The sequence below is a fragment of the Choloepus didactylus genome, assembly GCF_015220235.1.
Source record: "Choloepus didactylus isolate mChoDid1 chromosome 11 unlocalized genomic scaffold, mChoDid1.pri SUPER_11_unloc9, whole genome shotgun sequence".
Taxonomy (NCBI): domain Eukaryota; kingdom Metazoa; phylum Chordata; class Mammalia; order Pilosa; family Megalonychidae; genus Choloepus; species Choloepus didactylus.
In genome coordinates, this window is record NW_023637586.1 from 31,894 (window position 1) to 103,982 (window position 72,089).

Consider the following 72,089-nt stretch of genomic DNA (forward strand, 5'->3'; position numbering starts at 1 on the left):
AATGAATAATTGAGTTAACAAATAATCTGATATATATATATACACACATATATATGCATGTGTGTGTGTGTGTGTGTGTGTGTGTGTGTGTGTGTGTTGGTTCTGTTTCTCTGGAGAACCCTGACCAGTAGAGTATATAAAACTATTCCACCAAACTTTTGGGATGGAGAGGGTAGTTCCCTCATTCATGATTTCCTCAGATAAGTTTTAAAATATTGCAAATTCCTAGCTACCCAAATATTTTCATTTCTGCCTGAACTAGGTGTCACTTCTTGGGCACAATGAATTATTTGGCTTTAGTAACTGTTTTCTGCTTTAAGAACTTAGAATCTACTGGCATTGAGTGCCCTCAAATAGAAATAAACCTTGCAGGAACTGAAGTACAAAGACTAGGCACAGATACAGAAACTACTATTCTGGGATTAGAAAGATTTAACCAGATGGCATTTGATACTGATGACTACAGTTTTCCCCATCTTCAGTAGATGGTATATTGTGTCTGGCAGAGTAGCTAAATTTGCATTCTCTTGAGCAAGCCATGGATCATGTGATTGAAGAAGTATTTGTTAATTTGTTACTTGAATTAGTAATAAAGGCACAAGATGCTAAACAGAAGAGGACTGATTCTAGCCATTGCATATCTCAACCCATGATAATGAGGGAAAGTTCTTGTATACATTCCTTGCAGAGTTTGATATGAGAGTAAACAGTGGAATGAAATTCAGGTTCTGGTCTTTAATGACTGGAACACAGATGTTGCCGTTGACAGGAAGAGATATGTTGAGTGCTGTTTCTCCATTTGCTTAGCAAGCTTTGACATGTGGTAAGCCAGAATAGAAATCTGAGGAGTTGAGTCAAGATGTGTTGAGAGAACTTTGGGTGAAAGAAGTATCTCTGGATATACAACATTATGCTACAGATGGACACTTTTTTAAAAGCTTCCCAAGATTGCCTGTTTTGATAAGCTGATTGGTAAATTTAGCTGCACTTAAAAAAGGAGTTTTAAAAATAGAGGCTACACAGCCGGGATATTGTCACTCTAAATAAACAATGTCCATTGTCCATCTATTTGTGTCTGTTTACATAGTGATGAGTACTTACAGATGGTCTTAAGAGCTTGAAATGGGGGAAATAAAGTAGGGTGTTCATGGTGGGGTGCAGTTATGTACCAAGTTACAGATTGCCAGTCTTCCAGGTCTTCGTATTTCATAATCACTGTGGTTTCCAGTGCTGGCAAAGGCTAGAGAATTCACCACAGATTCATTAACAAGGAGGAGGATAAGATTCTATTAAAAGAGGTGACATTGATATTCATAGACCTATTTTTTTATTTAGAAAAATAACCATTCCTCCAAGTGCCTGCTGAGTAATCATACAGACATGGCAACATTCCATGCACTAGATCGTTGTCCTTAGTGTTGCCACATCTTAAGTGTGAGCCAGTTGGATATCCTTTTACTGCTCATAAGAGCCAGAATTTAATTTATTGCTGCAAGATCCTCTTTTCTTATCAACCATCCTTGCTAGTTCCTGTTGTTCTATTAATTATTTTTGAATTGCATAGCACTTCTTTCCCTCCCTTATGACCTTGTTCAATTGTTTTTTCTTCTAATATTAAAGTGAGGGCAGTGAATTGTTTTGGTCCTTAGGAAAAGGGTGTACTAGTTAAGATTTGTGGCCAGGATCAATCAACTCCCATTTAATGGGGTAAGCTAGGGTTGCATTTGGGCCAGTGCTTCCCAGAGCCAGTGCTTTGGACCTTGAGCCTGTCAAAGCCCATATCCCACATTTCCATATCCCATTTTCAAATTAGCCTGTTGGTTAGCATTTTGAAAAACCTCATAAAGTCACTTATACTAAGCTGTTAATGACTGATATTCATTAGCATTTGAATTCATTATATTCAAATATATTTTTTCTTTCAGTTATTAATTCCAGCATTATTTGAGACATTAGGAAAAATGGATTTTATCAGTCAGGGACCTGAAAGGAAAAAGATAGCCTACTCAAGTTGGGTGATATGAGAAGAGTTTGAAGCCAGTGCAAAGGTGTGAGCATGGTGGAGTTAAGTCATATGGAAGCAATAAGGGATAAAGCAATTTTCCATGGCTAACAACAGAAGTGTGTTAGGGGGTGGGGAATTCATTACCACCACTTAACAGGAAGGGGTGAAAGGAGAAAAACTGAGTCAGAGGGAGTGTGTGGAGAGGGCCAACTGACAGGAAGCTGTGACTTTTGCCTCTTTCTTTTGCCTGACTATTGCCAGGCCTGCTTTCAAGGCAAGTTGACCTTGTCTAGAAATAATCTAAGAAGAGAGTCTTGAATTTTTAAATGAGAATGTAAGGCTGGTCATGGGTTTAAAAATTTTCCAGGGGATTCCTGAGTATATTTTCCTCCCTAAATAATCTATTGCCTCATTCGGAGTAAGCTGGAAACAATTCATTCCCTTTGTGTACAATACCATTTTTATGGTTGAAATAGAGATATTGCTAGTTTTTTCAATATAAATAGAGACTTGAAGTCAGATGGTTTCATTTTAACTTTTTTCTGTAATAACTTTTTAAAGGGGAGCTTTGTAACTAAAAAAGAAAAAAAACTCAAGCAACAAAACCGTGATAGTAAGCACAAAGAAAAGTGTACAATGGCCTCCCAAATATTCTTGGATAAGAGCCAAACTCTCTCTTATTTGCTATTCCATCTTTAGCATTATTCCCTGAGAGCAACAAATGGTTGACTGACAATAATGAGATAAGTGGCTCAGAGATAAAGTAATCAGAGGGAAAGGAGCTGGCCTTTGACTAGCAAGCAAGAGAATCAAAGTATTTGAACTGAAAGTATCTGTTCAGATCAATCACCTTGTGCATGCATTTACTGATGTCTCACTTCAGAAGTTGCCTTATTTTCCATCAGCTACTCCTAATTCTGGTGGCTTTTTTAAAAATCAGTCAGACTTCTCTTAAGATCATACTCACTGACCCACTTCTTTAACTCCCCATAGCCCTTTGCCCATTACTTCTGATCCCCAACTCTTCTGAAAGAGTTCTGAAACTGTTGGCAAAAGTTGTCTTTGTTTATTTGACCTCTCAGCAGGATTCAGTGCTGTGGACCACTCCTTCCTGCCATTGGTTTCTATAGCATTACTTTCTTCTGGGTTACTTCCTATCTTTCTTATGATTCCTTCTACAGCAGTAGTATATCTGGAGGGTCATGTTGCTCAGTCTCTACTCAGAGACTTTTTTTTTTTAATTCAGTTTTATTGAGATATATTTACATACCATACAATCATCCATGGTGTACAATTGTTCCAGTTTGCTAATGCTGCCAGAATGCGAAACACCAGAAATGGATTGGCTTTTATAAAAGTAGGTTTATCTGGCTACACAGTTACAGTCTTAAGGCCATAAAGGGTCCAAGGTAACACATCAGCAATTGGGTACCTTCACTGGAGGATGGCCAATGGTGTCCAGAAAGCCTCTGTTAGCTGGGAAGGCCCATGGCTGGCGTCTGCTCCAAAGTCCTGGTTTCAAAATGGCTTTTTCTCAGGATGTGCCTCTCTAGGCTGCAGTTCCTCAAAAATGTCACTCTTAGTTGCACTTGGGATATTTGTCCTCTCTCAGCTTCTCCGGAGCAAGAGTCTGCTTCCAATGGCTGTTTTCAAACTGTCTCTCGTCTGCAGCTCCTGTGCTTTCTTCAAAGAGTCCCTCTTGGCTGTAGCTCCTCTTCAAAACATCTCACACAGCTGCACTGAGTTCCTTCTGTTATGTCAGCTCATTTTTATGGCTCCACTGATTAACTTAGACCCACCTCAAAGAGGTGGAGCAACACCTCCATGGAAATTATCCAATCAGAGTCATCACCCACAGCTGGGTGGGGCACATTCCAAAGAAACACTCAAAGAATTACAATCTAATCAATCCTGACAATGTCTGCCCATACAAGACTACATCAAAGATAATGGCGTTTGAGGGACACAATACATTCAAACCGGCACAACAATCAACCGCCCACAGCACCATCTTACAGTTGTGCATTCATCATCCCAGTCTATCCTTGAACATCTTCCCCACATCAGAAAGAATCAGAATCAGAATAAAAAATAAAAAACACCCCCCACAAAAAAAAGAACAAAAAAAAGAACACCCAAGTCACCCCCCTGCCCCTATCCCACCCTATTTTTCATTTAGGTTTTGTCCCCATTTGTCTACTATACACTAGACAAAGGGAGTGTGATGCACAGGGTCTTCACAATCACACCGTCACCCCCTGTAAGCTACACTGCCATACAATCGTCTTCAAGAGTCAAGGTTACTGGGTTGCAGTTTGGCAGTTTCAGGTATTTACTTCTAGCTATTCCAATACACTAAAACCTAAAAAGTGTTATCTATATAGTGTGTAAGAATGTCCACCAGAGTGACCTCTCAACTCCATTTGGAATCCCTCAGCCACTGAAGCTTTATTTCATTTCATTTCACATCCCCCTTTTGGTCAAGAAGATGTTCTCTATCCCACGATGCTGGGTTCAGATTCATCTCTGAGAGTTATATCCTGCATTGCCAGGGAGATTTACACCCCTGGGAGTCAGGTTCCATGTAGGGGGGAGGGCAGCGAGATCACCCGCCAAGGTGGCTTAGTTAGAGAGAGGGAGAGGGCCACATCTGTATACTCAGAGACTTTTTAAAAGATATCCAGCTCAACAACCAAAAACAATTCAGCCATATATCTCTCAAAGAATATTAGGGGGAATTAAACTCATCAATACTTATCGAACACTCCAACACCACACATGTATTTTCTTACATCACACAGCTGGTCTGGAGTCTATCTCAGGACACTCTTCAACATTTTCTCCCTAGCTCCAGATATGAGACTCTTTTCCTTCTTTTCTCTACTCCCTCCTTGTATCCATCCTTTATTATATAGATTTACTTACTCTTTCTGGCTGCAGTTTTCATTATTATTTTGGAAAGAGGAAGAAGCAACAAACTGAGGGGCCAAATACAGTTTCTTGTTAAAGGATGGGTGAGGAGTGGAGGAAAAGGGATATAGAAGGGTCATGATGCACTTGTAAATATTTTTGTTTCATTACATTCTTGTTCTCTTTAATTGGCCCTTCTCCCTCTGCCTTCCCCTGATATGTTGGCATCTCCCCAAAGTTCCATGATTTCCCAGGCCTTGCAGGATTTTCTCATCTACTCCTGTGGTTCTAATCCCCTCTCTGAATGAGAATATATATATATTTTTAAATTAACTTTTTATTTTAGAACAGTTTTAGATTCACAGAAAAATTGCGAAAGTAGTACAGAGGGTTCCCATATGCCCTATACCCAATTTCCCTATTAACATTTTAGATTACTATAGTACATTAATTATAATTAATAAACCAAGATTGATACATTATTTTAACTAGAGTCCATACTTTTTTCAAATTTCTGTAGTTTTTCCCTGATGTCCTTTTTCTATTCCAGGATCCCACACAGTAAACCACATTACATTTAGACATCAGAATGGGAATCTTGAACAATTTTTCTCTGGCCCAGCTGTCTCCCTGAGTCTCAGCTCTGTCATACACTAGACACCTTCACTAGGGCATTCCACAGATCCCTCCATGCTCAGTGTTCTCCCGGTGGTGCTCATCTCCCTCAGACACACTTTCCCTCCAATGTCCCCATCGCAATTGCTCCTGGTGCTCAGTCCAGGAAGCTGAGCCAACACCCTCTTGTTCCTCATCTCAAATCACTCCCAAGTTCTGTGTTTTTAAATCCCTAAAGTCTCTCAAATCCATTTCTCCTCCCCCATCCCTATACATTTGCTGTAATTCTTGCCTTTAGTTTGTTTTCCCTGAAGTCTTTTAACAGCACCTAAATGCTCCCCTCAAATCAAACTTCTTACCATTGACAGTGACCTATCTAAAAAATACAAATCTTACCTTGTTATTCCACACTCTGCTATTTAAAATTCATCAGTACCTCCCCGTCACCTACAGGATTCTGCCGGGTCCTTTTTATATTGCTGATAATTTTAATATGCAGCACACCTTATATTATTTTACAAGCCCATATCCTTTTTTTCAATGTTGTTTTATTAAGATATATTCACACACCATACAAACCATCTGAAGTATACAATCACTGGCTCACAGTATCATCATAGAGTTGTGCATACATCCCCATAATCAATTTTAGAACATTTTCATTTCTCCAGAAAAGAAATAAAAATTAAAAAGAAAACACCAATCCCCCCACCTTTATCCACCCCCTTATTATTGACCCAAAGTATTGGTATAGTACATTTCTTACTGTTGATGAAAGAGTATTAAAGAGTCTGTAGTTTGCAATAGGTATATTTTCCCCCATATATCCCTCTGTTATTAACTCCTTGTAAAAGTGTCATACATTTGTTCTAGCTCATGAAAGAACTTTTTAAATATTTGTACGTTAGTCACAGACATTGTCCACCACAAGATTCACTGTGTTATCCATTCCTATGTTTTAATCTCCAACTTTCCTTCTGGTGATATACATGACTCTAAACTTCCCCTTTCCATCACATTCATACACCATTCAGCACTGTTAATTATTCCCACAATAACATGCTATTGTTACCTCTGTCCATTTCCAAACATTGACGTTCAACCTGGTTAAACATTCTGCACATATTAAGCAACCACTCCCCATTCTTTAACCTCATTCTATATTCTGGTAACCTATATTCCATATTTTATGACTATGAGTTTACATATTATAATTAGTAATTAGTTCATATCAGTGAGATCATACAATATTTGTCCTTTTGTGTCTGACTTATTTCACTTAACATAATGTGCTCAAGTTTCATCCATGTTGTCATGTGCTTCAGGACTTCATTCCTTCTCACTGCTGTATATTATCCCATTGTATGTATGTACCACATTTTGTTTATCCATTCCTTTGTTGATGAACATTCGGATTGTTTCTATCTTTTGGCAATTGTGAATAATGCCACTATGAGCATCAATGTGCAAATGTCTCTTTGCATCCCTGTTTTCCATTCTTCTGGGTATATACCTAGCAGCAGGTTTGCCAGATCACATGGCAATTCTGTTCTTAGCTGCCTGAGGAACTGACAATCTGTATTCCACAGTGGCTGAACCATTTTACATTCCCACCATCAGGGAATAAGTGTTCCAGTTTCTCCACATTTTTTCCAACACTTGTAGTTTCCTGTTTGTTTAACAGTGGCCATTCTAAGTAGGTATGAGATGATGTCTTGCTGTGGTTTTGATGTGCATTTCCCTAATTGGCTGGGTCCTTTAAGAGCTGAGCTCTACCTTCCCCTGTCATTATGCTGCAGCTCTTCTGAAAGGTTTGCAGATCCCTCACAAACCATGCCATTCCAGCCTTTGTACCCTGGCTTATAATTTTCTCTCTTCCTGAACCACTCCATTGGTTAATGCTGATCTCCCACAGTCTTCAGCTCAAGTATCAACCCTTTAAAGAGTCTTCCCCTGTCTACTAGACTGAGTTCAGTGACGCTCTGTGATGGTTAGGTTCGTGTCAACTTGGCCAGGTGATAGTACCCAGCTGTCTTGTCAAGCAAGCACTGGCTTAACAATTGCTGTGAGGACATTTGTGGCCAGTTACTAAACCAACAGCCTGGTTTATTAAATCATCAGTCAATTGACGGCAGCTGTGACTGATGACTCACCAAAGGGCGTGTCTTCCACAATGAGAGAATGCAATTGGCTGGATTTAATCCAATTAATCAGTTGAAGACTTATAAGCAAGACAGATAGAGGACCTTCATGTCTTCTTCGGCTGCCCAGTGAAGCATTTCCTGAGGAGTTCGTCGAAGTTGCCAGTTCGTTTCCTGAGGAGTTCATTGGACATCTTCCTTGGAGTTGACAGTTTGCTGACTGCTCTACAGAATTTGGACTTGTGCATACCCACAGTTGCATGAGTCACTTTTATAAATTTTATAGTCATAGATATCTCTCATTGATTCTGTTTCCCTAGAGAACCCTAACTAATACAAGTTGGTACCGGGAGTGGTTCTTGAGACACAATCTTAAAACGGGCTTTTAAAATTTGTTTTCTACTCTGATTAGATTCAAATGTACTAATGATTCTATTTCCAGTAATCAAGAGGGCACTGACAGTCCATGGCATGAGTTGGCAAAGGAGATATGCAAAATAGCACCGTTTGATTCTCCTAATCATGCTCTAGTACAAAGCAAGACTCTGGATGATGGTGTTTTCGACACCTTCACAGAGTTTTGCAGAATTAAGAGGTATAATGATGTTGGCTGGCTGCTCTTAGATACTTTGGATAAAGTTGTAAGAGAAAGGGATGAGCTAAAGGCTTCAAATTCAAAACTTAAATGCCATATGACAGATGTAAAAGTTTCTATATGTGCCCTAAATGAAAATCTTATTTCCTGTGCTTGCAGACTTGAGGTTTCTGAAAACCAGACGCAGACTCTCATTGTGCGAGTAGCACATATACAATGTAAACTAAAATCCCAACCTCTCAGAGTGTCTGCTGTTAAAGTAAAGTTATTGATTAGAAAAGAATGGGATCCCGAAACTTGGGATGGGACATATGGATTGATAATAATGGCAGTGAGGAGCTGGAACCCTGGATTCTGCTGAGTCATTGTTAGATGTACCTGTAGAGGGCTGTCCTGGGGAAACAGCCCCCACCACCTCCAGTCTGCCCTAAGGAGCCTGCCATCCAACCCCCACCTAAAGAGATTAACCCTTCAGTGCCTGCTAATCCTGTAATCACCTCCCCTGATGAAGCAGCCCTAACTCCTCTGTCTGGAGAGACTAATCCTGTTTTAAGGGATGAAAATGCAACAGAATGTGCTGAGGTAAATGGCTTGAGGGATAATTCTAACTCTTTTCATGACCAACCCCCCTCCACCAGTCTTTGCTTCAAGACCTAGAACTAGACTAAAGTCCCAACAGGCCCCGAAGGGTGAGGTACAAAGTGTGACCCATGAAGAAGTATGCTATACTCCAAAAGAACTGTGTGAGTTTTCCAACTTACACAGACAGAGACCAGGGGAATATGTGTGGGAATGGATATTAAGGGTGTGGGATAATGGTGGAAGGAATATAAGTTTGGATCAGGCTGAATTTACTGATATGGGCCCACTAAGCAGAGATTCTGCATTCAATGTTGTAACTCGAGGGGTTAGAAAGAGTGTTAACAGTCTGTTTGCATGGTTGACTGAAACATGGATCAAAAGGTGGCCAGCATTATCAGAGGTTGAAATGCCAGAACTGCCCTGGTACAATGTGGAGGAGGGGATTCAAAGCCTTAGAGAGATTAGAATGTTAGAGTGGATTTATCATGAAAGACCTGCTCACACACCCCTGGAATGTCCAAAGAGCACACCTTTTACCAGGAGTGTGAGGAATAAATTTGTGAGACTAGCTCCATCATCCCTGAAGAGCTCTGTAGTTGCCCTTCTCTGTAGGTCAGATATTACTGTAGGAACTGCTGTCACTGAGCTGGAATCCTTAAACACAATGGGGATAATCAGGTCCCCAGTTGGCAGAAGTCAAGTGGCTGCAGTTAATCGCCACAGACAAGGTGAGCATGGCTACCATAATGGAAAACAGGCTCAAAGCAGCAATCAAAATAACATGACTCGCAGAGGCTTATGGTGTTGGCTAGTGGATCATGGAGTACCAAGTAGTAAAATAGATGGGCAATCGACTAAATTCTTGTTTGAACTCTATAGGCAGAAGAATTCTAGGTCACGTGTACAAAAGTCTCCCTTGAATTACAAAAACAGAGATTCACAGCCCGTTAATCAATTCCCAGACTTGAGACCGTTTACAGATCCAGAGCCCCTTGAATGAAGGGAAGGCCAGGTACCCTTGGGGAAGGATCCTGTTACACTGCTGAACATTTATACTGTTAGTCTTCCTCCCAGCCTTCCCCAGGGGGACATACAGCCTTTTACCAGGGTAACTGTGCATTGGGGAAAAGGAAATGATTGGATATTTCGTGGATTATTAGACACTGGTTCAGAAGTGACATCAATTTCCGGAGACCCAAAACGTCACTCTGGTCCACCAGTCAGAGTTGGGGCTTATGGAGGTCAGATGATCAATGGAGTTTTAGCTCAGGTCCATCTCACAGTGGGTCCAGTGGGTCCCCGGACCCATTCTGTGGTTATTCTCCCAGTGCTGAAATGCATAATTGGAATAGACATACTCAGCAACTGGCAGAATCCTCACATTGGTTCCCTGACTCATGAAGTGAGGGCTATTATGGTGGGAAAGGCCAAGTGGAAGCCACTAGAACTGCCCCTGCCTTGCAAAATAGTGAACCAGAAGCAATACTGGATTCCTGGAGGGATTGCAAAGATTAACGCCACTCTTAAGTATTTGAAGAATGCAGGGGTGGTGATTCCCACCACATCCTCATTCAATTATCCTATTTGACCTGTGCAGAAAACAGATGGGTCTTGGAGGATGACAGTGGATTATCGTAAGCTTAACCAGGTGGTGACTCCAATTGCCACTGCTGTTCCAGATGTGGTATCATTGCTTAAACAAATCAACACATCCCCTGGTACCTGGTATGCAGCTATTGATCTGGCAAATGCTCTTTTCTTAATTGCTGTCAGTAAGGACCACCAGAAACAGTTTGCATTCAGCTGGCAAGGCCAGCAGTTTACATTCACTGTGCTACCTCAGGGGTATATCAACTCTCCAGCCATATGTCATAATATTGTTCTTAGGGATCTTGATCATTTCTCCCTCCCACAAGACATCACACTGGTCTATTATATTAATGATATCATGTTGATTGGACCTAGAGAGCAAGAAGTAGCAACTACTCTAGATTTATTGGTCAGGTATTTGCATGGCAGAGGATGGGAGATAAATCCAACAAAAATACAGGGGCCTTCCACCTCAGTAAAATTTCTAGGTGTCCAGTGGTGTGGGGCCTGTCAAGATATTCCTTCTAAGGTGAAGGATAAGCTGTTGCATCTGGCCCCTCCTACGACCAAAAAAGAGGCACAACGCTTAGTTGGCCTCTTTGGATTTTGGAGACGACATATTCCTCATTTAGGTGTGCTACTCCGGCCCATTTACCGAGTGACTAGAAAAGCTTCTAGTTTTGAGTGGGGACCGGAACAAGATGAGGCTCTGCGACAGGTCCAGGCTGCTGTGCAAGCTGCTCTGCCACTTGGACCATATGATCCAGCTGACCCAATGGTGCTGGAAGTGTCAGTGGCAAATAGAGATGCTGTTTGCAGCCTTTGGCAGGCTCCTATAGGAGAATCACAATGCAGGCCCTTAGGATTTTGGAGTAAAGCTTTACCATCCTCTGCAGATAACTACTCTCCATTTGAGAAACAGCTGTTGGCCTGCTACTGGGCCTTTGTAGAGACAGAACGCTTAACCATGGGTCACCAAGTTACCATGAGACCTGAGTTAACTATCATGAGCTGGGTGTTGTCTGACCCACCAAGCCATAAAGTTGGGCATGCACAGCAGCACTCCATCATAAAATGGAAATGGTATATACGAGATAGAGCTCAAGCAGGTCCTGAAGGTACAAGTAAGTTACATGAGGAAGTGGTCCAAATGCCCATGGCCCCCACTCCTTCCACCTTACCTTCTCTTTCCCAGCCCACAGCTATGACTTGGGGAGTTCCTTACAATTAGTTGACTGAGGAAGAGAAAACTCGAGCCTGGTTTACAGATGGTTCTGCATGATATGCAGGCACCACCCGAAAGTGGACAGCTGCAACAACACAGCCCCTTTCTGGGATGTCCCTGAAGGACAGTGGTGAGGGGAAATCCTCCCAGTGGGCAGAGCTTTAAGCAGTGCACCTGGTTGTTCACTTTGCTTGGAAGGAGAACTGGCCAGAGGTGCATTTGTGTACTGATTCCTGGGCTGTTGCTAATGGTTTGGCTGGATGGTCAGGGACTTGGAAGGAACATGATTGGAAGATTGATGACAAAGAAGTCTGGGGAAGGTGTATGTGGATAGATCTTTCTGAGTGGGCAAAAAACATGAAGATATTTGTGTCCCATGAGAATGCTCACCAGAGGGTGACTTCAGCAGAAGAAGATTTTAATAACCAAGTGGATAAAATGACCCATTTGTTGGATACCAATCAGCCTCTTTCCCCAGCAACTCCTGCCATTGCCCAGTAGGCTCATGAACAAAGTGGTCATGGTAGGGATGGAGGTTATGCATGGGCTCAGCAACATGGACTTCTACTTACCAAGGCTGACCTGGCCACAGCCACTGCTGAGTGCCCAATCTGCCAGCAGCAGAGACCCACACTCAGTCCCCGATATGGCACCATTCCCCAAGGGGATCACCCTGCTACCTGGTGGCTGGTTGATTACATTGGACCATTTTCATCATGGAAAGGGCAGCAATTTGTTCTTACTGGAATAGACACATACTCCAGATATGGGTTTGCCTTCCCTGCACTACGTGGACTTACAGAATGCCTTATCCACCATCATGGTATTCCACACAGCATTGCTTTGGACCAAGGAACCCACTTCACAGCAAATGAAGTGAGGGGATGGGCACATGCTCATGGAATTCTGTGGTCTTACCATGTTCCCCATCATCCAGAGGCAGCTGGGTTGATAGGACGGTGGAATGGCCTATTGAAGACTCAGTTACAGCACCAACTAGGTGGCAATACCTTGCAGGGTTGGGGCAGTGTTCTCCAGGAGGCTGTGTATGCTCTGAATCGGTGTCCACTCTGGTGCTGTTCTCCCACAGCCAGGATTCATGGGTCCAGGAATCAAGGGGTGAAAACAGGAGTGGCACCACTTGCTATCACTCCTAGTGATCCACTAGGTAAATTTTTGCTTCCTGTCCCTGCAAGCTTTAGCTCTGCTGGTCTACAGGTCTTGGTTCCAAAAGGAGGAGTGCTTCCACCAGGAAACACAACAATAATCCCATTGAACTGGAAGTTAAGACTGCCACCTGGCCACTTTGGTCTTCTTATGTCTCTGAATCAACAGGCAAGGAAGGGGATTACTGTACTGGCTGGGGTGATTGATCCTGACTATCAAGGGGAAATAGCACTACAACTACACAATGGAAGCAAAGAGTTTTCCTGGAATACAGGAGATCCCCTAGGGCATCTCTTAGTACTACCATGCCGTGTGATTAACATCAATGGAAAACTGCAAAAACCCAATCCAGGCAGGACTACCAATGGCCAAGAAACTTCAGGAATGAAGGTTTGGGTCACCCCACCAGGAAAAGAACCACGGCCAGCTGAAGTGCTTGCTGAGGGTAAAGGGAACATGGAATGGATAGTGGAAGAAGGTAGTGATAAATATGAGCTATGGCCACGTGACCAGTTACAGAAACGAGGACTATGATGACATGAATATTTCCTGCTCATTTTGTTATGATTATGTTTTTATTTGTTGGTAAAGCAAATATCTTTGCTTTCTTCTCTTATTCCCTTATCATATGGCATAACCCATACTGTTCATTTTGCTGTATTTAAGCTAAAGGAAATCAATTTTAAGAGCTAATGTCACCCAAGGACTTGCACCCTATTCTGGAAAGATTTAGTGTGTTTCCAGTTGTATGCTGCACAGCGGAGTATTGTTAGGCAAAATATATGTCTGTTATTGTTATCTACTTAGAGATAAAGTATGGTTTTAGGTGATGTGTATAACTGCCAAGTTGACAAGGGGTGGACTGTGATGGTTAGCTTCATATGTCAGCTTGGCCAGGTGATAGTACCCAGCTGTCTGGTCAAGCAAACACTGGCCTAACAATTGCTGTGAAGATGTTTGTGACTGGTTAATAAACCAACAGGCTGGTTTATTAAATCATCAGTCAATTGACTGCAGCTGTGACTGATGACTCACCAAAGGGCATGTCTTCCACAATGAGAGAATGCAATTGGCTGGATTTAATCCAATCAATCAGTTGGAGACTTATAAGCGAGACAGATAGAGGACCTTCACTTCTTCTGCTGCCCAGCAAAGCGTTTCCTGAGGAGTTTGTCGAAGTTGCCAGTTCGTTTCCTGAGGAGATCGTCGGACGTCTTCCTTGGAGTTGACAGTTTGCTGACTGCTCTATCGAATTTGGACTCATGCATACCCACAGTTGAGTGAGTCACTTTTATAAATTTTATAGTCATAGATACCTCTCATTGATTGTTTCCCTAGAGAACCCTAACTAATATACCCTCCTTTGTATTCCTATTCTCATGGCATGGAAATTTTCACATAGTATTCGTACGTCTGTTTATTTTCTCTCTCCCTGAGGATGAATTACTCATAAGTGCTTTGAGGACTTTCAAAGCTGAAATCCAAGTGTAGAAAGGAGGGAAAATCACTGAACTGGAAATAATTAGAATTTGGGGACAGGTCTAGCTCAGCTATTAATGTGCTTTGAAATATTGGACACCTCACTCTCCTTCTCTGGTCCATTTTTTTTTATCTTCATTTTATTGAAATATATTCACATACCATGCAGTCATACAAAACAAATTGTACATTCGATTGTTCACAGTACCATTACATAGTTGTACATTCATCACCTAAATCAATCCCTGACACCTTCATTAGCACACACACAAAAATAACAAGAATAATAATTAAAGAGAAAAAGAGCAATTGAAGTAAAAAAGAACACTGGGTACCTTTGTCTGTTTGTTTCCTTCCCCTATTTTTCTACACATCCATCCATAAACTAGACAAAGTGGAGTGTGGTCCTTATGGCTTTCCCAATCCCACTGTCACCCCTCATAAGCTACATTTTTATACAACTGTCTTCGAGATTCATGGGTTCTGGGTTGTAGTTTGATAGTTTCAGGTATCCACCACCAGCTACCCCAATTCTTTAGAACCTAAAAAGGGTTGTCTAAAGTGTGCGTAAGAGTGCCCACCAGAGTGACGTCTCGGCTCCTTGTGGAATCTCTCTGCCACTGAAGCTTATTTCATTTCCTTTCACATCCCCCTTTTGGTCAAGAAGATGTTCTCCATCCCACGATGCCAAGTCTACATTCCTCCCCGGGAGTCATATTCCATGTTGCCAGGGAGATTCCCTCCCCTGGGTGTCTGATCCCATGTAGAGGGGAGGGCAGTGATTTCACCTTTCAAGTTGGCTTAGCTAGAGAGAGAGGGCCACATCTGAGCAACAAAGAGGCATTCGGGAGGAGGCTCTTAGGCAAAATTATAGGGAGGCCTAGCCTCTCCTTTGCAGCAACTGTCTTCCCAAGGGTAAAACCTATGGTAGAGGGCTCAACCCATCAAACCACCAGTCCCCTATGTCTGTGGTCATGTTAGCAACCATCAAGGTGGGGTAGGCGAATACCCCTGCATTCTCCACAGGCTCCTCAAGGGGGCACTACATATTTTTTTCCTTGTTTTTCTTTTTTTTTTTTAACTTTCCCTTCTTTTTTAAATCAACTGTATGAAAAAAAGTTAAAAAAAAACAAACAAACATACAATAAAAGAACATTTCAAAGAGACCATAACAAGGGAGTAAGAAAAAGACAACTAACCTAAGATAACTGCTTAAGTTCCAACCTGTTCCTACTTTACCCCAAGAAAGTTACCTAATACAGCAACATTTCTGTGAACTTGTTCCTACTATATCCATCAGAAATTAACAGACCATAGTCATTCCTGGGCATCCCCAGAACGTTAAATAGCTTATCTGTTCTTGGAATATTGTTCCCCCTTCCTTAATTGCTCTCTATTGCTAGTTCCCCTACATTCTACATTATAAACCATTTGTTTTACATTTTTCAAAGTTCACATTAGTGGTAGCATATAATATTTCTCTTTTTCTGCCTGGCTTATTTCGCTCAGCATTATGTCTTCAAGGTTCATCCATGTTGTCATATGTTTCATGAGATCGTTCCTTCTTACTGCCGTGTAGTATTCCATCGTGTGTATATACCACATTTTATTTATCCACTCATCTGTTGAAGGACATTTGGGTTGTTTCCATCTCTTGGCAATTGTGAATAATGCTGCTATGAACATTGGCGTGCAGATATCTGTTCATGTCACTGCTTTCCGATCTTCCGGGTATATACCGAGAAGTGCAATCGCTGGATCGAATGGTAACTCTATATCTAGTTTTCTAAGGAACTGCCAGACTGACTTCCAGAGTGGCTGAACCATTATACAGTCCCACCAACAATGAATAAGAGTTCCAATTTCTCCACATCCCCTCCAGCATTTGTAGTTTCCTGTTTGTTTAATGGCAGCCATTCTAACCAGTGTTAGATGGTATCTCATTGTGGTCTTAATTTGCATCTGTCTAATAGCTAGTGAAGCTGAACATTTTTTCATGTGTTTCTTGGCCATTTGTATTTCCTCTTCAGAGAACTGTCTTTTCATATCTTTTGCCTATTTTATAATTGGGCTGTCTGTACTATTGTCATTGAGTTGTAGGATTTCTTTGTATATGCAAGATATCAGTCTTTTGTCAGATACATGGTTTCCAAAAATTTTTTCCCATTGAGTTGGCTGCCTCTTTACCTTTTTGAGAAATTCCTTTGAGATGCAGAAACTTCTAAGCTTGAGGAGTTCCCATTTATCTATTTTTTCTTTTGTTGCTTGTGCTTTGGGTGTAAAGTCTAGGAAGTGGCCGCCTAATACAAGGTCTTGAAGATGTTTTCCTACATTATCTTCTAGGAGTTTTATGGTACTTTCTTTTATATTGAGATCTTTCATCCATTTTGAGTTAATTTTTGTGTAGGGGGTGAGGTCGGGGTCCTCTTTCATTCTTTTGGATATGGATATCCAACTCTCCCAACCCCATTTGTTGAAAACACCATTATGACTCAGTTCAGTGACTTTGGGGGCCTTATCAAAGATCAGTCAGCCATAGATCTGAGGGTCTATCTCTGAATTCTCAATTCTATTCCATTGATCTATATGTCTGTCTTTGTGCCAGTACCATGCTGTTTTGACAACTGTGGCTTTATAATAAGCTTCAAAGTCAGGGAGTGTAAGTCCTCCCACTTCGTTTTTCTTTTTTAGAGTGTCTTTAGCAATTCGAGGCATCTTCCCTTTCCAAATAAATTTGATAACTAGCTTTTCCAAGTCTGCAAAGTAGGTTGTTGGAATTTTGATTGGGATTGCATTGAATCTGTAGATGAGTTTGGGTAGAATTGACATCTTAATGACATTTAGCCTTCCTATCCATGAACATGGAATATTTTTCCATCTTTTAAGGTCCCCTTCTATTTCTTTTAGTAGAGTTATGTAGTTTTCTTTGTATAGGTCTTTTACATCTTTGGTTAAGTTTATTCCTAGGTACTTGATTTTTTTAGTTGCTATTGAAAACGGTATCTTTTTCTTGAGTGTCTCTTCAGTTTGTTCATTTCTAGCATATAGAAACATTACTGACTTATGTGCATTAATGTTGTATCCCGCTACTTTGCTAAATTTGTTTATTAGCTCTAGTAGCTGTATTGTCGACTTCTCAGGGTTTTCTAGATATAAGATCATATCATCCGCAAACAATGACAGTTTTACTGTTTCTTTCCAATTTGGATGCCTTTTATTTCTTTGTCTTGCTGGATTGCCCTGGCTAGCACTTCCAGCACAATGTTGAATAACAGTGGTGACAGCGGGCATCCTTGTCTTGTTCCTGATCTTAGAGGGAAGGCTTTCAGTCTCTCACCATTGAGTACTATGCTGGCTGTGGGTTTTTCATATATGCTCATTATCATATTGAGGAAGTTTCCTTCAATTCCTACCTTTTGAAGTGTTTTTATCAAAAAGGGATGTTGGATTTTGTCAAATGCTTTTTCAGCATCTATTGAGATGATCATTTGATTTTTCCCTTTCGAATTGTTAATGTGTTTTAATACATTAATTGATTTTCTTATGTTGAACCATCCTTGCATGCCTGGAATGAACCCCACTTGGTCATGGTGTATGATTTTTTTAATGTGTCTTTGGATTCGATTTGCGAGTATTTTGTTGAGGATTTTTGCATCTATATTCATTAGGGAGATTGGCCGGTAGTTTTCCTTTTTTGTAGCATCTTTGCCTGGTTTTGGTATTAGATTGATGTTAGCTTCATAAAATGAGTTAGGTAGTGTTCCATTTTCTTCAATGTTTTGAAAGAGTTTGAGTAAGATTGGTGTCAGTTCTTTCTGGAAAGTTTGGTAGAATTCCCCTGTGAAGCCATCTGGCCCTGGGCATTTATTTGTGGGAAGATTTTTGATGACTGATTGGATCTCTTTGCTTGTGATGGGTTGGTTGAGGTCTTCTATTTCTTCTCTGGTCAGTCTAGGTTGTTCATATGTTTCCAGGAAATTGTCCATTTCCTCTACATTATCCAGTTTGTTGCCATACAGTTGTTCATAGTAGCCTCTTATAATTTTTTTAATTTCTTCAGGATCTGCAGTTATGTCAACTTTTTCATTCATTATTTTGTTTATATGGGTCTTCTCTCTTTTTGATTTTGTCAGTCTAGCTAGGGGCTTGTCAATCTTGTTGATCTTCTCAAAGAACCAACTTTTGGTGATATTTGTCCTCTCTATGTCTCTATTGTTCTCTATGTCATTTATTTCTGCTTTAATCCTTGTTATTTCTTTTCTTCTACTTGGTTTAGAATTGGTTTGCTGTTCATTTTCTAGCTTCTTCAGTTGATCCATTAGTTCTTTGATTTTGGCTCATTCTTCCTTGTTAATATATGCATTTAGTGCTATAAATTTCCCCCTTAGCACTGCTTTTGCTGAATCCCATAGGTTTTGGTATGTTGTGTTCTCATTTTCGTTCGTCTCTATATATTTAGCAATTTCTCTTGCTATTTCTTCTTTAACCCACTGATTGTTTAGGAGTGTGTTGTTTAACCTCCAGGTATTTGTGAATTTTCTAAATCTCTGATGGTTATTGACTTCTAATTGTATTCCATTGTGGTCAGAGAATGTGCTTTGAATAATTTCAATCTTTTTAAATTTATTGAGGCTTGTTTTATGTCCCAGCATATGATCTATTCTGGAGAAAGTTCCGTGAGCACTAGAAAAGTATGTGTATCCTGGTGATTTGGGATGTAATGTCCTGTAGATGTCTGTTAAATCTAATTCATTTATCAGATTGTTTAGGTTTTCAATTTCCTTATTGGTCTTCTGTCTGGTTGATCTATCTATAGGAGAGAGTGATGTGTTGAACTCTCCCACAATTATTGTGGAAACATCAATTGCTTCCTTTAGTTTTGCCAGTGTTTCTCTCATGTATTTTGTGGCACCTTGATTGGGTGCATAGACATTTATGATTGTTATTTCTTCTTGTTGAATTGCCCCTTTTATTAGTATGTAATGGCCTTCTTTGTCTCTCAAAACATTCCTGCATTTAAAGTCTATTTTATCTGAAATTAATATTGCTACACCTGCTTTCTTTTGGCTGTAGCTTGCATGAAATATTTTTTTCCATCCTTTTTCTTTCAGTTTCTTTGTGTCCCTGTGTCTAAGATGAGTCTCTTGTATGCAACATATTGATGGTTCATTTTTTTTTGATCCATTCTGTGAATCTATATCATTTAATTGGGGAGTTTATTCCATTTACATTCAACGTTATAACCGTGAAGGCATTTCTTGAATCAGCCATCTTATCCTTTGGTTTATGTTTGTCATATTTTTCCCCTCTCTCTATTAATATCCTTTATTGTACCCATACCAAATCTCTTTAGTACTGAACCTCTGTCCAAGTCTCTCTGTCTTTTCTTTGTTTCTCTGTCTGTAGGGCTCCCTTTAGTATCTCCAGTAGGGCAGGTCTCTTGTTAGCAAATTCTCTCAGCATTTGTTTGTCTGTGAAAAATTTAAGCTCTCCCTCAAATTTGAAGGAGAGCTTTGCTGGATAAAGTATTCTTGGCTGGAAATTTTTCTCACTCAGAATTTTAAATACATCGTGCCACTGCCTTCTCACCTCCATGGTGGCTGCTGAGTAATCACTACTTAGTCTTATGCTGTTTCCTTTGTACGTGGTGAATTGCTTTTCTCTTGCTGCTTTCAGAACTTGCTCCCTCTCTTCTGTGTTTGACAGTGTGATCAGAATATGTCTCGGAGTGGGTTTATTTGGTTTTATTCTATTTGGAGTTCACTGAGCATTTATGATTTGTATATTTATGTTGTTTAGAAGATTTGGGAAGTTTTCCCCAACAATTTCTTTGAATACTCTTCCTAGACCTTTACCCTTTTTTTCCCCTTCTGGAACACCAATGAGTCTTATATTTGGACATTTTATATTATCTATCATATCCGTGAGGTCCATTTTGATTTTTTCAATTTTTTTCCCCATTCTTTCTTTTATGCTTTCATTTTCCATTCTGTCATCTTCCAGGTCACTGATTCGTTGTTCAACTTCCTCTAGTCTTGTACTATGAGTGTCTAGAATCTTTTTAATTTGGTCAACAGTTTCTTTAATTTCCTTAAGATCATGTATTTTTTTATTTAGTCTTGCAATGTCTTCTTTATGCTCTTCTAAGGTCTTCTTGATAACCTTTGTATCCCGTACTATGGTCTCATTGTTCATCTTTAGTTCTTTGAGTAGCTGCTCTAGGTGCTGTGTCTCTTCTGGTCTTTTGATTTGGGTGCTTGGGCTTGGGTTATTCATATCGTCTGGTTTTTTCATATGCTTTATAATTTTCTGTTGTTTTTGGCCTCTTGGCATTTGCTGAACTTGATAGGGTTCTTTTAGGATTTGTAGACCAATTGAAGTCCTTATCTCTAATTTATCAGATCTACAGCTTCGTGGAGTACACTTTCTCTAACTAACCAGCAGGTGATGTCCACGAGCCACCTGTTCTCCACAAGCCAGTTCTCCCCGGCTTAGACTTTTTGGTGAGTGGGGGAGTGAGTCTTGTGGGGTCCAATTGGTGCACCAAGCTTGCGTGTGTAGTTGGTGTTGCCTGCCCTGTATATGGGGCGTGTTTCTGGGCAGTCAGGGAGGGGGGGTGGCTCTAACAATCAAATCTCCCTGGTGATCCTAGAGTTTTAAAGCTGCTGCAATAGTCTAATCCTTCAGTTCAGTCCTGCCACAGTTTGTCTGTGCCACTGACCCACAAGTCCTTGGTATTGGCGTATCGCTCCTGAGACTTGCAAGTGGGCCCCTCTTCCAGGCTGTGCACCCCTGGTCCTCTGTTGAGGGATGACTGTGCTATGTCACAGGTGAGTGCTGTCCCCCCAGGGCAGTTCTGGGCTGCTAGGCTGTGTAGTGAGGCTCCCAGTCTGCTGAAATAATGGCTGAATGGGGCTTTGTTAATTCACACTGCTCCACCTTCCCAACTCTGGGACAATCAGCTGAGGTTGCAGGGAAGGCTAATGTCCACACCCAGTTTTGTGGTGTGTGCCTGTTATTTGAAGCACTTCTGTCACACTAGGTTGTCTGGGGCAGCTCTGGGCTATGGGGCTGGGGATGGGCAGGAGTGTTTCCTGTCCTCCAGGATGATGGCTATGAGGGGACACCCCCCTTTTCTTGGGAAGTTGTGGTGTTTAGTGAATTTTCTCAGCCACTGGATTATTGCCTTTTGTCTCAGAGCTCTCTTAGTTCTGCTCTTGTCTTGACCTGCCCAAATTACAAGTCTTGGAAGCTTTCTGTATTGGGCTTCTTAGAGTAATTGTTTTAGAAAAAGAAAAAAGGATTTTTTTTTAAAAAAAGGGCCCTCCTCACAGATCTAATGGGTTATTGAAATGGTAAGAGACAAAGGAATTAGGGCCAGTAAGGAAAGGTCCACAGGGCAGAGAGTTCAGCTTTTCTTCGGGATTTGCCTATGAGCCTGAGGGCCTGAGCTCTGCCCTTCCCCTTTCTATATTCACCAGAACTCCAAAAATCCTCCGCTTTTATTTTGGAGTTTTTCGTGTTGTTTTTTTCTATGCCTGTCTCCTCTCTGCTGGGCTGGCTGCTCTCAGATTCTCTGGTATCTGGTCTCAGTCTATCTATGGTTGGAGTTTGGATCAGTAGAATGGGTTTCCGATAAGGGCTGCCACTGCAGTTCTCCCTTCTCCTTCCCGGAGCTGACAGCCCCTCCTCCCACGGGACTGAGCCTGGCAGGGAGGGGTGCGGGTCTCCTGGCCACAAAAACTTACAGATTTTGCTGATCTCAGCACTTCCACGTTTTCATGAGTGTTGTATGAAGTAAGCCCAAAGTCAGATTGCTCTGTGGTGTCCAGTCCACGCAGTTCCTGGCTTTCTACCTACTTTCCTGGAGGAGTAACTAAAACATACAGCTCACCAGTCTGCCATCTTGCCCCACCCCCTCTGGTCCATTTTTAATGAGAGGTTTGTACCACACAATTGTAATCTGAATCTACCATGTTCTAATTCTACTCTATGTTTTCCCACATTCTTCTGCCATGTTTAGAGGGTGTGTTCACTGGTGTTCACACATTATCACTCCCATCTTCCTGTCATTCCTTTGCTCTCTCTTTAGGGCTTCATCTAAAATTATTGTTCTCAATCATGATTTCTCTGTGGCACTTTAAAAAGTACTGATGGCTGGGCCCCATTCCAAGGGATTCTGATGTTATCAGTCTGGTGTAGTCCTTTAAGATCGGTATTTTTTAAAAGCACCCCAGATGATTCTAATGTGCAGTCAAACTTGGGAACCACTGACCCAAGCAGTGGTTCTCAAACTGTGGCACCCAGAGTGGCAGCAACAACACTTGGAAACTTGTTAGAAATGCAGATTCTCAGGCTGTACCCCAAATTTGCAGAATCTGAAACTCCAAGCTCTCTGGGTAATTCTGATGCAGGCTATTTTTTCTTTCCTGATTTTTCTTTCCTGAGACCAACAAATAATTTCAGAGCATTAAACTTCTGGCTATTTATCTTTAAAGATATTCCTCCAGATGAGCAAAATCATCTTCAAAGCAGTTGTTTATGGCATCCTTACATCTCTCAAGGAGGGAGACTGCTTGGCTGGATTGGAGTAAACACGTTAAAAAAAAATCTTAGGTTAGCAGCAAGTGGGCATACCACTGATTGGCTGATGGAAGTGAGAGAAAATCGTCTGTCTAAAAAATCTGAAAATTGAGGCATGGACAGTTAAATGATTTGCCCAAGGTTAGTATGAGGTGGAGCTGGTATTTGAACCCTCAGTCCAGGGACCGTTCTCTTAACCTTTATTCTGCAATGTCTTCTGATATCATAGTTTGGATGAGGGTAGTCACAGAATTGATAGGGTAAGATGGATTGATTGGAAAAAATTTAGAAAGTAGAATAGATAAGACTTGAGAATTGAGTGAATTTGGGGAAGGAATGGACAAGAAGGTGTTGAAGATATCACCTAGTTTCCTCTTTGTACAGTTGGTCCACTCAAAAGTATTAAAAACAGAGGTGTTGTGGAAGGGAAATTAAAGGATTTGAAAGACACATTGCATTGAGGAACCTGAGTGGAGATGTCGAATAAAGCAGTTGTTATTTAGCTATGGAGTACAAAAGGAAAGAGAGTCCTGAGCACATGGAAGGCAAGTGAAGCCGTGGGAGCAATACAGAATGCCTAAGTAGGGTGAGCACACTAAGGGAACAGGCCTGGACCACACCTGAGGAAATATCTAGAAGAGAAGAGTAGCCACTATAGGAGATGGGGAAGACAGGTCCAGAAAAGTACAGGGGAAAAATGAGGAGAGTGTGATATCTGCAAAGCTTACAGAAAGGAGTGTTCCAGAAGGAGGGAGGCTCAGCAGTGTTAAAAGCTGACATAAAATCTTTGCTGGCTCAGAAAGAAGGAAGTGAGGTAGTGACCCTCCCACCAAACCACCACCAACTCAGTGCCTGATGGAAGTTTAACACAGCAATACTGTGACTTGATTTTTATTTTAAATGTTTAGATCACTATCCTTCCCCACTCCCTACCCATATTGCTTTCCTTCTGTGAAGCTAAGTGTGTAAAATCAGACATCACAATTCTCTTGTTGCCTTAGTAGGAAAATGCAGAATATGAAGACGAGTGCAGTATATGCATTGAGTATTTTGTCCCCGTAAGACCCCAAATGGCCATTTTCTTTCTCTTTAAAGCTTTGAAGAGCCAAGGATGCTATAAATTCCATAGCCTTCCCATGTTTGTGACCCATATCTTCCTATTAATATTTTATTAATTGGCCAGTATATATGGCATTTTCGTTTGGACACAGATTTAGGGTGAGTTGATGTTTGTAGAGCTTTTGTTGTTGTTGTTTTAAATAGACCTGCTAATGGGATCTGTGCCTGGTTTTGGTAGTCTAATATGAAGCATTTCATTTCTGTGTAAAGATTTTGGGGAATGACTACATAGTGTTATCATTCTGTGCATTTGGGTAACTTCACTCAATTTTGTCCCCTGACATTTGGAGATAGGGTTTCTTTTCCCCTATACTCGCTCCCTCCCAAACTCCCTCTCCTTTCCCTCCCCTCCCCAATATTTGTCTTTATTGGCTTGGAAACAAATTGCAATGTGATTTTCCACTTCGTTTCTGGGGGAATGGAATTTTAGGAGGTTTTTTTTTTTTTTTTTAGCTTCTTGCTGCATGTGAATAATGAGGAAAACTTACCCACTAAGACCCAGAATGCATCGTGATCTCTGCCTCCCAGGCCTGAAGACCAGGTGCTAGGCCAGTATGTGAAATAAGACCCGATCTAAAAGAACTGAGGAAGTAAGGAACTATTGTGGGTCTTAAAAGACTTGGAGACTTCCTGTTTTCCCCTCCTTAGTGCCTCTGTACTTATGAAAATGAAATGATGCAGGGCTCGGTCAATCCTGTTTGGCACCTGATAGGGATAGTGATAGTTTGAGGTAAGATGGTTAACTAGAGGGTAAGATAGCAGAGAGATATAGCACCAGAGAGGTTTTTGTTTTTGTTTTGTTTTTGTTTTTTTTTTTTTGTTATTTGATAACTTTGAGAACTACCTGAGTTTAGCTCCATTTAATTCTGAGCATCCATTTCTGAGCTTTAGCAAATGTAAGTGCTCCAGGCTTTGCTTGGTCTATCTTGAAGTGTAAGTAGTCTCTGCTCTCCAGGGCAGTGGGAGGTTGAAATTGAGGAAGAAGAGAAAGCATCTCTGTGCATACGTCAGCTCTTGCACTCTCCTTGCCCACTACAGATTAAGGCACAAGCCAGGATACCTCTTGGAGGAGCACAGGGGGTCATTGCTTCTAAATAAATACCGAAGCAGAACCAAGCACTCCTTTGTGGCTAGAGAAGCAGGGAGAATTCTAAGTTGCCTGTGAACTCCCCTGAGTTGCTGACAGACTGAAGGTGGCAGAAGGTGGAGAAGAATAAGGCTTTCTGGAGACCAGGAGCACGTGAGCCGTGTGGAGGCATTCTGTAGAAGGGTACGCTGCTGCAGGACACTCAGCCATTGGTAAATAGGAAGAGGGAAGAGAAACTGTATTTCCTGAGTATCTGTAGTACCAGGCACTGTGTTAGGCAGTTTTTACAGATATGATCTTGTTTCAGAACTGCTCAATGGGACAGACATGGTTGCACAACTTTGCTTATGAGGAAACTGAGGCTCAGAAAGGTAATATGATTTGCTGATAGACACCCAGTTAGGAAATGACAGAGATGGGATTTAAACCTAAATCTGACTTCAAAGTTCATTCCCTTCCCTGATATCCTGCTGCACGCAACTACTCCCTGCTCTGCATTGTAGAGAAAGGGAGATCACAGTGGACCCCTCCCTCATTTTCAGTCTGCACAGTGGGATTGGGAGGTGCTGACCCTGATTCTGGATCCCTGGATGGGCACATGACCAGGTCTGGCAATGGGGATATAGTACTCCCTTGGCCACCATGATTGGATCAGGGTCAGGCAGATGACCTTTCTCTTGGGATTGCTAAGCTTATGGAACATAAGCCTGGAACTGCCAATACATATCATTGCCACCATAAAAGAACAGCCAGTCTGAGAATAAAGCCAACAAATGGAGAGCACAGAGGAGAGATGGATTTCTGACATCATATTATCACCTCTTTCAGCTTGCACCTGAAGCTAGACCTACCCCGGAACTTTTCATTTATATAGCCAGTTTTCTGTTCCTTGTACTCCAAAGAACCCTGACCAATAAGGGCACTGCAGAGGAGAATTTTTAAGATATTTTCATTGCCTCTGATCTTTGGAAACTGATAATTTTTATGAGGGAGATGATACACACTGCTGAAAGAGGTAAATAACCATGGAGTGCTGAATTAGTTCCCTAATGCTGTCATATCAAATCACCACAAATTTATTAACTCACAGTTCTGTAGTTCCGAAGTCTGACAAGGGTCCCAGGGGCTAAAATTGAGGTGTCAGCAGGGCTGCATTCCTTTCTGGAGGCTCTAGGGGAGAATTCTTTACTTTTTTCAGCTTCTAGAGGCCACCCACTTTTCTTGACTTAGGGTTTTTTTTTTTTTTTAATCCATGGTCAAAGCCAGGAATGTAGCTTCTGTCATCATATCTCTTTCTCTGACTCTCTTTGAATTTTAAGGACCCTTTGCAAATACATTGGGCTCACCCAGCTAATCCAAGATCATCTCCCTATTTTAAGGACAGCTAACTAGCAACCCAATTCCATCTACAACCTAATTCCCCTTTGCCATGTAATCCAACATTTTCACAAATTCCAGGAATTAGGATGAAGGGCATTATCTTGCCTAACACAAGTGCTATCATAGCAAGGAACATGCTTCTTTTGTAATTGCCTATTTGCATGCCTGCTTCTCCAGTAGACTATGACCAGCTCTTGTTTTTGATTTTATCCCCAGTGTCTACCATGGTGCTTATCCCATAGTTAGTAACAATTAAAATTTCTTTCTTTTTTTTTTTTTTTTTTGCTACAGAATATCAGGGAAAGGGCAATTAGGTAGGGGATCAAGAATGTCTTTTTGGGAAGTGACTGTCTTTGTTATTTCTGTATCTTCAACACCTAGCACTATACATTTTCAGAAAATGTTTGGGGGTGAATAAATGAAACTGGGACCTTATAAGATAGGGAGCATTTAAGGATTAGAATAAAAAATGTGCAAGGTGTACCAGGAAAGTAATGATGAGGGTAGAGGATTCATAGAAGGAGGACTGGCTTTGTGAACAGGCAGGGTCTGGCTGGGTTACAGCCAACCTTGGACATGACCCAGGAAGTCTATTGACAATGAGAAACCCCCAGTGCCATGGCACAGCCCCCATGATACCACTCTCTCCCTTGGTGATCTCGTCCAGTCCCGGCAATACCTTCAATAGGCTGATGACTCTCAAATGTATATACTCAAGAGTTGACTTCTCTGAACTCCACACTCACACATCCAAGTCCCTACTTGATTTGCCATGCAGATATCTGAAAGGCATCTCAAACTTCACCTATCCAAAGCCAAACCCCAGATTTTCACAACCCTCCTCCTCCCAACTTCCTCTTTCTCCAGGATTCCACAGCTCAATAAATGGAAATACTCCAGTCTCCAACTGTTCGGATGAAAGAGCTTCAAGTCAGCTCTCCCTCAGACCCACATCCAACCCATCAGCAAATCCTGTCTGCGTATTTAAAATATTTCTAATATCCAATTACTTCTCAAGACCTTTGCTGCTAAGCCTTCTTTCATCATCTCTCAATCGGAATTACTGTAATTGCTTTCTAATGGACTCCCTCATTTCACTACTGCCCCCTTATTCTCAATAAAGTAACCAGAGTAATCTTATTAAAATTTTAGTTAGACCTTGGTTCAAAATCCTCTAGTGGCTCTGTATCTCACTCAGAACAAGAGCCAAAGTCCTTACCACATCCTACAAGTCCCAGGAATTAGGATGAAGGGCATTATCTTGCCTAACACACGTGCTATCATAGCAAGGAAGATGCTTCTTTTGTAATTGCCTATTTGCATGCCTGCTTCTGGCCCCTGCTCCCTCCACTACCTGTCTGTCCTCATTGCCTGCTACTCTCTCATGTGCATACCCTGCCCCAGCCACACTGCCTCCTTGCTGTTCCCTGAGCACTCCAGCCCTGCTCCTGCCTCTGAATTTTGCATTACACAGTTCTTTCTATATAGACTGCTCTTTTCCCAGATGTCCCACTCACTCACTCATGTATCCAGTCATTCACTTCTTTCAGGTCTCTGCCAAAATATCACCTTGCCAGGAAAGCCTTCCCTGATCATCTAGTACCAAATAGCACCCCCTCCCTAGCACTCTATCCCCTTACTAGGCTTTATTTTTCCTTGATTTACCACCATCTTATTTACTTCATGCTTATGTGTTTATTTGTTTATTGTGTGCCCTCCCCACTAGAAATGTGAGCTCCAAAATGGCAGTGACTGCATATTTTTTGCAATTTGTTCTCAGTACCTAGAACAGTAGCTGGCATAAAGTAGGATCTGGATAAATATTTGTTGGATGAATGAATAAATGATGGGAAATGGGTTAGGAAAAATTACCTGGTAGTGGGTAATGAGGTAGCTACAGACAGCAGGTGAGAGAAGCCAGGTTCTTGGAGGGGGAGTGTGGAAAGGTAAGGCAGTGTGAAAGAAATTCCCAAACAGGAACCTCTTCAATACGGTGGAATGGATGTTGGAAATGAAGGTGAAGAAGAGTTAGGTTACTTGACAATTTTTAGGTAAGAGAAACAGGGAAATGAGGGTGCCTCTAAGAGAAAGGGGGCACTAGTATAAGAGGCTCATTTGGGGAAGATAGGGGCTCACTTCTGGCTAGATTCCATTGGGTGTTTCTACAAAACGACCACATGGATGGCCTCTTTCAGGGGAAAGGACAGAGACTAGGTGTGTATCTGCCTTTTTTTCAGGACTCCTTCAGTGCCCTGATGTGTTAGGTGTGTTGGGTGAGCAGGAGACCCCTGTGCTTGCATGTACCACAGTCCAGTGATCATCAGATGTGCCTGGTATGCAGCTTAGTTCAGAGGGTAGTCAGACGGGGTGTTCTGCCTGAGAGGCAGCATGCTTGGAGCTTGGCATGCTGGGAGACAAGGTCAGATGTAGGAGGTTCTAGTGATGTCGTGAGTAGGTGGACAGAAACAACTGACCCAGCAAAGGAAGATGAAGAGCTTGTGTTTACCACTTTGGTTTTTGTGTGTGTGTCTGTTTTTTGTTTTTTTCATTTTGATGAGGATGTTTGAGATTTATCTAGCTTTCTGAAGATAGGAAAATATTTTGTAGAAATTCCTGTTTCATGTGTAAAGAGTGATTGAAGCAATCTGTAGCTTTAAATCCACTGATATTTGGACTGTAATAGCAACTCTGACTGTTCAAGAATGTGCTACCTCATAAATCTTGCTTAAACACTTGCTATCCCATTACCCCGGTTGAGATTTCTCTTAAGCAGTTTTACCAGTTAAATATTGACAGAGTCCTGTTTTGCCACCACTCAGTGAAGGAGATTAATTTGCCTCTTCTGGGAAGCTGTTACTATGAGTAGAAAACCTTCCTATGTTCTTGAGTGAGGATAACATGGCCCCTATGATGCAGGTTTTGGTGACTGAGGGAAGAGTCAACTCCCTAGGCCAGAGCAAGTCCTCAGATGCCAAAGTGAGGACAAACCATTGACACAGAGCACCATCAATTACCAGGTGAGTTCTGCTGCCTGACCTCGTGCCAGTTCCCTTCAGGTGGTACTTTTGAAAGTGGCAATGATTCGTCTTTAGCTTGGCACCTATAAAACAACAGTTAAGAAGGCCAAATTATACTTCCATTTAAAAATTCACACCTGTCTCTCATCCCTCAAAACTCCAGGGAATGGGGCACTGACTGGTTTTCTCTGCAGGGCACCTTCCCCCTCCAGCTGTCTTTCTCTCCATCTGGCTTGGGGCAGGTGTTTGATTTATGATGTGTAACATGAATAGATTCCTAGTGGACATGTTAGCTTGGGTAAATATTTACCTGAATGTCTGATTTTTTCTTTAGGTGAAAGGACAATTTTCATTTTTGCTTGAGTTTTGCAACCTCAAATGAGGTGATGTAACATAGGGCTGTAGGTTGTGGCTTTGTTATCTCCATACATCATGTTCACACTGACATCGTCATGGTCTAAACATAAGTAATCCATTAATATCCAACTTTCTATTCCTGAGAACTGCCTGGGAAAGTGACACTTTGCTGGAGCAGGAAAGCCATGGTCTTCCGAGTCATCTCATATTCGGGTTTGCTAATGACGCTGTTATGCAAAATACCAGAAATGCATTGGCTTTTATAAAGCGGATTTATTTGGTTACAAAGCTACATTTTGAAGGCCATGAATATGTCCAAATTCAGGCATCAACACAAGTATACCTTCACTGACGGAAAGCCAGTGGCATCTGGAAAACCTCTGTTAGCTGGGAAGGCATGTGGCTGGGGTCTGCTGATCTCAGGTTATGTTCCAGCTCCTCTCTCAGCTCCTGTGCATTCTTCAAAATGTTGCTCTTGGGGTGTTTTGTCCTTTCTTAGCTTCTCCGGAGCAAAGTGTCAGCAAAAGTCTGCTTTCAATGGCCATCTCCAAAATGTCTCTCTTGGCTATAGCACCTCCTTCTGTCTGTGAACTTTTTATAACACTCCAGTGATTCAGTTAAGACCCACCCTGAATGGGTGGGGTAACACCTCCATGGAAATTATCCAAAGTTCTCACCCACAGTTGATTGAGTCATATCTCCATGGAAACTCAATCAAAGGATTCTAACTTAATCAATACTAATATGTCTGCCCTCACAAGATTGCATCAAAGAACATGGTGTTTTGGGGGACATCATACATCCAAACTGGCACACCTGGGATCATGCCCCTTTGAAGTCTTGTTTTCTATCAAGCATTGCCACAAGCCAGAAATCTTCACCATGGCCCCAGGTCTTATTCTCAACCTGCTGGAATTTTCCTTTTAGACTGGTTCCTTTCAAAGGCATTCCCCTCCTCTCCTTTCTCTCCAGTTCACTAGCATCAACTCAGCTTCACAAATTCAGGATGAGCCAGTGACCTCAAAGAACCCAACAGCAATCCCTAAGACAAGGAAAAGCAAAGCCGGACTACCTGCTTGGAAGAGCGGGAGAGGGGAAAATACAGGGAGAATCACTAAATCACTCTCTCAACAAATTATCCTCACACAGGGCAAAGATTCACCTCTAGATGCTATGCAACTTCATTCAGGCAGTGCTGCTACTTCTCCATTTATAAAATGGGGCCCCTATAGGGTTGTTAGAGGAGGTAAATATCATAGTGCCTCAAAATGAATGAGAAATCAGTAATTCAGTTACTCACTGTTTCAACAAATACTACTAAGTGTCCATTAAATGACAGGCACCAGGGATAAAGCAGTATGTCCTTATGGGCTAGGCATTCTAGAGGGAAACTGAGGATTGAATAAAAAGGAGCCAGCAAGCCATTTAAAGTCAGAAGGAAGAAACTTCCCAGCAGAAGAAACAGCTACTGTAAAGCCTCTAATGTGGAAACAAGCTTCACACCTCAGAAACCAGAGACAGCCCACTGTGGCTGGAGCCTGGAGGATGAAGCTGAGAGTGAAGAGGGAAGCAGGGTCAGATCACGTGTGGCTTTGTAGGACAGGGTAAGGAGAGTCTGGGTTTCATTTTAAGTATAGTAGAAAGGAATAGCGTATTCGAACTGCCATTTTAAAAGATCACTCTCATTTGGTCTGCAAGAGAAGAAGTGGTAAGATTGGATTGGAGTGTAAGACGGTCATTTAGGAAATAGAGTATGTGGCTTGGACTCTACAAATATGACTTTTCACTTCTGGTCAGAAGCGAGTCTTAACTGGTTCCCGATAGCGTCTATATGCGTGCATTCAGAGAAAGACATCTTCCCTCGTGATCTATGTGAAGAGGGACCCAATGCTTTTAATCTTCGGGTCATCTATAAATCTTGTACTCTTATGGGTCAAAGTCATAGACTAATAGGATTCTAGAGCAAGAAGAAGGGGAAAGAGTTCATATGGTGCATTTCTTGCCTCAGCCTGGCTACATTTAGGCCTTTTACTTCAGACGAATGTCTACTATTTATTTTTTATTTTAACAACTTTATTGATATATAATTTACATGCCATTAAATCCACCTATTTAAAGTGTACAGTATATTCAGAGAATTGTGCAATCATCATCACAATTTAATTTTAGAACATTTTCACCACCCCAACAAAGAAACCCCATACCCATTAGCAGCCACCCCCTACTGATGCTTTCTACTTATTTGTTTGTTCACTCTTCATTCAATATATTTATTGAGGGCTAACACTGTTCTAGGTGCTGGGGACAGAGTAGTGAACGAAACAGACCAAGGCCCTGTCCTTGTAGTTTAATTTCTAGTGAAGCTCAAACGATTTAAGCATAAACAAGCTTGGGCTTTGGGATCTAATTATTTGAAAGGGACTTTATATATTTTCTGTTGAAGTGCAACCCCCACCCTGTCTTTGTGAGATGAAGCTATAATACAGAGGGATTACTTGACTTTTGCATCATCAGTCCCTAGATCTTAGGTCTTAGACTTCCATGTTCTTCTCACCACACTGTGCTAATGGAAAAGATATTTGAAGCCCACAGAACTGACAGACATGACATAAGTTAACACAGCTTTTTGTAGTTATGGTAACTTTTACGAGATGTTGGTAGATCTTGTAATGAAAGAACACAAGGAACATGGAAGAGAGGGAAAAGCAAGATGCGGTATTTGAGACTTCTTTTTTATACCATAGTCTCTTGCTTGGGTGAGCTTCTACTAAGTCACACTTCCAAGTTACAGCAAACAGTGTGAGCAAACATATATGGCTTAGTGAATCTTTCACAAACGGATCTCTTTTGTTTTCTTCAAGGGGCTATGAAAGCTGCTTTCACAGAGCGCAAGTCAGGCAGTGAATTTTCTGTTTTAGTTTGAAAGTTTAGCATGTTATTTTAGGTTCTTAATGCCTTCCTGTTTTGCCTTTCCCTCACAAAGTGCAAGATGAACAGCAATTTTCCATCTTGAAAGCTATGCAAACGTTACACCCTTATGGATTACAGGGAGGTGGGTCTCTGGACTCCTCATGTGTTCACCTCTGAGCCTTTATGAGATTGTTTGTGTTTCCCTCTGAGGTCTCCAAGCAGACTGGACTAGGGATAGGGTTTTTCACTGGTGTGGGGGATAATTACAAAATTGTGTTTATTAGAAATGCATACTCAGAGTCACCCCTCTGGGGCTTCTAGCTTTGCAGCCTGGAAAAATTGCTTTCTCTGGTGTCTCCACTTGGCCCTGATGCTGGATGCCACAGGACTTCCTGTACCCTAGGGTCAGAAATTGCTTGTGCTGCCTGCATGTTATTGGACCACAGAACCCCTGCCAATTACCCTCTGCCTCTATCACCACTTCCTCCTCCTTTCTAAAACCTTGGAGAAAGCAATGGGGAACTAATGAAGGCAGAAAAGACTAGGAAGATCCAAAATATGCACTGAGAAAAATAAAAGGTTTACCTTCTAAAATGGAAATAAATTAAAGGGGAAACATTATAGTGGCTTAAAAGTGAAATGTTTACAAATTAGAAGTAAACTTTGAAATTTAAAACTGTTTAGAAAGAAATATGAAAAACCTGTGGCAAATCTCCACTCTTCCAGCCTTCCCTAGAACATCCCCTTATCCAATTACCCCTTTCTACTAGTAGACACACACACACACACCACACACACAAACACACACATACCAACCTGCTAACAAATGCAGTCTGATAATAAGTGGCAGCTAAGGATCTAATCATTTCCCAAATGAAGCAAGGCAAGATTTGGTGCTTTGTCTCTAGTGTTTATGATTCACAAGGTGTCAAAGCGTACACACTGCAAATGGGAGGAATGACGTTTCCTGACAGAACTCTCTTTGTCTGCAGTTGTTTGCTTAGAGATGACACTTGTTACATCCATCAATCCTGGGAATCAAAACCCTCTGGTTCTCGATCCACACCCTGCCAAAAAAGTATGATTATAAAAAAAACAATTTTATTGAATTGTTTTATGAATGTACATAGCTAAAGAGAGTGAGGAAAACTTTTCCCAGAAAATCTCTCCAAATGAGAAAGATTTGGAAAGCACGAGAGAAAATTTAGTGGTTTGAAGGATAAATTCCAAGTTCCTACATCCATCCAAGAGGAGTTTCAGGAAGAGACTATAAAGGGTAAAAGGAAGGTGGGGGTCAGGGAAAATTTAACGGAAAAAAAAAGAATCCTTATATGGAATGTCCACTGAGTGCTGAGCAGGACGAATGGAAAAAGCCTTTTGCCTCTACACATTTATGTGAAATGCAAGAGCACTAACAAAAGAAACTCTTAAAGAAAAACCTTAAAACATCCTTAGGGTTAGAGCAAGAGATAACCTCAAAGAAATGAGAATCAACTTGACATCAGATTTTCAATTGACATATCCATACAAAATGAAAATTTTATAGGAAAGCATTACCCAAACCAGTTAAAGAAGGGTAGAAAAAAACGGGAAAACAGTTGAAGAAGGGTAGAAAAAACTATAACCAGGGGAAAATTAGAAAAGGTACCCAAAGACCTATACCACAGAAAGCAGAAGCTCCTCATGTTTTCATCAGTTATAGCTGCCAAACTTTTCAAGAAAAGATAATTTCTATTTTTATAAACTGTTAAAAATTAGAAAAAAAGGAAGCCTTCCTAATTTAGGATATGAGGCAAGCATAACCCTAAGCCAAATGAGAAGAGACCTGCACAGAAAAGGAAAATTGTAGACAAATTTCATTTTTGAACAAAGATTAAAAATGCCTAAATAATATATTAAAAATCAATTCCAAGTATATATAAAATGAATAATAACTCATATTGCTTTATCACTCCATTTCCCATCTTCCTGTAGTTTGAAAGTTATATTCTCTTTTCATTCTTTTCCATTCATTAGTTTGTTAGTTACTTGGCACTTTTAAGACTATGCTTTTTACATTTTTTCCAGCATTTTAGTTATCCTTAGCAGAAGGGTTCGCCTAAATTATGTAGCCCACTCTTCATAGAAATAGAGGTTCTAGAATCTGCATTTTTTGGAGAAAAATAATTCAGTGCCCTGTTTAATGTCACAAATAAACATAAGTTCTAAATTAAATGCAATACTAGGAAAAAAATTGAAGAATTCTTTGTATCATTATCTTGGACAAAAGTGCTAGTTAAGATGAGGTTAGGAGATATTTTTTTCCCAGAAAGACACACAACTCAGAGGCTCTAAAAAAAGATCAGTAAACTTGACCACATACAATTTTAAATTCAATTACATTTAACTCAAATTTACAATTACAAATGCACATTAATTTGATTAAGGACATAATCAATAACATTAAAAGACAGGAGGCAGACTGAGACAAGGTATTTGGAGACCATATAAAAAAGAATAATACCCATAATATGGAGAGAAATTTACATATCAGTAAGAAATTGACAATAAATTGGCTCCCTCCCAGAATGAGCCAAATGTATCAACAAGGAATTCACAGAACATAAAGTGTAAATGATGCATAAAGTTAAGAAAATAAGCAACTTCACTAATAATCAATGTTACTAATAATTCACTGATAATCATAACTAGACTATGAGATAAACTAGCAAAGGCATCCACTGCTAATGTAGCAAAAATTTAGCCTTTAGCTGGTATTTTATCTCTGGGTATTTATCCTACGGTATATTCCCACATGTTTACAAAGATACTTATTCGGGAATCCTCAATGTCCCTCATAAGGTGACAATGAAGCTGTGAACGTTGGAATGGATTTATATATGCTTCAGGGAAATATCACCAGGATATATTAGTTGAAAGAAATAAGTTTGAGTTTTTATTTATGTAAAAAATCTCATGTGTATTTGTGAATACATGTTTATAAATACCAATACAAGATGAGAAAGACACACAACAAATTGTCAATGGTTGTCTCTGGGAAGCATTTGAGAGTTGGATGTGGGTGAGTAGAGACTTCCATGTGTTTCCCTTCTTACATATTTCTTGAATATTTTATAATGAATTGCATTCATGCATTACTTTTATATAAAGAAAAAATTATGTTTCATAGGTTGTGAGATGTAATGAAAGGAGCCCAAGTTTTTGAATCAAATGAACCTGGCTTCTATAATCCTGGATGTTTCTTGCTGGCTTTGGATTTTAGGCAAGTCATTCAAGTTCTCGGATCCTTCAACTGAATGTCTTCATCTTTAAAATGAAGGTAATTTTCTTAAAAACATGCATGCAAAATGTCAAACAATGCTTTGCACATAGTAGGTTTTCAATAAAATTACCTATGTTCCTTCAGAGGTAAGGCAGAGTTAGAAGTTGGGAATAATAACTTAGACTTCATTTGGTAAGCAGAAGAGCCACTGTAAAATCTTGAATTGGAGAGTGGCTTGAGCCAAAAGACGTTTTAGGAAGATTAGTTTACCAATTCTAAAGAGAAAAACAAGTGCATTGGCATAGCTTTATTTCTTCTTCAGTCTACAGGGTGACGATGTAAAATTTTAAACCTTTATGATGCACTATTTGTCCTTCACTTTCAGATATGACCTAGCTTAGGATCTGGGCAAAAGAAAGTGCCCCAGTGAAGCCCATGGCTGTGTAGCTTTATTTTATCCTCTCACAATCAGCACGGTGGCTGGGCGCCAATGGAATCAGTCTCTCTAATTGCCTTTCACCAGGATTGTCTCATTTTCTTGCAGATTTCTAAGCTACCAATGCAGATATTGGAGTTCTACCAATTATTCCTTAGTAAGCCAAGGATGCTTTGAAGGTAGACCTGGTTGAGTTAGAGCACAACATTTCATTACCACAAATATTCCAGAAACATTTCTCAGTGTTAGGATAGACTTCCTGTGTTTCCCTGGAAGATAACTGACTTCTGGAAGGATGTTGTCGCATGACATGTGCATGCCTACCTAGCCGAGTCTCAGAGCACCTAGACTGGTCATTCAGGGCATCCCAATTCATGCTGCTCTAGAGAATAACACTTGTCTGGGACCCACTCAATGAAGATAATAGTAGCAATAATGACTAAATCTGTACAATATCTTCAAGTTTGCAAAGGCTTTCTTTCTACATGGGGCTGCAGTGTAAGATGAGAGAAGCCAGGCAAAGCTCAGAGGTCTCCCGGACGCCTCTCACCTGGATTTTGCACAACTTCCTTGCTGGTCTCTCTGCCTCCTCCCCTAACCTTGCTGCCCTGGACAGTCAGATTTTTTTTTTAATTCATTTTTATTGAGATATATTCACATACCATGCAGTCCTACGAAGCGTACATTCAGTTCACAGTACCATTATGTAGTTGTGGTTCATCACCAAAATTAATTTTTAAACATTTTCATTACCACACACATAAAAATAATAAGGATAAAAATTAAAGTGAAGAAGAACAATTAAAGTAAAAAAGAACACTGGGTTTCTTTTTTTCTTTTTTTTTTTTTTTTGCCCCCATTTTTCTACTCATTCATCCATACACTGGACAAAGGGGAGTGTGGTCCTTATGTCTTTCCCAATCACATTGTCACCCCTCATACAATCATCTTCAAGATTCATGGGCTCTGGGTTGTAGTTTGATAGTTTCAGGTATTTGCTGCTAGCTATTCCAATTCATTAGAACCTAAAAAGGGTTGTCTATATTGTGCGTAAGAGTGCCCACCAGAGTGACCTCTCAGCTCCTTTTGGAATCTCTCAGCCACTGAAGCTTATTTCATTTCCTTTCACATCCCCCTTTTGGTCAAGAAGATGTTCTCCATCCCATGATGCCAGGTCTAGATTCCTCCCCAGGAGTCAGATCTCATGTAGGGGGGAAGGCAGTGATTTCACCTGCCAAGTTGGCTTAGCTAGAGAGAAAGGGCCACATCTCAACAGTCAGATTTAACTTTCCAAGATTCCATGTCACTCAGAGAAAAAGTCCAAGTACCTCAGCCTGGCAGGTCACCCTAAAAGCCAACTTTATTTCCTGCTGCTTTCTTCTATAATCATTTGTTCTCTTAGTCCCTTTACTATTCCCAAAAGCATTCCAGGCACATTCCTGTATCCTAGTTTTGTTTATGCTTTTTCCCCTGTCTTCTGTTTATGCCCTTTCCTTCCACTTTCCTTAATAATCCTTACTTTCAAGTTCTAGTTTAGGTAATACCTTCTCCATAAGGCATTTATGGGCTATTCTGGCCCACTCCATCTTCTTCTAGATGCCTACAATTGTTAGCTATACTTTCCCTCATTTTGTCTTTCAAGCCATTGTCTTAGTTTGTCAGAGCTACTTTGACAAATACCACACCATTGGTCGGCTTAAACAACGAGAATTTATTGGCTCATGGTCTGGGGGCTAGAAGTAGAGGCAGTAGGCTCTGGTGAAGCTGTCCTCCATCACATGGCAATATCTTTTCTTTCTGGCTTCTTCTGACTTCTGGCATCCACTCCCCGGTGTCCGAATTTCCTGTTTTTAGAAGGCCTCCCATCATACTGATTAAGAACCAACCCTGATTCAATTTGACTGCACCTTAACTAATAATAACACCTTCAAAAGGTCCTATTTAACAATGGGTTTCCCAGTAGCCTTGTTTCTTGAAGATGCTCATATAACTATATAGCTTACATGGTGTGACCGTGTGATTGTGAAAACCTTGTGGCTCCCACTCCCTTTATCCAGTGTATGGACAAATGAGTAGAAAAATAAGGACAAAAAATTAAATGAACAATATGGGGGAGGGAGGTATTGGACGTTTTGGGTGTTCTTTTTACTTTTATTTTAATTTTTATTCTTATTTTTATTTTTTGAAGTAACGAAAATGTTCAAAAATTGATTGTGGTGATGAATGCACAACCATATGATGATACTGTGAACAACTGATTGTACACTTCAGGTGATTTTATGGTATTTGAATATATCTCAATAAAATTGCATTTTAAGAAAAGTCAATGTTTGGGGTGATGTAAAAGTTCTGAAATTGATTATTGTAATGGTTGCACAACTCTCAATGAATAAATAATCAATTGAGCCATACAAAAAAAATGGGTTTCACACCACAGGAACGAGGATTAAGGTTTGAACATGTATTTTGTGGGGTACGTGATTCAAACACCAAAAGCCATGACTTGTGCTTCTTTGATATTCTAATCTGAGAACAAGGTAGATGCCAAGTAAATGAATAAATGAGTGAATGAGTGAATGAGTCTGTTGTCTCCATTCCTCTGTGGACCACTATCTCACCCTGATGCTTTTTTCCTAAAAGGACACATAAGGGCTAAACTGCAGGGATTAGAAAAGTCAGCCAGGGACGTCATACTACCCTAACTGTGAATACCACAGGGCTGATCTCCATGGCAACTGAATTCTCACCTCTCCCTGACCTTGTTCCTTCTGCCAAGCTGTCTCGTACAGTGTCTGAACTCCCTAATAACACCATCGATTGTTTCTCTCACCTTGCCTCTCTGGTCTGCTCTCTGGCTCGGGATGGGAGACACAGGAGTGCCTTGAAGGCAAGGTTTTCCCATCCCCCAGAGATGAATCTAACGCCTGTATCCTCTGAGGAAGGGTAAAGGACTGGAATAGGTTGAAACATTGGTCCTAGAAGAGCCAGGATCAAGTGTTGAGGTCAGGAGCAGAGTAAGGAAAAGAGCAGACGTGAATGCGTGAGGAATAATGCCTTTGGACGCTACAGGGAGGGGAAACACAGGAGCCTCAGCGTTGTCTGATGTCCTTTAACTTCCTTCTAAGCACCGAGAGATGGATTGTTTCCTTCCGGACACTCTGTCCACAAACTGGATGTTGGTCTACATGGGTGTGGTGGGGGAGTAGAACTGAACAGGCTTTTTCTAGGCAGAGAAGGAGTTACAAAGAGAACAGACATGTCTACCCAATAACTTAAGCATTTCGATTGAAAAAATAAACACCATACAAATCACTAATCATCAGCGAGTGTATTAGCCAGGTCCAGGTTCAAATTAACACTGCCTCTCCATATGAATGGTCACCTGCTTTAAAAGCTCAACTTAAACTGCAATTTCTTGGTTTGTTTTTCATTTTAAGTGTTTATTAAACATTATGCATTGTGTTGAACATTGATAATAGAAAAAAAAACATTTTTACCAAATTTTTTGTGAATTTTATCATAATGTATTTTAATGTAGACCTGAAAAGTGCTCTAGTAAATATGAAAATATGGATTTTAAATCCACTGCTTTAAAATTGACAGGCACACAAAGATAAGCAAAGATCACAAAATGGGAATGTAATTTCATTAATATATTTAAGCTGGTGACCCGGCGGAGTAGCACATTAGAAGAAAGAAGAAGAAACATTTTTAGAGACTGCATCTGAAATCAAGGAGTAGCTAGGAAGTTATTAACCAACCAGACAATGCAACTTGGCTAAGAAAAGCTTAAAGCAGGAGCTAAGTAGTGATTTAGGGGGAATTGTATATGCAAGCAACAAAGGCCTGGGGAACTGTAGCTTGATAGATATGCTGGGCAGAATCTGAGCACAAGCAGCTGATGAGTTAAAAAAAAAATAAAAGAGGCTAACATCTTGCTGTGCTCCTGACAGTTGTCAAAATGTGAACTGTGTCAATGTCACTGTATTTATAACTTGTTTACCTATGCTACTATATAAATAAAATATTCATATTTAAATATTTATTATATTTCTTTTCATTTTTCAATTAAAAAGAGTGTTTGTCCTCTAAATGGCCTGATCATGGGCTGAACTAAAAAGGCATATAGGTTGCATGGTGACCACAGAGAATATGAAGGGAAATAGAGATTATACAAAAGAGTGTCTAAAGCATGTATGTACAGCTTAAGGAATAATTAAAAACTGTGTAGCCATAGAACTGTCTCTCAGGTCAAGAAGTTGGACCTTACCAGCATCCTGGAATTTCCCTGTGTGTCTTTCTTACCACACTGCATATCCTACGCTGAGCTCAGGAAGATAATATCTCATAGTCTTCTAAAAGCCCTATAATTTTGCCTTTTACATTTAGGTTTATATTTACCCTGAATAATTTTTTGTGAATGGGATGAAGTAGGGATCAAACTTTTTTTCCTCATGTGATTCTCAATTGCCCCAATATGATTTGTTAAAAAGCCCACCTCCAAACTTTGCTTAAATCAAATATCCGTTTGTGTACGGATCTGTTTCTACGCCCTAAATGTATTTATCCTGCTTTAAGGAGACACTTTAAAAGTTCCTTAATTTAATCCTCTGATTGTATTAGCTGCTCTTTCTTGATCCTTTACTGTGCCCATGGCCCTCGCAATGTTTAGCCATCTTTATTTAGTCTTCACAATAACCCTACATGGGTGCTCCTTCTGTTTTCCCCATTTTACAGATGGTTCAGAGATGAAGTCACTTGCTCAAGGTCACCCAGCTGGTTAGTGACTATGCTGGTTTGGAGCTGTTATATATCCCAGAAAATGCAATGTTCTTTTAATCCATTCTTTTGGGGTCCGACCTATTGTGGATGGGACATTTTGCCTAGGTTCTTTCAACTGAGATGTGACCATGGCCCATTCAATGGGTCTTAATCCTTTACTGGAGACCTATGTGAAGAGGATAAAAGACAGTGAAAGCCCAGATTGCTGAGAGAGAGAAATGCCCAGAGATGTTTGGAGATAGTCACTGAGACCAGAACCAGGAGAGGAGGGCCAGCAGACATCTCCACGTGCCTTCCCATATGATGCCTTAATTTGGACATTTTCATGGCCTTAGAACTGTAAATTTGTAACCTAATAAAACCCCATTGTTAAAAGCCAGCCCATTTCTGGTATATTGCATTTTGGCAGCTTTAGCAAACTGAAACAGTGACATAGGGAGGTTCCAACAGAGGACTGCCAGACTGCAAACTGTGTGCTTGTGGCTGTACTCTAAAGCCCAAAGACCTTCCACAGTGATTCCCAGCAATCTTGTAGCATCTCTGAAAATTTGGGACACAGTCTTTAAGGTAAAAACTTTAACATCATCCAGCTCTTTAAAGACGCAACTTGCTGTCTATGTCTGTCTGCCTGGAGACATCTCTGCTGATTGAAGTCTAATTCTTTGTCTATTTAGAGAATCAAATATCAGTCAAGCTCCCAGGCAGCCAAGCCCCAGGCTCTCAGCCATGTGCTCTCGCCAAGGGATCTTGGCTACATCTGGGGTTTTCCCAAAAGAGTCTGATACTTGATACTCATTCTTCAGCCTAGTGTTCAACCTGTAATATCTTCCTGAGTCCACATAGGGAGCTGATAGTGCAGTTTTTCCATCATGTGCAAAGAATGTTTCATCATCAGCCCAGATTTACTCTTCTCAGGGGTGTCGGTGAGAGATGGCCTCCTGCAGAAATGGGAGAGCTGATTGGAGGATTAGCAATGAGCCCTCAGATTGACATGCAAAGCTTGGATCACCAAGCAGGGCTACATTTCAAAAGCGATAATTATACAAGGCCTGTTTCAGAGCTGAAATCTGGTTTATGAAAAAGGAATCTGTTAGGGGCAAAGCCATTCACACGGAATTCATAAAATCCTTGATCGTGAAATATTCTCAGAATGTTGGCAATCACTTCTAGGTAACCCCACTTTCACAATAGTTACCAAAGCTGCCAGACAGGCTGGTATGAAAATGCTTAAGTAAGGTCAACAAACAATGTGGAAGTTCATTGCCATTCTCTGAAATATCTTACTGACTCCGCATATGAGGAATTTGGATAATCTATCCTGCTGCAAAAACACATGTCAAGGAGTCGTCATCACTGCCTTGTGCCAGCCACACAACATTGCCTCATACTAACATAGCCCCCATGAGGTTCTGTGGTGCCGGATACAACACATGGCTATGTTGTTTAAATGCTTTACAGTTATTTGTCCTAAGGCTCCCAACTTGAGATATGATGGCTAAAGGCCAGAAACATTTTGGAAAGAAGAGTTCGTGTTTCATCCTGGAGTCATTGCCATGCCTGGTGGTCTCCAGCAGCACATCTGTAGGTTTACAGACAACCTGTCAACAATAGCATGACATTAGCTCTTAGCACAGGTGGTGCATTCTGCTGGGAAATGTGGTAGGCAATGGGAGGCCACTGCTTGGGCATGCAGTGATCATTCCCTCTTTCTCAAGACTCAAAAAGATCCTAGTTTCCTTGATGGGTGTGATGTACCTGGATTCACTGACCTTTGGTGCCACTAGATTCCTCATTCCAAGTCTATAAACATGAGGGTACTTTTACTAGCCTTTTTAAATTGTAACTTTTTTCCCTTTTCACTTTATTTTGTCAGAATTTGTCACCACGATCTGAATGGGCTCCCAAAGTGACCTCAGCTGATTATAGGAGTATTGGATTTATTTACAAGAAGGGAAGATGTAGATTCCCTCATGGCAAAATCCTGAACTGCAGTGATGCCTCCTCTTCAAAATCAGCAGGCTAAGTGTTTATTTCAGAATCTCCTGGCACTGGAGACAGCTGGGAAAATGAAGAAAGAATACTCAATTTAACATGTTCTGGACTTACATATAAATAGTTTCATGAAAAGACATTTCTCAAAGTCTGAATTTTTGCTGTGAGTTCCAAAAATTGCTGGCAAAGATTGGTTCACTATAAGTGGGACAAAGGAAAATCAGTAAAAACCTATAATGTCATATTTTGGAAGTGATCTTTAACAGATAGTGTCTAAATTTATAGAGGATGTGTTGGCAGCTAGGAGATTGGCATTGATTAGAAAATCTGGGAGAATGCAAGTTTTAGACAGATAGCTGCTGCGATGTTTCTCTTTCATTTTGCTGATCTGAGATATGATAGCAGAGAGGCCTACTCTTCTGCTTGCACTTCTGAATAACAATCTTTCTGGGAGCACTGGGAATTAAGAGAGAGAGAGACAGAGAGATGCTCCGATGTATTCTAAGATCAAATAATGAAGGAAAAAGGCCCATGTCTGGAAAACAGATTGAGGTGGTCAGGATGGCTGACGCTGCTCCCCCCCACCCCTGAGTGTGTGCTAGCTGAAGCATGAAGCAAGGTGGAATCCGAAGGAGAGCATGTGAAGCCAATACTAGGCTGGTTGAGATGTGAAGCCAGATGGCGATGTCTTCCTCCACCTCAGCCCCTCCCACCCCATTACCATTTGCAAGGACTTCTGGGAAGTTTCCCACTGGCTTCTCTGAGTGGATTTAGCATTGGCTCCACCTGTGTGAGTCCTCCCCTTCAGTCTGCCTCAGCCTTCACTCCTATTGCTGAAGGTGTCCTGGCCTCTGAGGTGTGTGGTCAGGACTGCCTTGGAACCAGGATTTTAATAACAAGATCAAAGGCACAAGGACATTCTTCTAGGAAACTTCTCCCAGGAGGTGGAACCTATGTAGAATAACTATGGCATGGTGCTTCATAGCTTACAAGCTGTTTCCACATCCAAGAGGGCAGTGACTGTCCTAGTGGACATGGCTCTCTATACCCAGCCACAGCCTGATGCTGAGTAGGTGCCAAATACATTGCTGAATTTGTGCATGTACAAAGAAATCTATCATTTAATTTGACTTTGTGTCTTAATCATTTACAGAAGTAGCTAGAGCTGTTTCATTCATTGCCATTTTATAGTCAAAGAGATTGAGTCTTACAAAGAGTAAATGCTTTCCCCTAATACTCAGGTTGTTAGTTTACTGCATTGGAGCCATAACCCAGCTATTTTATTCCAAATCTAGTGTTCTTTCCGCTACACTAAAGAGAGAGAAATGGAGGAGACAGAGGCTAAAGGTAAATTTAGTCAGACTTCTAAGGAAATGGATGAATTTCCAATTTTCTGTTATTAGAGAGGGTGGGGGGTTGGCCACAGTCTGACTCCAATACAGTTCTAGAGAGGTGTGGTGGTTTGAAGCTGTCCGTACCCCAGAAGAACATGTTCTTAAGTCTAATCCATTCCTGTGGGTGTAAACTCATTGTAAATAGGACCTTTTGGTGAGGCTACTTCAATTAAGGGTCTTAATCCCATTACTAGAGTCCTTTAGAAATGGAAAGAATACAGAGAGAGGGAGAGAAAGTCGAGGAAGCAAGAAACTGAAATCAGCAAAACATGGAAACTCAGATAACCAGTCTTTGGGGAGAAAGCATCACCTTAGATGATGCCTTGATTTAAACATTTTCTTGGCCTCTCAAACTGTAAGCTAATAAATTCCCATTGTTTAAGCCAACCCGTTGCATGGTATCTGCTTTAAGCAGCCTAAGGCACCAAAATAAGAGGTCAGTTGGAAGATGTCAGGGTCTAAGAGGGAGGGGGACTTATTAGGGCTTGATAAGAGAGCTAGCAGTTAGTGGGGACAGATAATGTTAAGAATAGAGTAGCCGTAAGAATTAAAAGCAGACATTGGGATGAGAAGACTCACAGGGAGAGAGAATCAAAGCAGGGCATAAGGATTATGCTAAACAATGGCAAGAAGGGAAGGATCCAGGGACTGGAGAGAATTCTCAGGGTCAGAAGCTAGGGTGCTTTAAGAAGAGCCTCCAATGAGCTAGACCAAAAGCTGGAAACCAAAAATCACAACAATAGAGCCTTGCAGAGAAAAAGAAACATCTTTAATCAATGTGACTCTACAGCAGAATCATGATGTATATATAGTAAAATGCTCTATAGTTCCCCTTCCTTCTGGAGAGTCTAGATAAAACATAAGCATTAGGCCCTACAACTACTCCTGGGAGAATAGTAGTAAATGATTGTCTTAGCTCCTGAAAGATGGAGGGGCTTGAGATCCCTGAGCCAGAACACGATAATTTTTTTTTTTAATCATTCATCTCACCCTAAACACCCTTTGCAGATTTCAAAACAGCCCTTCTCTGTGTCCCTAAGCCCACCAAGAGAGATAATACTTTCAAATGGGAATGTCACTGGAAGAAAGCCAGGGGACATAGGATGAGTCCAGGTTTTGCCAATAAATTGTTTGATCTTGGATATGTCATTCAAACTTCCTGGGCTTCACTTTCCCTATCTGTAAATAAAAAGATGAACATAGATTCTATGTCATAGTATGTCCCTGAGGAGTCTGACACTCTATCATGCAAAGGAGAGAACCAGATACAATGTTACTTCTTCACAGATAGGGTCTCCAGAGGCTGTACTTAAATCTTGGCTGTCAAATCAGGCTGGTTTCCAGGTACTGATTCATTATGCTGGTGATTTATCAGGCTTAACTAATTAATATACCCACATCAAAACAAATGAGCCAAATTTTGTTTATTTCTTGTACCTAGGCTAAGGAAAGAAGTCAGATTTTAATAATGTATAAAAATATAAAAATTAGAAAGACCAAGGAGCTGAAAGCAACAGTGCGAAGACTTTTCTTTTATTGGCTTTGAGAAGGATGGCAGAATATTTCCTTGAGTTATTAAGATACAATGTGTGGGAAATGCATATAAAGAGCAGATGAATGCATTTGGCATGTCCGTGCAGTGATATTCTGAGAGCATGGGAGTGTTTATGGAGAATGATAAATGCTAATGCTTCTTTCAAAAGGCTGAATTTGGGATGGAGGGGAGAGAGAGATAATCATCTTAAGATGACATAATTCTAAGTGCATGACTCATATTTGTTTTCACTACACAAAGTTCCTGAGTGGAATATATGTCTGGAGGGGTTGTTAATGTTCCTTTCAGAAGCACAACCTAGGGGTCAACTGTTAATCAGATGCTAACACTTCTATAGATTGAAAAAATCTAGGTCCCATGAATGGTAAGATTGCATTTTATTTGAATGTTTCCCCACTTGCTTTTAAAATTTTACTTGCCTTACTAGAGAGTCAGTGTGTGAAGTGATTAGGATCATGGGTTCTTAAGTCAGGTATCATTCAGTATCTGGGTGACTTTGAGCAAGTTATTTGATCTCTTGCCTCAGAAAATTTATCTCAAAAACAGGATTATAATAGAACCTCAGAGAGCTGTTGTAAAGATTAAATGATCCTATATACATGCATAGCTAGGAGGAATGCCTACTGATTGCTACTGAGTAGTACTTGGTGTTACCCATGATTATTGTTGCTGTTGTTACATTATATTAGTGTGGCATAGTCTGTGCACCCAGGTTGCAGTGAGGAGCTACCTTACCTCCTCAACAGGCATCTGGTTAGGGGTCATGACTGGGTGTTAGCTGAATAATGACTATTGACTTTGGCTGGACTGAAAATATCAAAGGTCCTACTATAGATAACCACAGTTAAGTCATCTCATGTAATCAATAGTAGACTGTACCCTGGTTTTCATGCTATTTGGGAATTATCTTTGTTTCTCTTCTCTCCATAATAGGAAATGTCAGTGGAGAGTTGACTTAGTACAATTTGGTGATGATATGAACAATTCAGAGGCCAGGATATATAGGTAACATGTTTTGCTGATTTTTTTCAGAGGTTTTAGAACTTTACTTAGGAATGAATGATCATGAAAGTAGCAGCTATTATAATTCACAGATGCAGTTCACCCCAGAAATAGGATATTCCAAGCTCCTTCCATGCTTGCTTAGTTCTTTACAGATTTTTGAATCTAACAAGACAGTCTTTGCCAATCATATGGTACTATCCTGTGCTTGGAATGAGGGAAATGCCATTTGGGAACAAATGGACTTGAGAAAATTAACATATTTCTAAGTCAATATTCCTGAGAAGGATTCAGACATTCCTTTCACAGTCATTTCTTGTTATCCTTTAAGTAAATCCACTGATCTATGGAATGTTTATAATTTCAACTCTATGTGATGAGAAAAAGGAGAAATGGGTTGGGCATATTAAAGTAATGAAGCATAATTACAGAACAATGTGACTCTTGGTTCATCACTTTCTGAAGAAGTAAAGTAACATGTAGGCATATAGCCTCTGTCCTTTGCCTTTTCCTCCCTGTTCTAGTTTGCTAATGCTGCCAGAATGCAAAACACCAGAGATGGATTGGCTTTTATAAAAGGAGGTTTATTTGGTTACACAGTTACAGTCTCAAGGCTATAAAGTGTCCAAAGTAACATATCAGCAATCAGGTACCTTCACTAGAGGATGGCCAATGGTGTCTGGAAAACCTCTGTTATCTGGGAAGGCATGTGGCTGGCATCTGCTCCAGAGTTCTGGTTTCAAAATGGCTTTCTCCCAGGATGTTCCTCTCTAGGCTTCAGCTCCTCAAAAATGTCACTCTTAGTTGCTCTTGGGGCATTTGTCCTCTCTTAGCTTCTCCGGAGCAAAAGTCTGTTTTCAAAGGCCACCTCCAAAATGTCTCTGTAAACTGAAGCTCCTCTCTCAGTTCCAGTGTGTTCTTCAAAGTGTCCCTCTTGGCTGTGGCAAGCTCACTCCTTCTGTCTGAGCTTGTATACTGTTCCAGCAATCAAGGCCCACGCTGAATGGGTGGGGTCACACCTCCATGGAAATTATCTCATCAGAGTTATCACCTACAGTTGGGTGGGTCACATCTCCATGGAAACACTCAAAGGATTCCAATCTAATCAGCACCAAAACATCTACCCCACAAGACTGCATCAAAGATAATGGTGTTTTGGGGGACGTAATACATTCAAACTGGCACACTATTGATTGTTTACTTAGGATGGAATATATGGTGTGTAAATAAAACTGTCTAAAAATAAACAGAGGGGTACAAATGAGGGAGAAAGGGATTACTTAATCACCATTGGTGGGGAAGTAGAATGGTGCAGCCCATCTGGAGGGCAGTGTGGTGGTTCCACAGGAAGCTAAGAATGGGATTGCCATATGTTCCTGCAACTCAGTTATTGGGTATATACTTGGAAGAACTAAAAAGAGGGACATGAATGGACATTTGCATACTGGTGTTTATGGTGGCAGTATTCACAATTCACAATGGATGGAGTTGGCCTAAGAGTACACTGACTAATGAATGGAATGGTGAACTGTGGTGTATACATACAATGGAATATTTAGCAGCTCCAACAAGGAATGAATTTGTGAGCTATACAACTAAGTGAATAGACCTTGAAGACAGTATGCTGAGTGAAATAAACTAGAAGTGAAAAGACAAACATTATAACACCTCATTAATATGGACTAATTATAATTTGCAAACTGAGAGTTAAATCTGAGAGCATAGGTTATCAGGGGAAGGCTTATGGTAAAGATTACTAGATCGTAAGCTTTTACAGCAGTTACATCTCTTCTTGAGTTGTAATGGTTACTTCTAAATTGTGAAATGCCAAGCTGTTTGTGTATAATCTGGTCAGTCCCTGGAATGTTGGGTGTCTGTGTGACACCTGAGACTCAGAGCAAGAGTTCAGCAGCTATGAATGTCAGCGTTACCCCATAGAGCAAATGTTAAAGAGGCTGAAAAAGAATTCAGACTTCAATAAGAGATATGAGCAAAATGGGCTTGGCTAGGAATAAGGTAAATCAGACTAAAGGGTAAAGGACAATATTGACAGTGTTTTAAAACTTCAAATTCTGTGTGAGACAAAAGGAAGAGATATTTATTTGGTGCAAAATCTATATTTTCTGTAGCACACTATATAATTTAACTTGTATGGTCAGTTTATTCAAATACTGTAATTACATGGAACTTTGAATAGGGACTGAGATCTAGCTGGTTTATGCAGTGAGTGTGAAGCTCTGCTACATCCCAGAGTAATTTGGGCAGAGAAAAAAAGTATTTGCAAAGCCCAATTGAAGGACTAAGGAAAAATATGGAAAATTAAGCTTTCTCACCTGGAGAATTGATGAAATTCTCACAGGCACTGGGAACTGCCAATTTGGAGGACTGTGCCCTCATTCTTGGGACTTGCCCTTGTGAGGCTTGTTACTGCAAAGGATAGGCTGAGCCTACTTATAATTGTACCTAAGAGTTACCCCCAGGGAACCATTTTTGTTGCTCAGATGTGGTCTCTCTCTCTAAGCCAACTCAGCAGGTAAACTCACTGCTGTGTCCCCTACATGACTTCTGGGGGTGTAAATCTCCCTGGAAATGTGGGACATGACTCCTGGGAATAAGCATGAACCCAGCATTATGGGACTGGTAAAGTCATCCTGACCAAAAGGGAGAAGAGAAATTAAACAAAATAGTTTCTGTGGCTGAGAGATTTCAAATGGAGTTGAGATGTCATTCTAGAGGTTATTCGTATATGAGGTATATATATATAGTTTTTCATGTATTGGAATAGCTAGAAGGAAATACCTGAAACTGTTGAACTACAACCTGGTAGCCTTGATTCTTGAAGATGATTGTATAACTATATAGCTTCATGATGTGACATGTGATTGTGAAAATCTCATGGGTCACACTCCCTTTATCCAGTTTATGGAGAGATGAGAAGAAAAATGGGGACAAAAATTTAATGAATAATAGGGAGAATGGGGGAATGAGATATTTGGGTTGTTCTTTTTTACTTTTATTTTTATTATTTTTATTTTTATTTTGGTGTAATGAAAATGTTCACAAATTGATTGTGGTGATTAATGTACAACTATATGATGGTACTGTAAACAATTGATTGTAAAAAGAATGGTAGGAGACTCTTGTGTCACTCTTGCTAGCCCGTCCCCCCCCCCACTCCCCACAGCTCAGTATAGAACCTACCTGAGCTCCATCATGGGTTCCAGAGGGAAGAGAGTAACCACTCTGTGTATACTGGTGCCTGTATTTCTGGGCTAAGCTACTGGGTAGTAGCCTGAAGGACTGAACTAGGAAATGTATCTTGGGCTTGCCCTCTCAGAGCTTCCCTGCAGGCAGAAGCCACTTGTGGACAACTAAAGCAGTGCAAGAAACAATTAGGTCAAAGTGGCCTGGAGCAAAAGATTATCTGCTTTAATTCATATAATAAAGCAGGTGGGTGTGGGAGTAGAGGGGACACTGGGATTCCTGTAAATGGGGGGATTCCTAAGGCCACAAGCAAGCTAAGGCCAACAATATGCAGGCTCAGGAGAGGACCTAACACTTCAGACCAATAACCATTATGAATATAGAGGCCAAAATTCTCAAAAAATACTAACAATCTGAATCCAACAGCACTTTGGAAAAATTATACACCATGTTCAAGTGGGATTTATCCCAGGCATGCATAGATGGTTCAACATAAGGAAAGCAATTAATGTAATACACTCATTAACAGAACAAAGGAAAAGAAACCACATGATCACCTTGATGCAGAAAAGGCATTTGACAAAATCCAGCACCTCTTTTTGATAACAACACTCAGAAAACTACTTTCTAAACTTGATAAAAGGAAAATATGAAGAAGCCATGGCTAACATTCTACACAATGGTGAAAGACTGAAAGTTTTTCCTCTAAGATGAGGAACAAGGATGCCCATTGTCACCACTGTTATTCAATATTATACTGGAAGTTCTAGCCAGAGCAATTAGGCAAGGCAAAGAAATAAAAGGCATTCAAATTTGAAAGAAAGAAGTTAAACTTCCTCTTTTTATACATGACATGATTGCATATTTAGAAAATCCTGAAAAATCCACTACAAAGCTACTAGATCTAATAGGTGAATTCAGCAAAGTGGTAAGGTACAAGACCAACAAGCAAAAAATAGGTAATGTTTCTATACACTAGTAATGAACAATCTGAAGAGGGACTCAAGAAAAAAAAATCATTTACAATAGTAACTGAAAGAATCAAATATCTAGGTATAAATTTAACTGAAGATATAAAGGACTTTGTTTTGGATTGCTAAAGCTGACCAAATGCAATATACCAGAAATGGACTGGCTTTTAACAATAGGAATTTATTAGCTGAAAATATCCCAATTAGGGCATCCACAGACAATTCCTTCTCTGAAGACCAGTTACTGGTGAGCTTAGGTGCCTCTGTAGATAAAAAGGCCCATGGTTATGTATGGAGGTCCTTCTCTCCCAGGTTTCATTGCTTCAGCTTCTGGCTTCTCCATCTGTGGCTTTTTCTCTAAACTTCTCTGAGTGTTTCTCTCAATTTCTTTTAGCTTATGTATGTGTTTTATCCTTTTTTAAAGGACTCTAGTAAGAGGATTAAGAAACACCTTGAATGAGGTGGGCCACATCTCAATTGGTCCCACCTACAATAGGTCTACACCTGCAGGAATGGGTTAACTGAAAAACCTACTTTTCTGGGGTCCATGAAGCCTGCAAACTACTACAGACACATATACACCGAAATCTACAAAACATTGCTGAAAAATACTTAAGAAGTCCTCAATAAATGGAATAATATTCCATGCTCATGTTTTGTAAGACAATATCATTAAGATGTCAATAGTAAAGAAATCTAGATTCAATGCAATCCCAATCAAAATTCCAATTGTCTTTTTTGCAGAAATGGAAGCGCCAATCATCAAATTTATATGAAGAGCAAGAGGCCCTGAATAGCTAAAACCATCTTGAAAAGGAAGAATGCATTGGAGGGCTCACAGTCCCCAATCTTAAAACTTATTACAGAGCTACAGTAATCAAAACAACATGGTCCCAGAACAAGGACACAATTATAGACCAATGGAATGAAATTGAGATTTCAGAAATAAATCCACACATATATGTTCAATTGATTTTTGACAAGGGTACCAAATCTGCTTAATGAGATAAGAATACCCTCTTCAACAATTCATGTTGGGAAAACTGGATGTCTGTAGGCGAAAGAATGAAGGTGGACTCCCTACTTCACACTATATACAAAAATCAACTCATAATCAAACACCTACATATAAGAACCAAAACTATAAAATTCCTAGAAGAAAACATAGGTATCAACTTCAGGACCTTGTGTTAGGTGATGGATTTTTAGACTTTACATCAAAAGCATAATCAACAAATGAAAAAAATAGATAAATGGAACATCATCAAAATTTAAAACTTTTTTTGCATTGCAGGAATTTGTGAAAGTAAAAAAGGCATCCTACAGATGTTATGAACATGGTGACATAAACATCCCTTGCCAAAACCTCCCCCAGGATTTAGCAAATAAAAGGAAAAAGTCCATGTGCTTTGAACTCTTGAGCACAGTAGAGACTGGAGAATGACTCCACAAATGCTGAATCAAAAAAATAGAAAATTCTCAGGTAGAAGTCCATTCTGGACCTAAACTGATCAGTTTCCATTTCCCCCTCCCCTCACTCAGCCCCACATGACTCAGAAGTCATATAGGGGCAGCACAGCCTTCAGTCCCTCCTGCTGTGGACAGGGACTGTAGACCAAATCACAGCAGCAAGTTAGAATTCCACACATATCCAGGCACAGGGACCTAAGTCTGCAGAGACCCAGGAAGGAACACCAGCAGCTGAGGAATGCTACATATGAAAGGACCCTCAAGGGGTGAATAAAATAGGCTACCATAGAAAGGCTGGTAAGAACTGTTGTGACCAAAATAATTTCAATCAGCTGGATCAACTAAAGTCAAAACAGACTTTTCTGAAATAATCCACCCTCTGGCTTACCCCATCTTGTTCCCCAGGGCAGGATATCCTAATGGGAAAGAAACTGGAGGCAGAAAAGCCTCACAGAGAAAAGAAAAAGGGAGGGGGGTTTAAACTGAACTGTTGTAAGACAGGATGGGTCAAAGAACTGAAAATTGTAAGGAAAATGGACACTGAGTGAGGGAAAGAGTTGAAACAAATCATAAGAGCTTGGGATAAAAGTCTACACAAAAACAAAAAGAGTAGACCAAGATTCCTATATAAAGAGCAGAGCAAAGGAAGCTCTATCCTGGAGGTGAAACAAGTGTGCAGAAAAGGGCAATCTTAAAACCTACACTGCATATCCAGGGTAAGAATCAGATGAAGAAGAGCTGAGAAAATCTGAACAGTTAAACATGGGCTATTCTGAAGATCTAGAATAAGTTACACCAAGCATAAAAGAATAGAATTAACACAAAGCAGATCAACAATAAAACCCTACACAAGAGGGAGAAATGGACCTTTGGAGTTAAGCCATCAAGAGCATCAGATGCCTAGACAGCAAAAAATCACAAGCAATATTAAGAAACAAGAAGATATGGCTCAGTCAAGGGAACAAGTTAAACCTCAGAGAAGACTCAGAATTTGGGACATACTAATCTTTGATTAGTATCAAAGATGTTCAAACAAATTTCTTAAATCAATTCAAGGAGATGAAATAAAATATAACAAAGAGAAAGGATATTAAGAAGGCAATGTGTGACCATAATGAAGAATTTGAAATTATAAAAAGAAATGTAACAGAAATTACGAAGATGCAACGAACAATCATAGAGTTTAAAAATACACTAGAGGGGATGGGGCAAGATGGCGGACTGGTGAGCTGTATGTTTTAGTTACTCCTCCAGGAAAGTAGGTAGAAAGCCAGGAACTGCGTGGACTGGACACCACAGAGCAATCTGTCTTTGGGCATACTTCATACAACACTCATGAAAATGTCGAACTGCTGAGATCAGCGAAATCTGTAAGTTTTTGTGGCCAGGGGACCCACGCCCCTCCCTGCCAGGCTCAGTCCCGTGGGAGGAGGGGCTGTCAGCTCCGGGAAGGAGAAGGGAGAACTGCAGTGGCAGCTCTTATCGGAAACTCATTCTACTGATCCAAACACCAACCATAGATAGACTGAGACCAGGCACCAGAGAATCTGAGAGCAGCCAGCCCAGCAGAGAGGAGACAGACATAGAAAAAAAAACAACATGAAAAACTCCAAAATAAAAGCAGAGGATTTTTGGAGTTCTGGTGAACAGAGAAAGGGGAAGGGCGGAGCTCAGGCCTTGAGGCGCATATGCAAATCCCGAAGAAAAGCTGATCTCTCTGCCCTGTGGACCTTTCCTTAATGGCCCTGGTTGCTATGTCTATTAGCATTTCAATAACCCATTAGATCTCTGAGGAAGGCCCTTTTTTTTTTTTTTTTTTTAATCCTTTTTTCTTTTTCTAAAACAACTACTCTAAGAAGCCCAATACAGAAAGCTACAAAGACTTGCAATTTGGGCATGTCAAGTCAAGAGCAGAACTAAGAGAGCTCTGAGACAAAAGGCAATAATCCAGTGGCTGAGAAAATTCACTAAACACCACAACTTCCCAAGAAAATGGGGGTGTCCACTCACAGCCACCATCCTGGTGGAAAGGAAACACTCCTGCCCATCGCCAGCCCCATAGCCCAGAGCTGCCCCAGACAACCTAGTGTGACAGAAGTGCTTCAAATAACAGGCACACACCACAAAACTGGGCGTGGACATTAGCCTTCCCTGCAACCTCAGCTGATTGTCCCAGAGTTGGGAAGGTGGAGCAGTGTGAAATAACAAAGCCCCATTCAGCCATCATTTGAGCAGACTGGGAGCCTCCCTACAAAGCCCAGCAGCCCAGAACCACCCTGGGGGGACAGCACTCACCTGTGACATAGCACAGTCATCCCTCAACAGAGGACCAGGGGTGCACAGCCTGGAAGAGGGGCCCACTTGCAAGTCTCAGGAGCCATACGCCAGTACCAAGGACTTGTGGGTCAGTGGCAGAGACAAACTGTGGCAGGACTGAACTGAAGGATTAGACTATTGCAGCAGCTTTAAAACTCTAGGATCACCAGGGAGATTTGATTGTTAGGGCCACCCCCCCTCCCCGACTGCCCAGAAACACGCCCCACATACAGGGCAGGCAACACCAACTACACACGCAAGCTTGGTACACCAATTGGGCCCCACAAGACTCACTCCCCCACTCACCAAAAAGGCTAAGCAGGGGAGAACTGGCTTGTGGAGAACAGGTGGCTCGTGGACGCCACCTGCTGGTTAGTTAGAGAAAGTGTAATCCACGAAGCTGTAGATCTGATAAATTAGAGATAAGGACTTCAATAGGTCTAAAAACCCTAAAAGAACCCTATCAAGTTCAGCAAATGCCACGAGGCCAAAAACAACAGAAAATTATAAAGCATATGAAAAAACCAGACGATATGGATAACCCAAGCCCAAGCACCCAAATCAAAAGACCAGAAGACACACAGCACCTAGAGCAGCTACTCAAAGAACTAAAGATGAACAATGAGACCATAGTACGGGATATGAAGGAAATAAAGAAGACTCTAGAAGAGCATAAAGAAGACATTGCAAGACTAAATAAAAAAATGGATGATCTTATGGAAATTAAAGAAACTGTTGACCAAATTAAAAAGATTCTGGACACTCATAGTACAAGACTAGAGGAAGTTGAACAACGAATCAGTGACCTGGAAGATGACAGAATGGAAAATGAAAGCATGAAAGAAAGAATGGGGAAAAAAATTGAAAAACTCGAAATGGACCTCAGGGATATGATAGATAATATGAAACGTCCAAATATAAGACTCATTGGTGTCCCAGAAGGGGAAGAAAAGGGTAAAGGTCTAGGAAGAGTATTCAAAGAAATTGTTGGGGAAAACTTCCCAAATCTTCTAAACAATATAAATACACAAATCATAAATGCTCAGCAAACTCCAAATAGAATAAATCCAAATAAACCCACTCCGAGACATATACTGATAACACTGTCAAACACAGAAGAGAAGGAGCAAGTTCTGAAAGCAGCAAGAGAAAAGCAATTCACCACATACAAAGGAAACAGCATAAGACTAAGTAGTGACTACTCAGCAGCCACCATGGAGGCGAGAAGGCAGTGGCACGATATATTTAAAATTCTGAGTGAGAAAAATTTCCAGCCAAGAATACTTTATCCAGCAAAGCTCTCCTTCAAATTTGAGGGACAGCTTAAATTTTTCACAGACAAAGAAATGCTGAGAGAATTTTCTAACAAGAGACCTGCCCTACTGGAGATACTAAAGGGAGCCCTACAGACAGAGAAACAAAGACAGGACAGAAAGACTTGGAGAAAGGTTCAGTACTAAAGAGATTCGGTATGGGTACAATAAAGGATATTAATCGAGAGAGGGGAAAAATATGGCAAACATAAACCAAAGGATAAGATGGCCGATTCAAGAAATGCCTTCACGGTTATAACGTTGAATGTAAATGGATTAAACTCCCCAATTAAAAGATATAGATTCGCAGAATGGATCAAAAAAAATGAACCATCAATATGTTGCATACAAGAGACTCATCTTAGACATAGGGACACAAAGAAACTGAAAGTGAAAGGATGGAAAAAAATATTCCATGCAAGCTACAGCCAAAAGAAAGCAGGTGTAGCAATATTAATCTCAGATAAAATAGACTTCAAATGCAGGGATGTTTTGAGAGACAAAGAAGGCCACTACATACTAATAAAAGGGGCAATTCAGCAAGAAGAAATAACAATCATAAATGTCTATGCACCTAATCAAGGTGCCACAAAATACATGAGAGAAACACTGGCAAAACTAAAGGAAGCAATTGATGTTTCCACAATAATTGTGGGAGACTTCAACACATCACTCTCTCCTATAGATAGATCAACCAGACAGAAGACCAATAAGGAAATTGAAAACCTAAACAATCTGATAAATGAATTAGATTTATCAGACATCTACAGGACATTACATCCCAAATCACCAGGATACACATACTTTTCTAGTGCTCACGGAACTTTCTCCAGAATAGATCATATGCTGGGACATAAAACAAGCCTCAATAAATTTAAAAAGATTGAAATTATTCAAAGCACATTCTCTGACCACAATGGAATACAATTAGAAGTCAATAACCATCAGAGACTTAGAAAATTCACAAATACCTGCAGGTTAAACAACACACTCCTAAACAATCAGTGGGTTAAAGAAGAAATAGCAAGAGAAATTGCTAAATATATAGAGACGAACGAAAATGAGAACACAACATACCAAAACCTATGGGATTCAGCAAAAGCAGTGCTAAGGGGGAAATTTATAGCACTAAACGCATATATTAAAAAGGAAGAAAGAGCCAAAATCAAAGAACTAATGGATCAACTGAAGAAGCTAGAAAATGAACAGCAAACCAATCCTAAACCAAGTACAAGAAAAGAAATAACAAGGATTAAAGCAGAAATAAATGACATAGAGAACAAAAAAACAATAGAGAGGATAAATATCACCAAAAGTTGGTTCTTTGAGAAGATCAACAAGATTGACAAGCCCCTAGCTAGACTGACAAAATCAAAAAGAGAGAAGACCCATATAAACAAAATAATGAATGAAAAAGGTGACATAACTGCAGATCCTGAAGAAATTAAAAAAATTATAAGAGGATATTATGAACAACTGTATGGCAATAAACTGGACAATGTAGAAGAAATGGACAATTTCCTGGAAACATATGAACAACCTAGACTGACCAGAGGAGAAATAGAAGAACTCAACCAACCCATCACAAGCAAAGAGATCCAATCAGTCATCAAAAATCTTCCCACAAATAAATGCCCAGGGCCAGATGGCTTCACAGGGGAATTCTACCAAACTTTCCAGACAGAACTGACACCAATCTTACTCAAACTCTTTCAAAACATTGAAGAAAATGGAACATTACCTAACTCATTTTATGAAGCTAACATCAATCTAATACCAAAACCAGGCAAAGATGCTACAAAAAAGGAAAACTACCGGCCAATCTCCCTAATGAATATAGATGCAAAAATCCTCAACAAAATACTTGCAATTCGAATCCAAAGACACATTAAAAAAATCATACACCATGACCAAGTGGGGTTCATTCCAGGCATGCAAGGATGGTTCAACATAAGAAAAACAATCAATGTATTACAACACATTAAAAACTCGAAAGGGAAAAATCAATTGATCATCTCAATAGATGCTGAAAAAGCATTTGACAAAATCCAACATCTGTTTTTGATAAAAACACTTCAAAAGGTAGGAATTGAAGGAAACTTCCTCAACATGATAAAGAGCATATATGAAAAACCCACAGCCAGCATAGTACTCAATGGTGAGAGACTGAAAGCCTTCCCTCTAAGATCAGGAACAAGACAAGGATGCCCACTGTCACCACTGTTATTCAACATTGTGCTGGAAGTGCTAGCCAGGGCAATCCGGCAAGACAAAGAAATAAAAGGCATCCAAATTGGAAAAGAAGAAGTAAAACTGTCATTGTTTGCAGATGATATGATCTTATATCTAGAAAACCCTGAGAAATCAACGATACACCTACTAGAGCTAATAAACAAATTTAGCAAAGTAGCGGGATACAAGATTAATGCACATAAGTCAGTAATGTTTCTATATGCTAGAAATGAACAAACCGAAGAGACACTCAAGAAAAAGATACCATTTTCAATAGCAACTAAAAAAATCAAGTACCTAGGAATAAACTTAACCAAAGATGTAAAAGACGTATACAAAGAAAACTACATAACTCTACTAAAAGAAATAGAAGGGACCTTAAAAGATGGAAAAATATTCCATGTTCATGGATAGGAAGGCTAAATGTCATTAAGATGTCAATTCTACCCAAACTCATCTACAGATTCAATGCAATCCCAATCAAAATTCCAACAACCTACTTTGCAGACTTGGAAAAGCTAGTTATCAAATTTATTTGGAAAGGGAAGATGCCTCGCATCGCTAAAGACACTCTAAAAAAGAAAAACGAAGTGGGAGGACTTACACTCCCTGACTTTGAAGCTTATTATAAAGCCACAGTTGCCAAAACAGCATGGTACTGGCACAAAGATAGACATATAGATCAATGGAATTGAATTGAGAATTCGGAGATAGACCCTCAGATCTATGGCCGACTGATCTTTGATAAGGCCCCCAAAGTCACTGAACTGAGCCATAATGGTCTTTTCAACAAATGGGGCTGGGAGAGTTGGATATCCATATCCAAAAGAATGAAAGAGGACCCCTACCTCACCCCCTACACAAAAATTAACTCAAAATGGACCAAAGATCTCAATATAAAAGAAAGTACCATAAAACTCCTAGAAGATAATGTAGGAAAACATCTTCAAGACCTTGTATTAGGCGGCCACTTCCTAGACTTTACACCCAAAGCACAAGCAACAAAAGAGAAAATAGATAAATGGGAACTCCTCAAGCTTAGAAGTTTCTGCACCTCAAAGGAATTTCTCAAAAAGGTAAAGAGGCAGCCAACTCAATGGGAAAAAATTTTTGGAAACCATGTATCTGACAAAAGACTGATATCTTGCATATACAAAGAAATCCTACAACTCAATGACAATAGTACAGACAGCCCAATTATAAAATGGGCAAAAGATATGAGAAGACAGTTCTCTGAAGAGGAAATACAAATGGCCAAGAAACACATGAAAAAATGTTCAGCTTCACTAGCTATTAGAGAGATGCAAATTAAAACCACAATGAGATACCATCTAACACCGGTTAGAATGGCTGCCATTAAACAAACAGGAAACTACAAATGCTGGAGGGGATGTGGAGAAATTGGAACTCTTATTCACTGTTGGTGGGACTGTATAATGGTTCAGCCACTCTGGAAGTCAGTCTGGCAGTTCCTTACAAAACTAGATCTAGAGCTACCATTCGATCCGGCGATTGCACTTCTCGGTATATACCCGGAAGATCGGAAAGCAGTGACACGAACAGATATCTGCACGCCAATGTTCATAGCAGCATTATTCACAATTGCCAAGAGATGGAAACAACCCAAATGTCCTTCAACAGATGAGTGGATAAATAAAATGTGGTATATACACACGATGGAATACTACGCGGCAGTAAGAAGGAACGATCTCGTGAAACATATGACAACATGGATGAACCTTGAAGACATAATGCTGAGTGAAATAAGCCAGGCACAAAAAGAGAAATATTATATGCTACCACTAATGTGAACTTTCAAAAATGTAAAACAAATGGTTTATAATGTAGAATGTAGGGGAACTAGCAGTAGAGAGTAATTAAGGAAGGGGGAACAATAATCCAAGAAGAACAGATAAGCTTTTTAACGTTCTGGGGATGCCCAGAAATGACTATGGTCTGTTAATTTCTGATGGATATAGTAGGAACAAGTTCACAGAAAGGTTGCTATATTATGTAACTTTCTTGGGGTAAAGTAGGAACATGTTGGAAGTTAAGCAGTTATCTTAGGTTAGTTGTCTTTTTCTTACTCCCTTGTTATGGTCTCTTTGAAATGTTCTTTTATTGTATGTTTGTTTTCTTTTTAACTTTTTTTTTCTTACAGTTGATTTAAAAAAGAAGGGAAAGTTAAAAAAAAAAAAGAAAGAAAGAAAAACAAGGAAAAAAAATGATGTAGTGCCCCCTTGAGGAGCCTGTGGAGAATGCAGGGGTATTCGCCTACCCCACCTCCATGGTTGCTAACATGACCACAGACATAGGGGACTGGTGGTTTGATGGGTTGAGCCCTCTACCATAAGTTTTAACCTTGGGAAGACGGTTGCTGCAAAGGAGAGGCTAGGCCTCCCTATATTTGTGCCTAAGAGTCTCCTCCCGAATGCCTCTTTGTTGCTCAGATGTGGCCCTCTCTCTCTGGCTAAGCCAACTTGAAAGGTGAAATCACTGCCCTCCCCCCTACGTGGGATCAGACACCCAGGGGAGTGAATCTCCCTGGCAACGTGGAATATGACTCCCGGGGAGGAATGTAGACCCGGCATCGTGGGACGGAGAACATCTTCTTGACCAGGAGGGGGATGTGAAGGGAGGTGAAGTGAGCTTCGGTGGCAGAGAGATTCCGGGGGGAGCCGAGAGGTCACTCTGGTGGGCACTCTTACGCACACTTTAGACAACCCTTATTGGGTTCTGAAGAATTGGGGTAGCTGGTGGTGGATGCCTGAGGCTGTCAGGCTGCAGCCCAGAGCCCATGAGTCTCGAAGACAGATGTATAGGAATGTAGCTTATGAGGGGTGACAATGGGATTGGGAGGGCCATGGGGACCACGCTCCACTTTGTCTGGTTTATGGATGGATGAGTAGAGGAATAGGGGAAGGAAACAAACAGACAAAGGTACCCAGTGTTCTTTTTTACTTCAATTGCTCCTTTTCACTCTAATTATTATTCTTGTTATTTTTGTGTGTGTGCTAATGAAGGTGTCAGGGATTGATTTAGGTGATGAATGTACAACTATGTAATGGTACTGTAAACAATCAAAAGTACGATTTGTTTTGTATGACTGCGTGGTATGTGAATATATCTCAATAAAATGATTTAAAAAAATGCTAATGTAATATATAATTTGCCTATTAATCAGTTAATAGCTGGAGCAAGATAACATAATGGTGAAGAGCATGAACTTTTGATTTATAGGGACTGGATTTGACTGGATTCATGATCTTAGGCAAATTAATTAACCTCTATGGGTCTCAGTTTCCTCCTCAAAAATCAGGATAATAATAGTACAAACCTAAAGTACACTATATATTAATGTGTTTAGGTCTCATAACCCTATGGTAGAGATCTTATTGTTATTTCCATTTTATGGATAGGAAATTAAGGAAAGGACAGTTTAAGTAACTATCTTCAGGTCCCATGATAAATAAGTAGCAGAGCTGAGCTTAAAACCCAGGCCCTTCAGCTCTGGAGCCCACATCCTTAACAACCACACTGTTGTCTCCAGGTGTAGATTCATAACATGTGTTGCTGGGAATGGGGAAGAAATCAGTCAGTGCCCAGGTGGGTGTTCCTCAACAGCATCTCTGGTTCCTAGTGCCCCAGAGAGCCCTTTGCCAATCATGTACAGCTACCGGTGTTTAGTCAACCTCCTTTTCACCTCTTCTCAACTCCCTATCATAATCCCCTGGACAGCCTTCCCAAACCCTTTCACCACCTACCCTTCCCTTCCTCCCTTCCTTCCTCTCACTTCTACTCTACTAAGACCTGAGTGGCCTCTTTTGAGGCCCTTCAGTTTCCCCTTTTTTTTTTCCTGTAAGCACTGGCTCCTTTCTTCCTCAGACTATTTCTCTTCCTACCAAACCCATTTTTAGCTTTCCACAACTCTTGATCTCTCTACTTTTCTTTTTCCATATTTTCCTCTCAGTATTCATATTCATTTCCATAATTTTAAGTATAAACCGTACATCATTAACTCTGAAGCTTATTCCTGTAACCCAACTTCTCTCTGGAGCACAAGCCCCTCAAACATATCTGATGATTAATTCCACCCGCTGTCTCTTCAATCTCAACCACCCTCTAAACAGAGGACAACATCCAACCTCTGTACCAGCTTCTTCTCATTTCTTTGTTTTTCTCAGTCAATCAGACCCCAAAATGTTCTTTCTTACTCCTGTCAAGGCTTCCTTTTCAATGCTGCTCATGTTCTTTCTAATTCCACTAGATTGTTTTAAATCCTCATCCTGAGCAACTGCAGTAGCCTGCTCACTATCTTTCCTGGCTACTCTCTTTAGTTTCCAGCCTGCCCTTTAGACACTCTCAAGTTTATCTTCTTAACGTAGATGTTAAAGTACATCTTCTTAACATAGGATTATGCCCATGCTAGCCCCTAGCAAGGCTGAATCCTTGTTGCATAGAGAATAGACGCCCATCTTAAAATTGGCATCAAGGCTCCCCTTTAATGTGTCCCCTAAAATAACTTTGGAGGTCAACTGTCCCCACAGGCAGAATCTTACTCAGTGACATACCTTAATGGGGACTTCATGACCCAGAGTACAGTGTCAGAAATGCAGATCCTGGAACTAGATTTTATTATTCCCCCAGGAGTGACCTGGCTCAGTGGGCTAATATATGTTAACAAAACATATATTAACATGATAAACCTTCTGGAATGCCATTTTTCTAATTTGGTGTTGGAAAAGTAACTACTTAAGTACGATGGGACCATCTATTAACAGAGTATCACATACTCTCTCGCTCTCAAGTGGGGAATAGACACAGGCAGCCAAGTTCTAATCAGAAGGTTGCTTGGATCCAGAGGAAGGGGAATCTGTCAGATAATCCTGATGACTTCGTGCATCTGTGAACAATGATCTCACCCAGCAGTTGCTTAGATCAATGTCTGTTGTGATTGCATTTCAGGCTTAAGTATACAAGGATGTGGCTTTGATTGGGTTTTAGTTTTTCCCTAACCACAGGATTATCTCGTGGGATATATTTCTTCTGTAGGTAACTGATCTCATTTACTCTGCCGTTTTCTTTGTTCATTCATTTGTTTATATGTTTGCTAATTTGGCTCTCGGTAGACTGAGCTCTAAATTCTGTGGGCTCCTCACTACATGGAACTCCTTTAGAATTGCTCTAAATAGGTTTCAGGCCATCACCCACCTGCCTCTAAAGCCATGAACCAAACAAAATGAGCTGGTTTAGGCAGGGTATGAAAATAAAAGTGCATACCACCCTTGTGTCAAGGGTACTGACACTGAGTGATATAAAAAAGTTGGAGAAAAGGAGAGAAGGGGGCGCTAAAGACGAAAACAAGTAGTGCATCAGTAAGAAATAATAAACAGTGCGATAGTTTACTTACATTATATATCCCCTCACGCAACTCAAAAATAAAAGTGTACCTAAAGGGTTTTCCTCCCATTACTTCAGTGCAGTAGAGCTGATGGATACTGGGTTACTTGACTATAATGTGATTAGAGATACAATAAGTTCTGACCCAGGATAATTACCTTAATAAATCTAGGTCATTAGCTAGAGTGGGAAGCAATTCAGCCTGCTATCTTGTTATTTTAAGATAAGTGAACCTAGGGGCTTCAAAGACATTTCTTCTATTGGGGGACCTAACCTAAATTTTATTTAATATCTTCTTAAATGTGAAGAATGAAAAAACAATCTCAAAACTTCAACGGAGTTTGGAATTAACTTGCTTCTTTACAGAAAGCCAAACTATGTGTGTAGGGTTTCCCTTAAATCTTCCTTGAGGTTGGGCTCTTCAAATAGGCGTGTTTTAGGTCAGATTCCCTGGGAAACAACTCTGAAACAGACATTTGTTTGTAGATTTGTTGGGGAGTGCTCTTGGAATCAACCCTTGTGAGGGAGTAAAGGAAGTAGGATTGGGCGGATGGAGAGTTTCAACTGTCATACAGTTACAAAAGGTCTCAGCTGATCTTGTGGGAAGTTTTCGAAGTGAAATAGCCCTTCAGCGTCATCCAGAAGCGAGGCAAGGAGGTCAGGCCTTTGAACGCTCACATCAATCAGTAATTGGATATGGGCTGCCCCTGAGCAAGGTGGTTCTCTTCCATTGATGGTAATTCCCAGAAAGACTCATTCTTACACCTTCAGCAGCCAACACTCCTGGCAACAGGGGGTAACACATGCCTTATTTTTAAAAGGTGGTCTGGTGTTGCATCACAGCATCCATTACAGGGGATAAAGGAAGAGAGCCAAGGAGCCATATTTATGTATTGAAATCTGTTGACATTCCTCTACTTGGGAGTCATTTTTTTTTCTTGTGGTTAAAAGATCAACCTTGTGCTGGAGGCTGAAGATCTTGTATTTAGGAGCCCTCTGAAAATGCTGGCTGTGGCTAGCTAAGACTAGTTATTAATTTCAGAAATAAAATACACAGGCTCGGCCCACGCGGCGTTCATGGCACTCCACGAGCTCTTCTCTCACCCCGCCCAGTGCCGCTACCTCGCGGGGCTCTCCTTCAAGGCCGCCCTGTGCTCACATACATTCTCCGTGCTCACGTACATCCCGCCGCTGCTGGTGGCCTTCCGAAGCCACGGGTTTTGGCTGAAGCGCAGCAGCTACGAGGAGCAGCCAACCGAGCGGTTCCAGCACCAGGTGCTGCTGGTGGCCCTACTGGGACCCGAGTGCAGCAGGTTCCTCCCCTGGAGCACATTCCCTGCCTTCAGCCTGCTGCAGGGGGAACCTGAGCGTCTCGCTCCTTTTGGCCAGTGCCTATAAGAACTTGATGACCTCGTATCTGTGGTCCTTCTCAGTAAATGTTTTGCTGACTTCTTGAGCTCTTGGTGTGGAAATAGTTTAAAATCGGTTGATACCAAGAAAAAAAAGTTAGAAGATATGATGCAAGAAACACCCTTGATAACTACCCAAAAGATAAAATAGGAATAAACCCAATAAGAAATGTACACATATATATGAATAAGACTTTAAAAGACTGCTGAAAGAAACAAAAAAGGTGAGAACAAATGATAATTCATGCCCTGTTCTTTGACTGGAAAACTCATTGTCATAAAGGTATCTCTTCTCCCTAAGCTAATCTATAATTTAAATGCATTCCCAGTAAAAACACAACAGAATCTTTTTGAGGGGAAGAAACAGGAGAAAGTAAAAGTAGCCAGAAAATTCTAGGAGAAAAGAAGAGTGATACAAGGAGACTCACTCTACCAGATATTGAACTATGTCATAAAGCCATGTGCCAGTTTGAATGTATTATGTCCCCCCAAATGCCATTATCTTTGATGCAGTCTTGTGTTGATTAGATTGTAATTCTTTGAGTGTTTCCATGGAGATGCGACCCACCCAACTGTAGGTGATAACTCTGATTGGATAATTTCCATGGAGGTGTGGCCCTGCCCATTCAGTGTGGGCCTTGATTAGTTTACTGGAGCACTATATAAGCTCAGACAGAAGGAGCGAGCTTGCTACAGCCAAGAGGGGCACTTTGAAGAAAGCACAGGAGCTGACAGAGGAGCTGCAGCTTACAGAGCAACATTTTGGAGATGGTCTTTGAAAGCAGACTTTTGCTCTGGACAAGCTAAGAGAGGACAAATGCCCCAAGAGCAACTAAGAGTGACATTTTGGAGAGAAGCTGCAGCCTAGAGAGGAACATCCTGGGAGAAAGCCATTTTGAAACCAGAACTCCAGAGCAGACACCAGCCACATGCCTTTCCAGCTAACAGAGGTTTTTGGATGCCATCGGCCATCCTTCAGTGAAGGTACCCTGTGTTGATGCCTTACCTTGGACATTTTATGGCCTTAAGACTGTAACTTTGTAACCAAATAAACCCCCTTTATATAAATAAATAAATAAACAAACAGACACACACACACAGTATTTCCAGTCATGTCATTACAGGCATAAGGGAGGGAGGAGCTAGAACCAGTTGAACCCTTAACTGAAAATTACTGATAAATGGTGTGATGAGGAACATATTTCAGACAAGCCTGGACATTTCTTTCGAAGAAGCTGATTTGCCAATTTCCATAGATGTCCTTGTGGTTTCTGTAACCTTCCTGGATTTTTCTTTCCCTGAGAATGTTTATGTTCATTTGCTAGAATTAGCAAAAGGGTTTTGAATATGGAATATGGTCTTCCAATTAAGTGTTTCTCAATACTTGATGGTTAATTAGTGTGATTAGGTTTAATGAACTCATTTAATAACAATATTCCTGCTGAGAATTTTATTAGGCACCAAGTTCTTGAATTTAATAATTCAAAACATATTTGTATAGTGTTTATGTTTGCAGGACTTTAGAGAGTAAAATACTAGGAGGTTAAGTGTAATGGATTAATTGAATAAGAAAGCCCAGACTACCTTTCAAAGTGACTGCATGATGATCTTCACTTTGTTTTAGTGAATAAAGTAGGCCATATTAAATGCCATTTGTGTGTGTTAGTTTAAAAGCATCATTCAAAGCTAGCAAATTTAGATCAGGAGAAACAAAAGCACAGCAAAATATTCTGCTTAGCAAACTGAGTTTTGTTTCCCATACTGATCCATTAAGTTGAATAACTTGATTTTCTTACAATTGTCAACAATATGTTTCTCCCATGTAGAGAAATCAGTGGGAACTTTACAGTCAACTCCCAAACAACAGCAGCTTGAATCAGCAGTGGTCCACATAAGCATTTGGGAAATGTTTTTAATTGTTTTAGTTGCGTATTAGTGAAATGACACAAATTTCTTATTAAAGCTTTTTCAAAGTAAGTGATTAATTTAAATTGGCTAAGATTTTTAAAATTAGTTGTAAATGTTCTTACTGCATTATGTTCAAAATTATTTTTACCAAACTTTTCAGGATGATAAATATGTTTCATAATTCATTATCCTAACACCTTTCTTGGACCTGGGGAAGCTGTGTCCTTCAGTTTTCCCATCTACACAACAAAGGAGAGAAAAAAAGTATCAATTAGGATGTAATAAGGTCATATGTGATCATGTATGCACACTGAGTTCTCCAGTGTCCTCAAAGACAATTTTATTTGAGGTTGAGTTTTGTGGATTTTGTTTGTGGAAATTACTCTAAATTACTCAATTACTCTAAATAGGAGTCCTGGTGGAGAGTACTGAACTCATTTTCCACTCCCAATGGATATGGAGGTGTGAATTTTGAGTTTCTGCAATATTAAACAGACTAGAAGTTGTGGTTTCCAATGAAATCCATCCCATCACATTGGAAGGCACATCACTTAGGAAAGTGTTTAGTTACATTTATTTCAGGCATCAAGAATTTGGGGACAGATAGTTCAACAATGCCTTCAATGAACCTTTTTTTTTTCTTTCCTCTTTATGCTCTGCCATCCTTAGAATATAGGACTTGTCCTCCTACTTGTTGCCTCAGTGTCTTGTTGCAAGACATTATGAAAATATCTCTTCCTACTCAGGTGTTGCTGCATTTCCAGGTACTATGTTATAGGTGTGAAGCTGGAAACAGGAAGTAGGATCTGGTGGCACCTATATCAAGAAAGAAAAGCTTTCCAAAGATATGGTTGCATATTATTTCATTATGTGGATATAATATGGATGTATTATTTCATTATATGGATATAGCACAATTTAACAAGTGCTGGGGGTCAATTCTGAGGGGCTATACATTGCATTCAGTAAGGAACAAATTGCATGTCTCAGATTTAGTAGCCATGTTGACTTAGTGCTTGACAGGTCCCCAGGTTTCTAGTTTTATTTCCCTTGTTGCCTTCATCGGTCAGGCTCTGCCTGATCCTGGTCCCTAAGTCAGGCAAGAGGGAGTTCAAAGTAAATCCCAAGTACTTTGGGCCTCAGCATCTGCTCACATTGGCTGCCAGGCAGCTTTGTTCTGATACACATGTCCCCACATTGTCTTGTTTCCTGGGTCTGACTCCCTGCCTTGGAAACCTACCAGCTCTCCAGTTCCTTGAGGAGCTGGCCTGTCTTGTTCTCATTTGCAGCCCTCCAGGGAGGTGAACCCTATCATTGAGCTTCTGCCTGGTGGCTGGGGTTCTGCGCTCTGCTGACAGACTCCCAATGATTAATGATTCCTGATTGACTGGGCTTCAGACCATTGCTCGCTCCCATGAAACCCATCGCTGCCCCCTTCACCATCCCTCCATGTTTGATCAAAGTTATAAATGGTTTTAAAATGTCAAATAGATACTCAGGGTTCATAATGAAATCGGCACCCTTCTATCCCGGCTCACTACTTCCTATTCTTTTCTATGTAATACTTTTAGCTGTCTCTTCTCATGTTTGCTGCCATAATTTATAATTACTTCTTTATATTGCTCTATTTCTTCATCTTTCTTCAATTTTGATATTATATATTGATTTTCTACCAGTGAATATGTGGCTTTAGCTCTCTCACTATCCCCAAATACACACCCACTTCCCTTTTTCTCATCATTCCAATCATAATTTTTTGTTAGATCAATATTCAGACATCTTGATACATAAGAGAAAAAATAAACTCATTTCTTGTTTATCCCACTATTACTTCATTATTGGTTATATGAAGCCAAACCAAATACACCAATTTCTTTCTTGTGAGCACCCTCCTTTTGTTGGAGACCCTTCTCTAGAAGCTTCTGTGACAGTGAGCAGGACAGCTAAATGTTTTGAGAACTTTCTTAATTCTGCCCTTTCATTTGATTAATAGTTTGAGCATAGAATTTGAGGTTGGAAATTATTTTCTTTCAGTATTTTGAAGTGATTTTTCCAGTGTCTTTTAGCATCCAGTATTCCCATGGAAAACGTGGGTAGCATTAAGATTCCCAATCCTTTGTATGAGACCTGCTGTTATTTTTCTTATTCTCTTCCATAAAGTTTTAGAATTCTCTTTGCCTGTATTCTAAAATTTCATGTTGATGTGCCTTAACATGAATGCATGTCTTTTTTATTTCTGTCTATTATGCTGTTTCCTTCATGAGACCTCTCCTATGGAAGACCTCTCTTACGGAAATCCTTCAGTTCTAGGAAATTTTCTTAAATTATATCTTAATAGTTCCTATCCTCTATCTTTTTTGTCATTCTTTCTGGAACTCCTGTAATTTGAATGTTAAATATTCTTTTTAGAATTTTATCAAATTTTTTTTTTACTTTTCCTTTCATGTTTTTTAGTTCTTTGTTTTTTACTCTTGTTGTTCTATTTCTGGGAGATTTTCTCAACCTTACTTTCCAGTTCTTATGTTAAAATTTTAGTTTCACTGCCATATCTTTAATTTCTATGAGTGTTTTTATGTTGTTGTTATTCTCTGATTTTTCTTTTTTATGGCTTCCTATTCTTGTTTTGTGACTGTTATGTCAGTGTTTAATTCTCTAAGGAGTTCCATGATAGTTTTTTGGGAGATTTCTTCTGTTCCAAAATTATTTCTTTCCTTTGAATTCTTTTTTTGTTTGTTTGCTTGTTTGTTTTGTCTCTCTCTCTTTTTGTTAGATGCCTTCTTCAAATATCTAGTAGCTAGTAGCTTTTGGTTGTCTCCTCATATGTAATCGTGAGGTGTGACAAAGCTGATTGTGTGTGTGTGTGTAGGGGAGGACTTTTTGGTTGATGGGTTTCACTAAGAGGGCTATTTCATTGTAATTTCCTTCCCTTCCCTGAGTTCTCCGTATATAGAGATATATTCTTTTTTCTCCAGGCAGTGTCCTCAGAGGAAATCTTTCATTGTCCTTCCTGGGTGGTGTAAAGCTAGTTGTCCAGGTTATCAGAGCTGAGTAGAGGAAAAAGGTCTTACTTTGTAACATGTGGATTATTTTAGTTTCCTGGGCTGCCCAGGCAAATGCTATGAAATGAGTCAGATTAAGCAATGGGAATTTATTTGCTCACAATTTTTGAGGCTAAAAGGAAGTCCAAATCCAAGCAACATCAAGGCAATGATTTCTTCCCAAAGACTGGTATTCTGGTGCTGGCTGCTGGTGATTCTTGGTCCTTGGCTCCTTTTGTCACATGGCAATACACATGACAGCCTCTCCTGGCCTCTCTGTTCTTTTCTGGGTTCTTGATCTTTAGCTTCTGGCTTTCTTTCTCTCTGTATGTCTGAATTTCATTCTACTTATAAAGGACTCCACTCCAGTAATAGGATTAAGACCTATCCTGATTGTGCTGGGTCACATGTTAATGGAAGTAAACTCATCAAAATGTCCTACTTAAATGGAATCATGCCCACAGGAATGAATTAAATTTAAGAACATGTTTTCCTGAGGTACGTATTTCCCAGCCACCATATGGACATTCATTTATTCATCCAATTTCAGGATAACATTAGGCCTGGTGGCCTGAATTCAGAATTAATCTAGGTTCAAACTCTGTAGGGAATAAACCTCTAGTTTTCTATTTGAGTTGTGAAGAAATAGTCACATGGCTGTTCCGAGTTTGGGAAGGGAAATAGGGCCTAGTAGCTTCTTATACAGAGCTTCAGTTAATTGCACTGTTTTGAACTTTACCTGTACCCCCTGACTCTACTGTTTCTGGGCCTGTCCAAGGTCCTACTTCCCTCTGGCTTTTTCTAATGATTCTACTCATCCATCTGCCTTGCTGCTTATGAAATTTAGGGGTTCTAATCTTCTCTTCTATTCTCCTGGTTATTATTGATTTTCTACTTTTATATTTAAATAATTTCAAACTCCAAATACAGCTGTAAAATAATGGAAAAAGAATGCAGAGAACTCCAATATTCCTTCTACCCAGATACCCAGATTTAAACATACAGTCTATATTCTAATTTTTTCAATTGTCCCAATAATGTCCTTTTGGACATTCCCATCTCAACCACTCCTAAGCATATAATTTAGTGGGATTAATCACATTACAATGTTGTGCTACCCTCACCACCATCCATTACAAAAACTTTTCCATCACCTAAAAGAGAAACCCTAAACCCATTATGCATTAATTCCCTACTTCCCCTATTCCTTCCTCCAATAACATGTACACCACTTTGTGTCTCTATGAATTTGTATATTCTAGTTTTTTCATGCAAGTGGAATCATATAATATCTATCCTTTTGTGTCGGACTTCTCTCACTCAGTGTGATATTTTCAAGGTTCATCCATGTCATAGCATGTATCATAACTTCATTCCTTTTTTCAGTGGATTAATATTCCATTGTATATAAATATCCTTTTTATTTATCCATTCATCTGTTGATGGACATTTGGGTTGCTTCCACATTTTTGCTATTGTTAATAATGCTGCTATGAACATTGGAGTACAAATATATGCTTGAGACCTGTTTTTCATTTTGAGGTATATACCTAGATTGCTGGGTCATAATACAGTTCTATGTTTACTTTTTTTCTTCAGGTTTATTATTTGAAATAATTCAAACTTACAGGACTGTTGCAAAA

The 72,089-nt window shown here is 40.3% G+C and overlaps 1 long non-coding RNA gene across 1 annotated transcript; it reads left to right on the plus strand.

Annotated features, from left to right (window-relative positions):
- Nucleotides 1-29,402: 29,402 nt before the first annotated feature.
- Nucleotides 29,403-43,728, plus strand: LOC119524759. The gene is made up of 3 exons (XR_005214874.1): nucleotides 29,403-29,495; nucleotides 35,932-36,081; nucleotides 43,116-43,728. It is a non-coding gene; the product is annotated as an uncharacterized LOC119524759 (long non-coding RNA).
- The last annotated feature ends 28,361 nt before the right edge of the window (nucleotides 43,729-72,089 follow it).